Source organism: Pogona vitticeps, chromosome 6, assembly GCF_051106095.1.
Source record: "Pogona vitticeps strain Pit_001003342236 chromosome 6, PviZW2.1, whole genome shotgun sequence".
In the NCBI taxonomy this organism is placed as follows: domain Eukaryota; kingdom Metazoa; phylum Chordata; class Lepidosauria; order Squamata; family Agamidae; genus Pogona; species Pogona vitticeps.
In genome coordinates, this window is record NC_135788.1 from 29924837 (window position 1) to 29996925 (window position 72089).

The 72089-nt window shown below is 40.7% G+C and overlaps 1 long non-coding RNA gene across 1 annotated transcript; it reads right to left on the reverse strand.

Moving 5' to 3' along the window:
• Positions 1–33158: 33158 nt before the first annotated feature.
• On the reverse strand, positions 33159–45101 carry LOC140707989 (uncharacterized). Its single transcript, XR_012088116.2, has 3 exons — positions 41713–45101; positions 39488–39587; positions 33159–38646 (listed from the first exon to the last, which is right to left on the reverse strand). It is a non-coding gene; the product is annotated as an uncharacterized LOC140707989 (long non-coding RNA).
• Between the last annotated feature and the right edge of the window lie 26988 nt (positions 45102–72089).

The following is a 72089-nucleotide window of genomic DNA, read 5'->3' on the forward strand; positions in this document are numbered from 1 at the left end:
GTTGCTTCTGAGCTATGATGACGCTCATAGGGGATTTGAGATGTTCAAGGAATGATTTATCATTGTGTATCCCCCTCACTAACTTTCCACGACTGACCAGACCTTTGAAGCCAGGTCTTCTGAATCTGATGCTATATCCACCACAACAAACTCCTTATCCCCAAATAGTATCATAAAAACAAGTGAGATTTTGTCAGTGACATTGTATGAGGGGTGAAGCAATTAAACACATCCACACCCTAATTGGTTGAAACCAGCTCTGAGTTCACTTGAAGAAGTATGCCTGGCAGACTTCTGCCATGACAATTTGGAGACATTCATTTATAATTTTTCTGCACTCTCTCCGAGATATTTATGTATGCCTGAGGAGGTGAATTTATTCATGAAAGCTTGCGCTGAATGTTTGATTTTTAGTAGTTTAAGGTAGCACTTCTCGTACATTTGTATTGTGTTGTGTAAAGGACCAGACAGCTCTCTCTGTTGTTGCTTTTTATCTGATTCACTGAATTCAACATATATAATCGAAACTATACTATATATACTATAGTTGGGATTAACATTGAATTTAGCCCATAGTTGTGGTGGAGAAGTTCAGTGATGAAGGAGGAGCATCACATGCTTCAAGTGTTGACTCTTGGAGCTGTCAGCTGCCTTTCTGTGAGTGTTTAGTCAACAAAAAGGCAAATATGAAGAGAATTTACCATAAGACGGTGCCTTCCCTCTACAGTTTTCATTAAAGTAACTTCAGCATTCTTGTTATTTTTTAAAGACTGAGGGAAGGATTACTTATTTTTTAAAAGTGACTCTACTTTTCACTGCAACAACCTTCATTTTGAATTGTAGCTACTGCTTTTCTGGAATAACTTTCCAAGCTCCGTCAGGACATGAGCATAACAGCACCCTTTGGCCCAATCCATCAGGATTTAGGTAATCTCGTACAGTATCTACGTACTGATCATACTGAGGTTTAGCTTTAACAACAGGAAAGTAGCTTGTATTTTCTGACTACACTCTGAGCCCCGTGTGATGGATTGCGTACGTAAGCCCACACTATCTGTTGGATTTTTGTATCTGTATTTGATGTGCTTGTTCTAATATATTCTTGATGTATAAGCTGCTTATGGCATGGGATGAAAGGTACTTGTTAGAACTCCAGTCTCTTACAATACCATCATTTTAAAAAATGCTTGTGCTGATAGATGCTATCTGACCTTAAGATCTGCATCTTTGTGTTTGTTTTTGTACAAGATTGACTGTTAGCAGCAGAAGCCATGTCATTACAGCCTGGGAGAGTTTGAGATTCCTTTGTTTGTCTGCCTTGCCCTTCTATTGGGTAGTTTGCATAGAGGGAGCACGAACTGCTGATTTAGGGGTGGAAGTGGCAATTAGTGAAGCCAGCCTCTCGTTTTGTTGTTTTGTTTCTGTTGCTGTTTTTTTGACAAGGCTGCTGAGTTAAAAGGATGGCAGACACAGAGAAAGAGGGGAAGGCATCATAATCTGCCTTAACCAATATGAGTTTCTATTCAAGAATGCTCTGTTTTAGATTCGGTAGTCAAATATCAAGAAAAGCTATATGTAATTAATAACATTGTTTTTTAAAAAAACACATCTATAGAAGGCAAATTCCAGCTCTCAGAGCAAAAGATGGGACAGGAAAGAGGGTGTTCTAAAACTCAGGAAATATGGTGCTGTGCCACATACAATGACCCTTATGCCACTCACTGCATTTGTGTACATCAAAAGATGGAGACACAGGAAGGGTGTCTATGGGAGGTGGGCACAAGCAATGTGCTCTCACCAAATACAGAAAGAGGGGTTGGGTTTTATATTTGTGGTACAGACAAATATACCTCTGCCTATAGCCAGCTATGAAAGCCACTGTAGTGTGGTGGACAGAATGACAGATTGAGGAGACCTACATTCAAATCCCAATTTGCCCATGGAAATTCACTGGGGAGGGACATTGGTAAAACCACCTATTAAATATCTCATGTACCTCAGAAACACTACTAGGGTCATTACAAGTCAGAATCAATTGGATAGTGCATCAAACTCACATTGCTAGCTGTATCTCAGTATCTGTAACATCTATATTGATGTTTATAGAAAGCTGCATTTGCAACTCAATAGTTACCCATCTTTGAGTGTTACTATTTGATGGCTTATTATTAAAAACAAACAAACAATTCACCTTTTCTGTCTATGCGCAATTAAAATTTTCTTTGGGCCTGAGAACAGGAACATGGATCTGCATGGATCTGAATTTAATCTGTGCATTGCAAAATGGCTGGCAGACTTTAGAAGAGCTTGCTATGAACTACTTTGAACCACAGCTTACTGCATGCTCTTACATTCCATAACTCAGCCAATCTCAACGGAGGCCATATGGCTCCCTGGGGAGAGGGGATGGCACATTTGAAGGGGGCCACAGTCTGGAAAAAATTCTTCACACTCCATCTTATATAATTTGTTATGCGACTTATACAATTCTTTCATATTGTGCTTATGGCTATGGACAAAAAAAAAAGGTTGAGAATGGCTACCCTAACTTGATTTACAGCTCTATTTTTTAATGTTGAGTGGTGCCTCGAATTACGAACTTAATCCGTCCCAGAAGATGTTCGCAAGTCAAAATGTTCTTAAGTCGAATCAGCATTTCCCATTGAAATGCACTGAAAACCGATTAATCCGTTCCAGCTGTTTTTTGTTTTTCTGTAGAGGCACCGTTTGTAAGTCGAAGCATTAGTTCCCATAGGAACTAATGCAAAACCAGTTAATCCATTTTCTACCACTAGGGGGAGTTTTTCTAAAAACCTAAGATGACATAGGTTTAAAAAAGGGCAGGAAAGGAGAGAGGGAGGGAACAATGGGGAAAAGAGGAAAGAAAGAAGGTCATCACTTGTGTACGTAGACCCCTCAGACAAAGGTTTGTGCTTTTAAGCACAAAAAGAGAGAAAACAATGGGGGGGGGGAGAGTTTGGAGTCTAAAACACATTTTAAACCCACATATTTTACACCAACACATTTTAAACCAAACACCTTTTAAACCAAACCAAGCACCATTTAAACCAAACACATTTTAAACCAAACCAAATGCCTTTTAAACAAAACACATTTTAAACCTAACCAAGCACCTGGGGAGCAGAGAGAGAGAGAGAGAGAGAGAGAGAGAGCAGACAATGGGGGAGGGGAGACTTGATTCTAAACTCCATTTTAGAGCACAACAGCCAGCACAACCAAAAGACTAAAAGAACAGGCAGTCTCTCTGTTTTAAAAAAGAAAGTAAAAAATCCAAAAATAAAAAATAAAAAGCCCAAAAAATATAGTATGTACAGTACCGTACCAGGCAGTACAGTACCAGGCAGTACCAGCCAGTTTGAAGTCTCTCTCCGTATCCACACTCTCTAACCACTGGAGCAAGCGAGGCAGCAGACCAGCAGCCTCTTCGCTGGCCAATGGTTAACTGAAAGTTCAAATTTCCCGCTTTCCTTGCCTTCCCCGTGCTTTTTTTCCCTGTTTGTAAGTCAAAGCTCCGTTCGCAAATTGAAGCACAATTTTGCGACCGAAGCTGTTTGTAAGTCGAAGTGTTCGTAGGTAGGGGCATTCATAAGTTGAGGCACCACTGTATAGTTGTGCTTGCTTTGGGTATATGAGGAAAACCTGCAGTTCCAAACATGGTTGCCATAAGATAAGAACTGCGAGTCCAACTGCAAGTGATTTGTGGTCTGGTGGGAGGGCATCAACCTGAAATATTGAGCTAAGAAACGCCCTCCTTGCAGAGACCATAACCAATCTTTATTCGCAGCATTTCATGAACAGAACTGAAGCAAATGTTCAGAACTGTTAAATGTGGCATCTGCCTCTAGCCAGCAACCCTTTTCTTTTCCAACAAAAAGAAACTATTCAGAAGTAAGACAGTGATAAAAAGTACCATTCTGGAAAACAGTGTCTTTAGAATGGTATATGGCTCAACCATCTCTGACACCCACTCCCTGGATGTTGAGCTGGATAAACGCATTGGCAAAGCAGCTACCATGTTCTCTAGACTCACAAAGAGAGTATGGCTCAATAAGAAGCTGACAACACATACCAAGATCCAGGTCTATAGAGCCTGTGTCCTGAGCACACTCCTGTACTGCAGTGAGTCCTGGACCCTTTGTGCACGTCAGGAGAGGAAGCTGAACACCTTCCATATGCGTTGCCTCCGACGGATTTTTGGCATCACCTGGCAGGACAAAGTTCCAAACAGAGTATTCCTAGAACAAGCTGGAATATTCATTACTGAAACAGCGCCGTCTACGTTGGCTTGGGCAAGTCGTGAGAATGGCTGATAGTCGGATTCCAAAGGATCTCCTGTATGGAGAATTAGTGCAGGGAAATCGCCCCAGAGCGAGACCACAGCTGTGATGCAAGGATATCTGCAAGCGGGATCTGAAGGCCTTAGGAATAGACCTCAACAGATGGGAAACCCTGACATCTGACCGTTCAGCCTGGAGGCAGGCAGTGCTTCACGGCCTCTCCCAATTTGAAGAGACCCTTGTCCAGCAGGCTGAGGCAAAGAGGCAGTCACAAAAGCAGCAAAATCAGGGAGCTGGACAGGGGACAGATTGGATTTGTCTTCAGTGTGGAAGAGATTGCCACTCTCGAATTGGCCTCTTCAGCCACACTAGACGCTGTTCCAACTCCTCCATACAGAGCACAACACCATAGTCTTTCGAGACTGAAGGATGCCTTCCTTTATACAAAGTGCACTATGGCCATCTAAAATATGAGGAAAATATACTCCAGAATGTGGAGTAGAATATAACAAGTAGTTAGAAATTTTGTTTCCTTTTGTTCAATCATCAGTCCAAATGGAGACTGCAGCCATATCCTTACACTTGACAATCATTGACTGTAAAGATGTATCACTGGTGACCAAGACCATGATCATCCACACTCTTGCATTTCAAATCACTGTGTATGGGTGCGAAAGCTGACAGGAAAAGAATTGATTTTTTTTTAATGTGGTGCTGGGGAAAACCTTTGTGGATACCCTGGACTGCCAAAAAGACAAGTACATCCTGGAACAAATCAAGCCTGAACTATTTCTGGAGGCAAATACGTTGAAGCTGAGGCTGTCCTACTTTGGGCACGTCATGAGAAGGCAAGATAATCTGAACAAAACAATAATGCTGGGAAAAAGGGGAAGGCAGCAAGAAAAGAGGAAGAACAAATATGAGATGCACTGACTCACTAAAGGAAGAGCTGAAAAGAGCAGTTGAGGACAGAACCTTTTGAAGAACATTCATTCATAGGGTTGCTATGAGTTGGAGATGACTTGATGACATGAAACAACATACTCCAGAAACCTTAAGAATGACTTCAGATAAAACCATTACAATTATTTTACCAGCCATTGTCATATATGGTTGAAATTGTTGGCTACATTCTCAAACTGTAATAAAAAAGTTCTGATTTTCACCATTATAATGTGTAACAAATTAACAGAGTCCTGATTCTCTGATCAATTATACAACGACAATATCTATTTTAAAGCTGGAAGCCCAGCGGGAGATTTTATTTTTTTTATTTTATTAATTTAGTATAATTTTAAACATCACAAAAATAGCTCTCTTTACAGCTTCCCTGCTGAGTCCAAGATTGCTGCTGCAGCAGTCTGTAATACTTTATCAGCAGAATAGCATCATGCCATAAACACTAGGCATTTGATTCAAGGAGCAGCCCAGAATAGAAAGAGAGATGAATGATAAGAAACAAATGAGAATCACAAGAGGACTACAGAGTTCCCCGAATATAGAGACAGGGATTTTGTCCCCATCACTCCACTGCTTGAAGGAATAGGTGTGGCCCAAACCCATATATTTGCCATTCTGATTTTATAAAGTTTTTTTTTGGGGGGGGAGAGGGGGGTGGATCAGAGTTAGAGCCTGCAATTTAACATAGGGAGGCACAACAGAAAATAGCATGTATGTGCAAATTGGGAAGTGCTTGTACTGAAACAAAAATTTGGTGTACTTGTGTTCAGGATTCTGGAGACTCCATGACCCTCTTCCATCCTGTTTTCTGCTCTCTGCTCTGTCAAACAGTTGTCTTATTTTCAGATTGTTCTGTCCGTATGCCAGTTTCAACTGGAGTCTTTTCTGTGGGGTGGGGAAATATATAGCCGTCTAGATGTTGTTGTGCAAAACTCTCATAAGCCCCAGGCAGCACTGCCATGGGTGAGGAATCACTTCTAGCCATCCGTGTTGTATAGCTAGATCCCAAGGGAAGAACAGAATGGCTCTAAAGCCTAGTAGAAGCCAGAATAACTTATTATATATAGACTTGCTCTCATCAAAAAAGACCACAATCATTTTGAAAGAACAGGAGCATTTGCTCATGAAAACCTGATGCCTAAAAAGATAGTCCCACCTCCAGCAATGGGCTAACACATTATTCAGTGTATTCACAATTAATTTGCTTAGTGTACATAGTGGTGCTGCAGGTTAAACTGCAGAAGCCTCTGTGCTGCAAGGTCAGAAGACCTGCAGTCATAAGATCGAATCCACATGACAGAGTGAGCCTCCGTCACTTGTCCCAGCTCCCACCAACCTAACGGTTCAAAAGCATGCAAGATGCAAACGGCGAGTAGATAAATAGGTACCACCACAGTGGGAAGGTAATGGCGTTCCGTATCTAGTCGCACTGGCCATGTGACCACGGAAGATTGTCTTTGGACAAATGCTAGTTCTATGGGTTGGAAATGGAGATGAGCACTGACCCTAGAGTTGGACACAACTGGACAAATTGTCAAGGGGAACCTTTACCATTACTAAACCTATTTTAGGGATTAAGTGAGACGTATCTCCATTTTCTGCAATAACAACAACAGCAGTAATAACAATGTGTGACAATGTTATTCCTTACTCTTATCGTTGCAGAAGGAGTAACTTCCAGCTAAAATGAGTATAAACCAGACTTAAGAAATGTTACCTGCCAGAATCTCATGACTAGCCTGGCCATTGACATTTCCCACCTGTTAACTTTACAGTATAAACACGTGGAAATCAATCTCAGAGTGGGATGGGTTATATTAGATGAGTAGAGGTTCATGAGAAGAAGAGGCACTCCAGCACTCTCACTACTAACTCCTGATTGGGTGATAAGTTTTCATTTTGATTCACCATTGGCTGGAAACATTTCTTTGGTGCACCATTTCATATCATCCATAGCCTATACCGCCAGATAGCCTCTTATGTGAACCCACTGTATCAGAACAGAACTATAACCTCAACTCATTGTACTGTACTTTAATTTCCCTGGCCTTGTCTTCCAAGAAAGAAGTCTGACATCTTCATTCATAACATCCTAACCAATCCAGGTCAAGTGTTATATGGATATCGACAAACTGGTAAAAATCAGCATGACAAGCTCTCTGTTTATATGTGTTTAGGGATTATATAGGCCACCAGTGGGTCAGGAATATTCTTTTTTAGATGACCTGTCAAATATCTGTAAATAAATCAATAACTCCTTCCCCTTTAGAGAGTGTCAACACTGCTTCCACTTCCACTGCACTATCCATAGTGTAGAAACTTTAGCTATTTAATGCAGTTCCTAGCTGTTGAAATAAGTGTTACAAAACATGAGAAGACTGATATTACAATAATAGAGCTATCATGAACATCCACAGAGTAAAAATACTAATTTATTAAGAAAGTCTTTATTTCAGTGGCCAGCCAAATAAGCATGAGAGTGGTAAGTAAGTCTGAGGATATGGAACAAAATGAGGCATAAAATGAAAATTTTCTTATACTCCTAAATCCCAGCAACATTCTGCAATTTGATGTACAAAAGAGCACCAAAGCATTAAGAGTGAGGGAAACCGAAGGTCTTTTATATAACATTCTGTTGTGAGCAAGACCAATTTAAAAATACTGTGGAAATAGCATACAGTGCTTAAATAGCTTGAGCTTCTGTAGGATATTTGGCACCATACAGATTCAGTGCCAGGCCTAATCCCCAAAATGCATGTTTCTGGGGTTGTATATTTTGTAGGCAAAGAGTGATATCGGTTCTCCTTGGGTTTGGAATTGTATAGAAGAAGTATGGAGAATCTTTGGCCTTTCTGATTTTTGAACTGTTATTACCATACTCTCTAATAGAGGTGGGCATTGACCAGTTTGTCCCAGTTTGTAAAGGCAGTAGCACAGGTGCTGCTGTCCCCTTCCCCCACCTCCTTGGCCAATTCAGCCACTCATCAGACCAATCTTGCTGGGTTTTTCCACCTCCTCAGTGAATCTCCCAGTCCTGAGCAGGACATTTTGTCTGTGTGGGAGATCAGCCAAGAGGCCAGGGCGGAGAAGTCTGAGCTGTTGCCGGGATTGGAAGATCAGTTGAGGAGGTGCAGAAAGCTACCTTGCTGGTGAGTAGATGATTGAGCCAAAGGAGGCAGGGGAGCAGAGCAGCAGCCATTACAAACTAGGACAAAACAGTTTGTGCCCATCTCTGGTCCCTAAGCATTGGGATCTTCTGGAATTTCTCCAAAACACCTGGAAGGCCCAAGATTTCCAATCTTAAGGGATAATGAGGCTAATAAGTGGTTGACAATGGAATTTTTTGGAATCTGTACTTCCCCTCAGGTGTTTACTGACTACTTAAGTAAAGCTGCAATTCTGGTGGGGTTGTGGTCATGTACATAGTTCCCATCTGAGGTTTCTGCCACCCAGAACTTAGATGTTCATGCATGGAGTGCAAATGTCTGAAGGAGACTTTTTAAGTGCTTTCAGCTGAAGAAGGTCTCAGGATCAGGTGACTCCTTTATCATGGTTCCTGAGCACAGGAGTTCTGAAAATATTTTCCACTGATCAAAAAAGACCTATTCAAGTCTTCATGTTTGATGTATGAAAATCTAATTGATTTCTGTGGGGGGAACATTGGGGTAGGGGGTTATATGTGCCTCGATATTCCTATCAGAGTTAGGGCTCTATTTACAGTATATCTTTGGACAAACACATGGGCAGGGCTAAAATCTTGTACACAATTAGAGTTTTGGGCTACTAGCAAGGCATTCTGGGCTTTTCAGGTTGGAATATGGAAGATGACATGTTTCAGTCTGGTGGGAATGATACAGATTATTGGTATTGATAAACTAGAACATCCCTTATAATTTTTGGTACCAATAAACGTTATCTTCAGTCTTGCTATTCTGATCTCTTACTTGAAAAGGAAGAACATTTTGGAGCCCTGGGAGAAGGTGGCAGTGGATCTTAATTTCTGCTGAGTAGATTCATAATCCTTGCATATTGGAATTTTATGGAAGAAGCAGGCATTTCTTAATAGTCTGATGATTTCTGCCTTTGTTTCTCTTCATAGAAAAAACAAGATCATATTTCACAAAGGGTGGTGGAAAAGATTTCTGCAGTTAAGTTTGATGCAGTCCTCCCACCCATCAAGCCTGGGAATGTATCTGTATTGAACATGCAGTTGAGGCAAGTACTCTTGAGCTTTTCAGCGAAAAATTGTACGTATCTCAGCAAACTACAAATTCCAAAATTCCATAGGATGGAACCATGACACTAAAAGTGGCATCAAAATGTGGTAACAGTATAGTGTAGATATGCTTTGATTCAGACCTACATAGCCACATGCTACATTTAACCTTAGGAACCAGACTGTAAATCATATGTTCAGATGAAGAAGGTCTGAAATTATTTCCCTGCCACTCTAGCTTCCAAAATGCAGAAGGCATATTGGCATCTGTTTAAATATGGAACTTCATTCAAACATGAGCTCTCAATGTACAAAAGTGCTATCTTCCAGAAAGTTACACCAAATTATTCTCTTGGCTATTAGTATAAGGCAACTGGTAGGGGTTCTGAATAAGCTGGATAGAATTCAGTTTTTTACTGTGATGCTAAGCTGTACTGTTTTTATTAGTAAGCCGTTATTGAAATGTATTTGAATTGTGAATCTGTTAGAAAGGTAGCTAAAAGTGTAGACATATGTTTAAATCACGTATGCCCAATACCATTGTCTCAAACTACACTTGCATTGAGACAGTGCATAATAAGACAAGGAAGAAAATATTCTGCATATGAAGAAAAGTTCCAAAGCTGTTTCGATGATACTTAGCAAAGCACATACAGCAGTCTATTAAATTATTGTCTAAATGTTATTTTGTAAAGAAATTGAATAAAATTTGCTACCCTGTAATCCAGTGAGCCCTTCCTAATCAAATTTTCATATTCTGCATTTCCTGGGCTTTGCAACTGGAATTGTGGCAAACCAGACATTCACACTCTTATGTATGCAACAATATTTTAAAGACAAAATATTATCTCCATTTTAGAATATGATATTAATATCAAAATTTCAACCCAATAATATCTCCCTTTTTTGCTGTTGCTACTGTTCCATTTATTGCTATTAGGCTTGGTGCCTTTGCTTTCTAGCTGCTGGTTCTTTTACCAGTCCCAAGGCATTTAGTGAAGTTTACTGTTAATGATATTGCCTGATAGAGTATAATAGAAAATAATATTTCTGCAGTTTTATCCTTTCCTTGTTGATCAAATAAAATAAAATTCTAGGGAACAGACATTGCCATTAAATCCAATATATTTAACCATTATTTTTGTTCTATCAGCTGTGGAAGTTCATATGGTTTATGAAATTACCAGTAAATTCAGAAGAAACACAGCTTCCTATACAGAAGGCTCACATCACATCACAGTTGTCATCCTGTGACCTCTGTAGAACTTCAGTTCTCAAAATTAGTGTAGCTGACATTTGCGCTGACTTGATTGAGAATATGAAATTCTGCAAGTCATAATTCTTTCTTGCAGAATAAACTATAAACCATTTCACCGTAAAGAAAACAAGAAACAGAGTCCAAGAAGGGTGAGAGCTTCTTTAAAAAGAAATTCTAAAGGCACAACTACAAACAATTCCAACAAAAAGAAAAAAAAGGGGGGGGGGAGCAGCAAAAAAAGGCCAGTGTGGCTTCACAAAAAGCTCAGGGAGGACCTAACAACCAAAAAAGACATGTACAGGAAATGGAAAGAAAGCCAGGCCACCAAGGAACAGTACAGACAAGTAGCAAGGAAATGCAGGTATGACATTAGAGGGCAAAAGCTGAGAATGAGCTGAGGTTAGCTAGAGACATGAAAAGCAATAAAAAAGCATTCTTCAGGTATGTGAGTAGCAAAAGACAAACAAAAGACATAGTGTCACAGTTCCGCAATGGAGATGGAAAAATGATAACAAAGGACATAGAAAAGCCAGAGGTGCTCAATTCCTATTTTAGTTGCATATTTTCCTATAAGATAGACTATGAACTTCCAAACAAATTGGAAGTGCAAGGGGGGGGGGACAGGATTGCAGCTGGAGATTGATAAACAAATAGTCAAGGAATGCCTTACCACTTTGAACAAGTTCAAATCTCCAAGGCCAGATGAATTGCATCTGAGAGTACTGAAGGAACTGGCTGATGAACTCTCAGAACCATTATTCATTATTTTCTTGAAATCATGGGAAACTGGTGAGATGCCAGAGGATTGGAGGAGGGCCAATGTTGTCCCTATCTTCAAAAAGGGCAAAAAGAGGAACCTGGGAACTACAGGCCAGTCAGCTTGACATCAATCCCAGGCAAAATGCTATTTTAGGCTGCATTAAGAGAGTATAATTTCCAAATCCAGCGAGGTGCTGGTTCCCCTCTATTCAGCACTGGTTAGGCCTCACATTGAGTATTGTGTCACTTCAAGAAGGATGCTAACAAACTGGAACAAGTTCAGGGGAGGGCGACAAGGATGATCAGGTGGCTGGAAACCAAGCCTTATGAGGAAAGGCTCAAAGAATGGGGCATGTTTAGCCTTGAGAAAAGAAGACTGAAAGATGATATGATAGCACTTTTCAAATATTTGAAAGGCTATCATACAAAAGAGGGGCAAGATCTGTTCTCAATCATGCTGGAGTGCAGGAAACACAACAATGGGCTCAAGTTAAAGGAAGCCAGATTTTGTTTGAATATCAGGAAACCTAACTGTTAGAGCAGTACAACAGTGGAACCAGTTACCTCAGAGGTGGTGAGTGCTCCAACACTGGAGGCATTCAAGAAAAACCTAGATAATCACCTGGCAGATATGCTTTGATTATATTCCTGCATTGATGGCCTTGTAGGCCCCTTCCAACTTCACTTTTCTATGATTCTATGATTCTGTGATAAAGCTCTTTTTCATTATGAGATGTATATGTACATTTCAGTTAAGTTGTTGTTGTTGTTGTTGTTGTTGTTGTTGTTGTTGTTGTTGTTGTTGTTGTATTATTATTATTATTATTATTATTATTATTATTATTATTATTATTATTATTATTATTATTATTATTATTATTATTATTATTTCTCTGAACCGAGGTTATGATGTGAGAAACCACAACTTTGTTCTCATCACTCTTTGAGAGGGTAAGGTAGCAAGAACAATTTTTTGCCCATTTCAAGCAGAATTGTGCAAATAACACTTTAACACGCGTCATTTAAATTGCAAAAAATAACAATGGCATCTGCTTGCTGGACAGGCAGGGAGAAAGAAGGACACAGAGAGATTGTTTATATGTTTTAAAACAATCAGCCAGTTGTTCTCTGTTTGCTCTGTGTATTTGTGCCTGGTTTTGGAAAGGAAAGGACATTACTTCTTTTGCTCCTGTTCAGACATAAGGAATCTTGCATGGCTCAAACATTTGTCATCAAGGTTTTTCATCAAGACAGGATTTGGTAAGCTAGGATTTGGTACTGAAACAGCCTTCGTTGCCCTGATGGATGAACTGTTCTGGGCTACGAACAAGGGGCATGCAGCCCTATTAATTCTCCTGGATCTCTTGGTGGCTTTTGATATTACTGATCATGGTATCCTCTGTTGAATGGGAGTGAGAGGCACTGTACTACAATGGTTCCATTCCTACATTCAGATCTTATTCAAAAGAGTGGCATTAGGGGACTTCAGTTAACTTCAGTTATAGCATACTGCAGGGTTCCATTTTTTCTCTCATGCAGTTTAATATCTATATGAAGCCACTGGGTTGGTCATTAAGAGTTGTGGGGGTTGGATGCCATCAACAGGCTGATGACACTCAAATCTATTTCTTATCATCATGATCAGCTGAGACTGTGCAGGTGCTGGACCAATGTCTGGAGGTTGTAACCGGCTGGATGAAGGCCAATAAACTGGAGCTGAATCCAGGCAAAGACAGAGGCTCTGTGGTTCGGCAGTTCCCAGGTCCGGGAGTTGGGTAAGTGGCCTGTTCTGGATGGAGTTACACTCACCCTGAAGGAGCAGGTGCATAGTCTAGGGTACTCTTAGATTCGTCTTTGTCATTAGAGGCTCATGTGAACTCAGTGGCTTGGCGTGCCTGGGTGAGCTTCGACTGGTCTGCCAGCTAGAACTATCCATGGACAGGGATAACCTGGCTACAGCAGTCCATGCTCTGATAACATCTGGGTTAGACTACTGCAGTGCATTCTACATGGGGCTACTATGGAAGATTGCATGGTTGCTCCAGTAGGTGCAGTATGCAGCAGCTAGAATGGTAACAGAGACATCTTTCAGAATCTACATGACACCAATGCTGAAGGATCTGCATTGGCTGCCAATATGCTTCCAGTCTGAGTTCAAGGTGTTGATGAAGGCCTATAAAGCCCTAAACATCTTGGGACTTGGCTATTTGAAGGAGCACCTCTATATATACGCACCTGCCCAATCACTAAGATCTGCTGGGGAGATCCTCCTCAGTGTCCCCACTGTTGAAAACATTTCATTGTGTGGAAACATAGGGGAGAGCTTTTTCTACTATAGCACTCCAATTGTGAAATGCCCTCCCCTTGGAGGCTTGATTGGCACTGACAAGGGCATCATTTTGGCACCAACTCAAAAGGTACTTGTTTATTGGAGCCTTTGAGGGCTGTGGGTCATTGCCTGCATCGGTCTTAGTGTAATAGTTCTAATGTTTTTAATTTTCCGATGTTTTATTTTAATATTGTTTTCATTATATTATGTTTTACAATTGTTTTATACGACTTTGTAACCCATCCTGAGATCCTGTAATATGCAGTAGGCTATAACTGTTTAAATAAAAAGAAAAATAAATAAATAAATAAATAAATAAATAACCCCAAACATCTGAGTTAACAATATCCTTATCTTACCTCTGTTGTTAGTGACTCACTATGTTATGTTCAAACACAGGTAATAAAATTTTAAGCATGACGAAAGAAAATAGAATTGAGAAACATTACCATTTTTATTACTGTTCCCATCATCATTATAGCTCTACATAGGAACACTAAAGTATGTAGCAGGACTATGATTCTGGGCCCAATCCACTCTTGTCCTCCATTGTGCACCTGCTGACCTCTTTCCAGTGTTCTCACAACCAGTCACGTCCTTCCACCTGACCTTTGAAAATGTGACAAAGGTCTGAAGATGTCCATATGTGGACTTCTCATTACCGTTAAAGGGGTCCCATTTTAAATTTTCTGCAGATAAAAAATGCCATTTAAATTTCTCCTTCCCCTCCTTCCCACTTCATTTCTGGCAGCCCTATTCATTTTGTTTTCCATTTGTTATTGTCTTATTTGTTTCATTTTTCTTTTATTACTGTTTTATTTGTTTCTCATTTCTCATTTGCTTTTCAGTTCTGCACTGATTCCATTAGACACCTAGTCTCTTTCGTGATACCTCTAACACTGGTAGTTTTCATCCAGATGACAGTAAATTTTCAGGTATGAAAAGATATGAGACATTATACTACCATAGTTTCAGACTGATTGGGAAAAGAATATCCAGTTTAGAAGCAGCTGAAATTATTTTTCTCCCTCCAATGTGTTTTTAAATTGTTTTTAATTTGATTGCTTCAGTCTGATGGAATTGAATGATGTAACACCATGGGATCATGGACTTTAAAACATACACTATTTTTTTAAAAGAAGATAGAAGCATTCGGAAGGTGAATTTATTGCACATTGCTACAAATTTCTGGGATCAAGAAGGTAACAGAGAGAGAGAGAGAGAGAGAGAGAGAGAGAGAAGAACTAAGTAAATAAATACCAACAAATCAAAAAATGCATAAAATAAAGATGGCTAGAATTTTTTGATCACCTGAGAAACAAAGGCTACGAATTGTTCCTGCTGATCTAAATAAATGGGAAATGAGGTGGAAGATGGAGAAGAACATGTGTTTGCAAAAACGTGGAGCTTGGTTGGGATGCAACACAACATCACTGTTCATGACACTGAGAAGAGGAGGACGAGGAATGTGATCATCCATTTAATGGTGTATTAATACAACAATTTGTTATGATTTTAATTATGTCTGCATCTAAGGATTTTGTAATTTGTGTTGGACCTCAATATAAATAAGATTAAATATGAATAAGTGAAGTGAACAATCCTCAGATCTTCCCATTACTCCATGCCGTATTGGACATTTTGCATTTTCCCCACTGTTGGAGAATTTCAAGATTCCGTCTCTCTAAAGCATATGCATTCAAGGCTTCAGTTTTGTCTTAGATACCTCTTGCACATACTGGATAATCTCCCTGTAGTACAAATTGAACAATTTTAATGCCTTTGACTTCCAAAGCTCTCTAGTTTCTCCTTCTGCCATGCAAAGCTTGCTATCGACTGGTTATCAACTTGTTAAGAAACAGAATACAATGCCTCTTGTCAATTTTACAAATGCTTTGCCTGAGAATTGAACAAATATGACAAAAATGAATGGAGAAGCAAAACAAAAGGATGTTGTTCCTTTCATTTATTTCCAAATGTTCCTTTGTTTCCCATAGAAATGAATTAGAAGTAGAGTGAGACACATTCCTTTTCTATTCCATTCATTATGGAAATGAGTGGACACCTCAGCTTCAAAGGTCCCAATTCCATGGAAGAATCAAATTGCAGTGTTTGTTCAGCATCTACATATCAAAGGAATGGAGCCATAATAGGCTGAAGTTGGGGGTCCAAGGTTCCCACTAGCTTTTCATGCATTAGCATTCTATGTAATGACCTATGCTTTCACAGAACCCATTTCTTTTTGTTCCAAGACACGACTGTCCAGTTATTTGAGAAGAAAAGTTGCACAGTGAGCAACCGAAAGTAGAAACATCCCAGGTGTAAAAGGATGTTCTCCTTGTGGTTTTCTTCTCAAGGTACTTATGAAAGTGCTTTTTCTCTCTTCTCTATGTGTTTGAACACATTAGCTGAAATCCGGTAGGAAGTCACAACTAGAGTAAGCCCATTGACTCGGTGGGGATTTGATGAGTCAACTTCGCCATAAGTTCCACTGATTCAATGGGCCTTCTCTGACTGTCACTTACCATGAGATTTCAGTCATTGTGTTGGTACTCCTATAATTAGCTCTTCCATCTGAAGGGAGCATTCTTTCAAGACATTTTTTTTGTGAGAATGTGTCTGACCACTCCATGAATTATAGTTTCTCAAGGAATAAAATGTAAAACATGCTATTAAAATGAAATAGTAATTGTTACAAGAAAAGCCAGTGTCTGCAGAACATAAATCAGCTCTAATAGATTTCATAATGTCTTCCTTTTTATTGAAGGCAAGCATCCCCTTGGCCAAAAATGTGCATTTTCTGAACTCAACATTGACTTTTCTCTCTCTTGTTTTGAGCTGATTCGGCATCATGAATTTCACAGACAGCTTTGTTAATCAGCAAAGTCCCGAAAAGAGATGCTTTCTTACTTAAAAAGTACAGCCTAATGAATCTCTTCTAAGTTCAAGAGTGTCAAAAGTGTGCAGACCAGCTTCGAAGTTAGAGCTATTTATCAACTGGACAAAACTGTTGTTTTAGATCATCTTAGGTTGACCTAGATCATCTTAGGTGATTTAGATCATCTTAGGTTGCCCTACAACTGATGCCCAAAACTCCCTTTGGTTTTTGATATCACTTGGGCACAGGCAGTAGCAGCTCATGGTCAGAGCATCATTTCAAAATTGTGAATGAAGTGCAATCCTTCTTAAGTCCATGAGCCACCTGTGTTTATGGGGTTCTCAGTGTTTAGTGAGGATTTTTATGCCCTAGAACAGTGGTGGTGCTGCAGGCTAAACCGTAGAAGCTTGTGCTGCAGGGTCAGAAGACCAAGCAGTCGTAAGATCAAATCCATGCAATGGAGTGAGTGCCCGTCGCTTGTCCCAGCTCCCGCCAACCTAGCGGTTCGAAAGCATGCAAATACAAGTAGATAAATAGGGACCACCTCGGTGGGAAGGTAACAGCGTTGCGTGTCTAAGTCACACTGGCCATGTGACCACGGAAGATTGTCTTTGGACAAAACGCTGGCTCTATGGCTTGGAAACGGGGATGAGCACCACCCCCTAGAGTCGAACACGACTGGACAAAAAATGTCAAGGGGAACCTTTAGCTTTACCTTAGAACAGTGGTGGCAAACCTTCTTGGGCTTGCGTGCCCAAAATGGGGGGGAGACAGCAGGTGGCAGTTTAAGGGGGAATCATGCCGATGGACCCGGAGGACCCGGAAGTGGCAGCAGAAGGGGGAATCCCAGCTGCAGCCACCTCATGAGGTTTGGCTGCGTGGGGGGGGAGAGTAGCAACCTATGGCTCGCATGCCAGAAGAAAGGGCTCCGCATGCCAGCTGCATAGGTTCACCATCACTGCCCTAGAAACATACATGTTCTTTCACTTTGGACGTTGCTGCACATGCTCACAATACCCTAGGATAAGACAGCAAAATAATCAGTCATGTACTTCCAGGGTGTTTGATGCTGATACTACAGTAGATACTAATATGCCCTGAATTACAACCTAAGTTTCTGTCAAAACAGCAGTCTTTGCCCCCAGTGGTGAGATGGCTTGTGTAGTAAAAGGTACCTTGTGGGGAGGGGAAGTTGGCTGCACTGGGGGTAGAGGGCATTGACATGTGAACATTAGGAATCATGCCCAAGATTCAGTGGCACTTAAGCTCAATTGGTAAGGCGTTTGACTGGTGCTTGCCACTGTGAGTCCATGCTCACATTTCACATTTTAATACTATTGCAATAAGAATAACAGGAGGGCACAATTGTGTGTCCAGCCATGCAGGGCTAGGAGAGAAATCCTGCCTGGAAATGTAGAGACCTGGCACCTTCAAAGTTGGCAGTGGTGGACTAGGTGAACCAAGGGTCTGGATGCTAAACTGGACATCATATAGAGCTAGGCGCTACATCGGATATCTTATCTAAATGTCTACTTTTAGGTCAGCGCTCCATAGCAGACATGCTCCATAAGCATGTGCAGCAGACATAGTAGAATGTATGAGTACAACCTCTATTTGTTGAACAGCAGCCAGAGATTTCAGTGGGACAGAAGAACTTTGGGCCTGGCAGGATGTTCCAGTGCACACATGATACTATGGTGGACCAAGCCTTTTATCTGTCTGCACCATCTATCATTTAATTAATTTAATTTAATTTAATTAATTTAATTAACTTATATGCTGCCCACACTGCCCAAAGGTTGCTGGGCAGCTTACAACAATTAAAATACAATTAAAAATACGATGCTCTAAAAATTGCCATCAGGACCCATAGTTGATATTATTTCAATTAAAAACCTTCTGGAGCAGGAAGGTTTTGACCTGGCACCAAAATGTCATCAGCGTCGGCGCCAGATGAATCTCAGTTGGGAGGGTGTTCCATAGTCTGAGGGCAGCTGCCGAAAAGGCCCTTTATCTACAAGCCATCCCTCTTACCTCCTTGAGGGATGGCTCTTTCAAAAGGGCCCCCTGGCTAGATCTTAACTGCCAGGTAGGCTCATATGGAAGGAAGCAGTCCTTCAGGTATCCAGGGCCCAAGCCATTTAGGGCTTTATATGTCATAACGAATTGGGCTCGGGCAGCAACTGGTAGCCAATGCAATTTAAACAGAGTCAGCTTGATGTGTTCCCTAGTGGCCCCACCACTCACCAGCCACGCAGCTCGATTCTGGACCAGTTGCAGTCACTGGAACATCTTCAAAGGCAGCCCTATGTAGAGCGCATTGCAGTAATCTATGCAAGATGTTACCAGTGCATGTGTAACTGTCATGAGACTCCACTTGTCAAGATAGGGTCGTATAATTTCCGCAGCTGAAGGAAGGCGTCCCTGGCCACTGAGTCCACCTGGACTTCCAGAGTTAGACTGGGGTCCATAAGCATCCCCAGGCTGCGGACACTGTCCTTTAAGGGGAGTGTAACCTCATTCAGGGCAGGGAAATGGCTCTCCAGCCTGTCCAGGGGAAGCCCCCACTAACAGCACTTCCATCTTGTCTGGATTGAGTTTCAATTTATTAACCCTCATCCAGTTTATTTATTTATTTATTTATTTGATTTATATCCCACCTATCTGGACCACCGGCCCACCCTAGGCGGCTTTATTATCAGGTCCAGACACAAGTTCAGCACAGAAACCACCTCACCTGGATTGGTGGAAAACAAGAGGTAGAGCTGAGTATCATCAGCATATTGCTGACTCCTCAGCCCAAACCTCCTGATGACCTCTCCCAGTGGTTTCATGTAGATGTTAAACAGCATGGGGGACAGTATCGAGCCCTGAGGAACTCCATGACCTAAACACCATGGGACAGAGCAAATGTCCCCCAGCACCACCCTCTGGACACAGTCAGCCAGGAAGGAGCAGAACCACCATAAAGCAGTGCCCCCAACTCAAAACCCAGACAGCCTATCCAAAAGGACACCATGGTCGATGGTGTCGAAAGCCACTGAGAGGTCCAGGAGTATTAATAACGTCACACTCCCCATCTCTCTCTCCCGGCAAAGGTCATCATACAGGGCGACCAAGGCAGTCTCCATACCAAAATCCAGCCTGAAACCCGATTGAAATGGATCCAGAAAATCCATTTCATCCAGCAGAGCCTGGAGTTGCCCGGCCACAACCCGCTCCAACACTTTCTTATAGGATATCTTATAGGATGAGGGGAGAGAGGGATTGTAAGTCCTTGGCAGAAATATCCAGGTGAGTTTTATTAATAAGTTATTAATGTACAGGGGTCCTACATACCCCCTCACACAATTTTTGGCCCTTTATGGTAAATTGAGAAAGTTTGCACTATATCTTATAGGATGAGGGGAGAGAGGGATTGTAAGTCCTTGGCAGAAATATCCAGGTGAGTCTTATTAATAACATATGTGCTAGCTTGTTGTCAAGATTTTCTCTGTGTGAAATAGCAAGAAAATCACATGTCAAACAGAAATTCTAGGCTATAAACATTTCAAACAATTAGTCAAAACACTTGAGTTCAAACAAAAATGCTCATCCAGTTGTACTAACAACACTGCCAATGACAGCATTGCCTGGATCATCTTCCCCTAAAGCAGCAGTCCCCAACCTTTTTGGGACCACGGACCATTTGGGGGGTGCAAGCTCCATGCATTGGAGTGGGGGAACCCCCCTGCTCGCGGGTGGGCATGTCATGCTTCCAGAGGGGCGTGTCATGTTTGGGGAGGAGTGTGTCACACTTGCACGCATGCACACGAGTGTAACATCCCCACCCTCAACTGCAACATGCCCACCCACTCTCAAAATCTGCCTGGCTTCTAGTTTCAGCCCAACCGGGAGCAGGAGCAGCAGCAGTGGCACCTATTTGGCGAGCGTGGGGCTTCCTCATCAGGGGCTCCCAGAAGCGCCCTGCTTCAGAGTTGTCTCCCTGGTCCTGGGAGGCACAGGAGCAACTCCGCTGACAACTCTCCCTGCCTCGTAGGGTCTGGGTCCTGCCTCCTCCCAAAGCGCCCATGGGTCCAGAAGGGGAGCCCTCTCCTTGCCTGGAAGTCTTATCCCTTCGAAGCAGCGGAGCTTGTGGGTAAGGGGTTTGGCACCACTGGGGCTTCTGGTTGTAGGTTTCTCTCTGTCTCTCCCCACCCCACCCCACCACTCTTTGCGGTTCACTTGGCAACGCGCTCTGAAGCACTCCAGCGATGTGCCAGCGATGTGCCAGGGAAGGAGGGGGTGACACAGAGCCCTTACCTTGAGCATCTCATTGGGACACCCCTCTGGGCACCACTGCTGCTGTCGCTTCGTCCTCTCTGCGGCTAAGGTGAAGGAGGGCCCCGGCTCGCAACCTGGCCACACGCTTCTCCTTCCTCCCACCTGGCGCTCCTCTGTTCCCTGCCCAGACATGCCGTGAGAGATGGTGATGCCAAGAGAACAGACTTCTCAGGTGTGCTCCCCTCCCCTCGGTATCTATTCACAGCCTGCCGCAGAGAGCTCGTGCCTGTCCGTCCATCCGTTTTGACGGTCTGTCACTCATTCCCTCCCTCTCACTTCCTTTCCTTTTCCTTTTCTGCCGCTGCTACCAGGGACAAAGAGCCACGGCCAACAAGGGGGAATGAACATTCCCTCAGAGAGAACAAAGCAGCCAGTAACTACCTGCCAGCCAGTCAATGTAGAGCTGTGAAAGCACAACACGCCCACCCACGAGTGTGACACACCCCTCCGCAAGCGCGACACACCTCCCTGTGCATGCGGGCGGGGGGTGGACATCTGTGTCTGTGGCCCAGTTGAAGGAAGTCCACGGACCAGCACCAGGCTGTGGACTGGGTGTTGGGGACCCCTGATCTGAACAAACCACACAGGGAGTGCCCTGAGATCGCTTTATACCTAAACCTGTGGAGAAAGTTCTCCCCTTAATGGAGCTTCCAATGGGAAATAAATTACTTCCGGCCCATTCCCCATTCCCTACTGCTGATTTATTTAACTGGAAACAAGATCTTCCACCATATCGAGAGGCCCTTCAGAAGTACCTGGACTTGATCCAACGGATCATTACTACTCACCACTCTTCTGAGCAGCCTCCTAAGCAAAGATGAGAAATGCCAGGCTCTTGCTAAGACCTACGCCTGGTAGGGTTGAACTCATAGGGTTTAACAAATAGCCGATGGCAATGGAACAGTTGATTGGCCAAAAGTAGCAGCCCTCATAACCCGAGTTATTGATCCCAATCCTAAGAAGCTTGCTGGGGCCCACCTGCTGAAAGCAGCAAGAAATGCTGTAATTCATGGCCTCAAACTAGGAGTGCCAAAGGCTGTGAAACCTTCACAGAGTATATGAGATTGTTTAAAAAAACCATGGAATCCCCAAATGAATTCCTGATGAGGCTCAAGGATGGTTTTTGCCAGTACACTCATCTTGATCCAGATTTGGAATCAACAGCCAGCTGTGCTGCAGGTGCAGCTCCAAAAGCACCCAGCCATGTGTGACTGCAGTCACTGAACTGCCTGAGTCCTACAGCTGGTCGTGGTCAGACAGCTATGCATCAGCTGTAGCACAGCTACACAAAAACACTTTGCACATGTCTCTCTGCTGTCTGTCTATTAATTGCCTAAGATATAAGGGTGCTTCTGAGGAGAGGTACCTGCTCAGTAAAATGCAAGGTACAACTCTGAGTCAAGTTTCTTTATTAGACAAGGTAGCTCAGGGCCATGCTCCTAGGGAAGGATATTGCAGGAAAAAGGGAGGGACACAAACCCTATTTCCATTGATAATGATAGGAAGGGTGGGAAAGAATGCATGGTTTGCCAGTCATGAGCTGTGTGAATGGGATGACTCATGAAGTTGAGGGGGCGGGGAAGACACTGGCATGGATACAGCCTGGTGCCCTAATCATCAGTTAGGAGGTAGGGGGTGGGCAAGATATCACTGGGATGGATACAAGCTGGCCCCACCAATCATGAGCCAAGAGGTGAGGGTGGGAGGGATCCATATTGCCTCCCCAATCATGAACCAAGAGGTAAGGGGCAGGTGGATTGACAGTGGTAGGGATTCAAGCTGGCCCTCCAATCATAAGCCACAAAATTAGTATTGTAGAAGGGACCCAAGCTGCCCAATCATGAGTAAAAACAGAAGGGATAGTCCAAGTGCAAACTGAACATTACCCAACCAGGAAGGAGAACAGGAAGATGGACAATGAAAGGGCCAGGCCTTGAACTGTGCAGAGTTGTGTAGAATTGTGTAGAAGTGTGTCAGATGGACAACAGACTATAGGATCCCTGGAACGCACAGCCTAAGAATTCTTGCCTGAAGTATAACTTTACGCAGCTCTAGTCATTAACCTTGCCACTAATCATGAGCTAGGGCAGGGGGAAGAGGGAGTAATGTGAGGCCATCCTATGGATCAATAAACAGAAATGTTGGGTTTTTTTTTTTTTGCTGCCTCCTGTGGTTCTCTCAGATAGTGGGGTGGGTGAACATGTAAATGACATAAAGGCAGATGTCATGGGGGCACTCTGACAGCACCAGAGGCACTTGGAGGGGCTTAGCCTTCTACAGCACAAACTGGTGTTGCAATGGGTTTCAGAGCAGCTGCAGAAAGGACTTGCATTTAGGGAAAATAGCACACTGTACCTTTAACAGGCATCTCCCTCTTAATTGTGAGAGTCTGGTTCAGCCAGCCTAAGGCCAGCCTGGCTAGTTAGGATTGTGCCCTAAGTCAGGACGAGAAAAAGAAAGAAAGATTAAATTAGTTCTCCAACATCTTCTAATATTCCATTCTTGATTCTTGACCTAAAAAGGAGTAGGTAAATGGCTCCACATCATTAACTAAGATAGTTAATAGATGCTCATTTGGAGATACTACTTATCATTTATGAGCTTATAAGAAAAACAAAAACAAAACAGCTCGACAGCAGCCCATGCAGAACTATTTATGATCCACAGGACAACTTTTATTTCACTCTTGCAAGCAGCCTGGTTGGGCTTAAGAATGTGAGAGACATTTAAATTACTATTGACATATCACTGAGGACATAAAGAGTGATGGTGTCACATGACCTCTGAGGTCACATGATTTCCAGAGCAATAGTGCTCTATGTTCATGATGGTCTTTGCCCATTTGCTGCTTTCCTGCCTCAACAGCCATTGGGAGCAGAGTGAGTTAGAGAGACCTTGGCTTTTCAAAAACTTACATTTACCTTTCATCTGGGCTTAACCATGAACTTTCTCAGCCATTCAGGTTCATAGTTTGTAGAGATGTACTCTGTATCAGCAGGCAGGATTGCTTCCTGTTTTGGATAGCTCTGTCTATAGCTCTGGAAACTATATTAAGGCGTTACCTGGGTAGTGTAGGTTTAAGGTGGTGAGGTCTGGCAGGGCAGTTGATGTGGTACTTTTGAGACGTTGCTGTTGTTTTTAATGGAGATAAATGGGTTTGTTAGGGGGCAGCCAGATGTAAGCTGGATTTCAATAACAGACTTCCCACACAAATGGGAAAGAGTAGCATTTGTGGGGATCCTCTTCTGCGTGCCCTTTCTGATGGAGCCGTGGGTGTAGTTGTTGAAAATGAAACAGAAATGTTTCATTTCTGAAACATTTGCCCATTCTGCATGATTAATCTCTGTATGTCATCCCTAGCCTTCATTAGATTGTGTTCCACTAATCTCCTTCCTTAGTAACCATAATTAGAAAAAAAGTTTTTATTTATGTTGTGCAGAAATGAACAACAGACCTCTTTACATATTGTTTCCGAGTCTGAAGAGTTCCAAAGATTATTGTGTCTGAAATATTTACCCATTTAATGTGTTAATATGCCAGGATCTATTTTGGTCAGTTTAATAGTTATCTTTCTGGGTTGATTTCTCTTGTATTTATTTCCATATTCATAGTGTTAATTACTTGCTAAAAATTTGAAGAGATAGTGGCTTATAAATATTAATATGTATCATATAACTATCTTCTAGGTAAAACAACATATCTTATGATTAGGCACTGACCAGTTAAGGGATCAAAACTCAATTTAGATGTATTTATTTTTTTTACTACCTTCCCTTTTCATACAGCCCAAAACACCGACCAGGCAGGAGATCAAACCTAATTTTGGTTTATTTTTTCCATTTTTACCACCTTCCCTCCTTATGCAGGTGAAGACATCGACCAGGTAAGGAATAAAAACCATTTTGTGTTCATTTTTTTCCATTTTAACTGCCTTCCCTCCTTATTCAGGTAAAGACACTGAGAAGGTAAGAGAGGAAAACTAATTTTGGGTTTGTTTGTTTGTTTCATTTTTATCACCTTCCCTCCTTATACAGGTAAAGACACTGACCAGATAAGAGATCAAAACTAATTTTAGTTTATTTCTTCCTTTTTAACTGCCTTCCCACCTTATACAGCCCAAGACACCGACCAGGTAGGAGATCAAACCTAATTTTGGTTAATTTTCAGTTTGGTTTATTTCCTAGTTCCAGAGGTTCTTGTACAATGCAGATTATCTAGATCTATTTCACTCTAGCTTCAGGCCTGGTTATGGAGCAAAGACAGCTTTAGTCATTTTGGTGGATGACCAACACTGAGAAATAGACAGAGGGAGTCTTGGTTCTGCTGGAACTCCTAGCAATTTTCAGTAACCTTGACCATGGCATCCTCAAGGGGTGCCTTTCTGGTCTCGGAGCTACTGTCTTACCATGGTTCCAATCCTTTCTGGATAGCTGAGCTCAGAAGATGTTGATGGGAGAATCTTGATGGATGCTCTGCCCACTGGCCTGCAATGTCCCCCAGGGTTCAGTTCTGTATCCCATGTTATTCAACATTTAAATTAAACTGCTAGTAGAGGTTGTCCAGAGTTTTGAGTTTTAGTGCCATCAGTCTGCTGATGACATCCAACTCTATCTCCTTTCCATCTGATTCTAAGGAAGCTGTTCTGTGCCTAGACCAGGCTTGTTGTCAGTGGCTGGGTGGATTGGATGAGGCCTAATAAACTGAGACTTAATCCAGACAAGACAGAGGTGCTCCTGGTCAGTCACAATGCAAATCAGGGGACAGAGATCCAGCCTGAATTGGATGGGTTTGAGACCCCTGGTCTACACTCTCCGTGAAAAGTCAAGTTCACAGTATGGGTGTGCTCCTGGACTCAACCCTGAGCTTGAATGTACAGGTATCAGTGGTGGCCAAGAATGCCTTTGCAGTTAGGACTGGTGTGCCAGCTGTGCCCATTCCTGGAGATATCTCATTTGGCTACGATGATAGATGCCTTAGTTACAACTTGTCTAGATTACTGTAGTGCACTGTATGTGGGGCTGCCTTTGAAGAATGTTCCGAAACTTCAGCTGGTTCAAAATACTGCGGCCAGACTGCTGGCTGGTGCTAGTCACCGAGAACATTCAACTCCCTTGCTACAACAGTTTCACTGGCTGCCAGTCTGTTTCTAGTCTTAATTCAAAGTTCTGGTTATTTGTGGTTATTACTTATAAAGCTCTATATGGCCTGGGTTCAGGCTATTTGAAGGATTGTATCACCCCATATCACCTTCTCTGGGAGGCCCTTCTCTGTTCTACCATCTTCCCAAGCTTGTTCAGTGAGGACACAAGAGAGGGCCTTCTCAGTGGCTGCTCCCAGGCTTTGGAATGCACTGCTCTAAGAAGCCAGATTGGCCCCTTCCCTCTTCTGTTTCTGCCATCATGCAAAGACCCTTCCTATTCAGGCAGACTTTTAAGCAGTAAGCAGGGATTTGGGGAACACTTTACTTTTAGATTTTTTTTTAATTGTTAATTTTGACCAATGTTTAATTGATTATTAATATACAGTTTTGTATGGTATTTTTTACTTATTATTGTATGGTTTTAATTGTTGTGAACCACCTTAGATCCCCTATGGGGGGCAAGGTAGCATGTAAATAACATCCATCCATCCGTCCATACAATGCATTTCAGTTTTATACAAGCTGATAACACTTTGGGTCACATGCAAAGTTGTCCTTATTGAGTTATTTCCAAAGATTCCTCTTCAATTATGTTTAGGGGTGTTGGCCATAATGGAATTAAGAATTTAAACTTAAAAAAGAATCATCCTTTCCTCTTATTCCACTTCCCATTTCAGCTCCCATATTGCATGTAACCTGCCAGAATGTTAAGTATTCCCAAACAAAATAGCTGTTTAAAGAGAATCACAGAGGAAGAGGAAGTATTTGCTTTACAACAGAACTGTGTAAAATGAACAGACAGGCAAATAAACTATATGTAATGACAGAGCCTGCTGTTAGCTGTTCCCAGAAAATCTGTACTTGTGGGTATACAAATACACATGCTGTAAATAGCAAAACAAATAAAGAAACAAATGTTCAGCCTTTTTAAGGACCTCAGCTATAAAGGCACCAATCCCATTATGAAGCTGAATGGTTTCAAGCTTGGATCATGCTGTACAATAGGAACTCCATATAGAAGACGGGATCCAGTCACAAGTAAAATTGACTAATATAAGCACAGGTGATTTAAATTAGTCTACTCTAAATATGACTAACTTTTAAATTCAGTTTAGTAACACCCCAAGGCATTCACTGAGCTACAGCGTTATCATTTTAACTGACATGAAGATAACAAACTGATATCCAAGCAGAGAACAATTACATTTAGAAGGCTGGATAAAAGCACCACTCATAATAACTCAAAAACTGTACCTTACAATTATTACTTTACTTGTTGTCTCCTCTAATAATAATTGTGCGCCATCAAGTCAATTCTGACTTACAGTTACCCTTTCCAGGCTTTTTGAGGTAGAGAATACTCAAGAAGTGGTTTACCATTCCTTTCTTCTGGGGGCACCCTGAGACCATCCAGCTTGCCCAAGGCTGCACCGGCAGGCTCTGCTCACAGGAGGCACACTGGGGAATTCAACTCCCAAACTCTGGCTTTGCAACTAGATTCCTAATTCATTGAGCTATCACAAAATATAGTTGTTCAAGTTTATTTTATTGGCTAAAAGCTGTCACGGTTGTTTAAAATCATGATAAAATCGCAGACATATAAAATAGTAAGAGACCCTTCATATCTGGGAGTCCCCCGCACAATTGACCAAGATAGCTCTCAGGAAATTAGCGCAGACGAATTACAAAATATATGTCATCTTTGAATAGCAGGGTATTTCACTGGGCCTTTCCATCTTTGCAGCAGACTATATAAAGATATCAAGGGAGCAAATAAAGTAGCCAAAGTTTGTATGATTAGCTGATCAAGTGGTCTGCAGTCCTTGAAAGCTGGGAAACCTCTACTTTAATCATACAATTGTAGTTAGGATTTTTGTGGCATAAGAGTTATACATGGATTTTGAAGGACATCTCCATCTAGTTGAAGGGAGAAGTGTACTTTGGTCTTTCTATCTCTTTTCTCCTGCTTAAAGAATAGAGCAGTTTAACCCTTTACATATATCTTCAAAAAGTAAGCCCTATTTGGAAACACTTTATATCTCAATATGTGCTTTACCATCAAAAGCATTTCTTTAAATTTTGTTTGGCTTTAATAACTCCATCTGTAACCCTATTATACACTTGGAAATAACCTCCATAAAACTCAAGGGAGTTTACTGTTGAACATAGGCATATACAGGAGTGTACATTTGGTGTGTAGCTTCACTGAAAAAAAAATTAACAGAGAACATTAGAGGGGAGTTGTCTGAGGTAAACTTGTACTATAGCAAAATTATTTTTTTGAACATTTACAAACCCTGGAATCTATTAGAGAATTTGAAACATTGCCTTTTTGGATGACAGCTCTCAGAGCCTGTCGTTACCCAGTTGACTGGGGAATTATGGGAGTTGCAGTTTTAAAATAACTTTTCCAAGCTCCGCTTTATTGTCTTTTCTGTCTGTGTAAAATGTCACTTTTAAGCTTACCGTGTACATTCTTTCAGGTTTACTTTGAACCTTCTGAATTAGGCTACTTAAAAATCTATTTTTCTTGAATGCCTGCCCTAAAAGATTGCACCTCAAGCCAGTTCAGGTCTCCAGAGAATTAAAAAAAAAAGATTTATCAAGTAACAAGTAACACCTCAGGAAAAAAGAAACAGGGTTTTTAATTGCTTTGTGTGCTCTGTAATTGAAGGCAGGCACCTTCTTGAGGCACTCATTGCCAGAGGGAGTGTGACTCCACTTGGCCTTGCCTAATTAATCCTGTGATACAAACCTTCTGGCTTCAATTTTCACATTTCTGACTCTTTTTAGAGGTGATAATAAAACTTAAAAATTATGTTAGTTACTGTATGGCTATAACTGTGCCAACAGAACACAAATAAATCCATATGGACAGAGAGACTTAATCATCTCCATGCTTTGAGTTCCTCTGATTTTTATGAAGTACCAGAAGATACTCCTTTGACAAGCAAGAGAAGCATCGAAGTTTGGTATCCAGAAGAACCACTCCTTCTTGAAGTACTGGTTATGACTCTGCTAACTGCATTTGCCAAGTCACTTACATCTTGTTCCTTGAGGTGTCAGTGCCAAAACCTGAGACCTGAAAGTAATTCTTGTGATGTTATGGGGTCGGTCCACATGATGTTACACAAGCAGGACTGGCAAGGTCAGGAGGGATATAAGACACACACAAAAATGTCTTCATGCTAAACAATTCCAGATGCCAGTTGGTATTGGGCACAGACAGATGTCCAGAATTTAAAGGCACATCACACTAAATAATAATAATTATAAAAAATCAAAATTTGACCCCAGCTCTTCTCATTCTGATATATATCTCTCCAACTGAACACCTGGAAAGCATAGAAATTCCCTGAGATTTCAGTCTGTGCCCCAAGATCAGGAAACCCTACCACTAAGACATTCTTCCAGAACACCCATATTCTTTGTTTCTTGACAACACCTCATAGCAGAAAGCTCTGCAAGTCACAGACCATGGACAAGCTCTTAATAGATGACAAATTGGGCATCTTGGGACTTTAAAAAGAAGTCAAACCCACTTGGGCAGATGTTTTATATTACGTATTACAAGCAGAACATAGCCTCCTCTAGCCCCCTCCAGAATGATGTAAAAGCATACATATATCAGTTTAATGTAACTGTCCCTCCACTCTCCTTTGAATGGTTTATTGTCCAGCATTTTAACTTTTGGAAGATGGCTCTGCAGTTGTAAAATCTGCAAGGTCAAAGTATGCTCTAAGTCACATTCTCTTAAATGGAACGATTCCAAATGAATGGATTGAAATATCTGCTGAAGCCTGTCAACATTTGATAAGTGTAGAGAAAAAGGGAAGCCAGCACATAAACGAGTTAAGCCACAGGTTCTTTTAGGATGGTCTACACCCGGGATAGAGAACCTTTTTATTCATTTGAGGGACAATTCGGCTTTACACAAGTCTGTCAGGGGATGTATATTCATCCTAGGCTGGACAACAGTTAAGAGCAATGTGATGAATACTCACTAAATTCCTCATTTTGTACTAATTCAAACTGGCGTGACATGGCAGGACTCCTTAACAAGGAACACCCAGGCTCTAGAAGATTCCTTGGTCCCATCGCAAAAGCAAAGTGAGGGGTCCTCTTAAGGTCTCCATAATTTGTGCAAATTGTCTGTACAGAAAAGTAGTGCTTCTTTTAGGAAGCAAAGAGCAAACACGGAAACATGGGGTGATGAAAATAATACAGATATACCCATCCCGTGCTTCTAATTCTTAAAAGTTCACACAATACAGTAGCAGCAGCAACCATCATTCTCACAATGGCACCATTTTGCACAATTTGTACCAAAATCTTGCTGCCAGTCTCATCCATAGTATGAGGAAATATCTTGCTACCCTTGCCAACAAGGAGAGGAATGTTGCAGTTCTACTCCCATGCATGTAAGGATGAAAGAAGTGAAGATTTATATCCATAAGAGTTATCAGTTTGTGTGCCATACTGTCCTTCAACATGCCTATCCATATCCCCATGCAAACATGCACACACAGAGACGTGGGGAGAGAGGGTGCTTCTTTTTGTTTTAGAGAAGAATTGCCATTCATGTAGTGGCAATTCTCCTTTTTTGCAGAACGAGTTTACTCTGACTTTCAGGAGATCCTGCAGATTTCAAGCAGTGCTTTCTACCCTTTTTTGGAGATGCTGTTGATTGAACCATTTCATCCAGAGTATGCACTCTTCTATAGAAAGAGTATGCACTCTTCTATAGAGATATCACCTTTCTCACAAGTTTTCCCCTCTCTTCACATTGCCCATTGTACTTTGTAAGCCTTTAGATAACAGTCTTATTATTTCATTCTTAAGCACCACATTAATTTTTGTTAGAGGTTTTTTTAAAATTTTGATAAAATAATACCTTATATTTTCCATTTATTCGTTTTTCCATAGTTACACTCCTATAATATCACGTTAAGTTTTTAGAGTTAATAGACTATTCAACAGAGAATGCAACAGATAAAAAACCATATAATTCACATGTACTTGCTTGCATGCGCCTGTTCAATAAAAGTAGGGAAAGTGGAGATGTTCTTGGACATTCCGTTTGTCTGTCTTACACGGGGCAAAGATACTGATGGATATTCAGAAGAAAGGAGAATTATACAAGGTGGAAAATATTCCTCTCGGTCATAATGGAATTCATCCTTTAGAGATAGCTGCCAGCTGTGACTAACAGCTGATTTTTCCCTGGAAGTCGATAAAGTTCTGTAGAACTGTTACGGTGGAGGTTCGGGTGTCAGTGTCCCTAAGCTGACAAAATGAATTGGCTTCAGAAAAAAAGGGGCAGCAGGTCCCCCAATTCACCTTCTTTTTTTTTTTTTTCAAAATCTGAGGAAGTGTAATAGGTTTAATTGGTGCTAGTTCAATCAGACTCACTTTGGAAGGGGAAAAGGATCTCGAAACTCTTGTTCATTTTCAAAAATATTTTGAAAATATTTGTTTATTTGTATCTTACCTTTCTCCCCAAAAGGATCCAAGGCAGCTTACATAATTAAAACAGTATTTAAAATCTAAAAACAGTAAGTATACAAATATTTTTTTAAAAAACCAAGCAAGTATTATATTAAAATGGTAACAAAGATCAATATTAATACAAAATACATTGACTCTAGACATAACGTTGGGCCAATTTAAGTTAATCACACCAAGAGCCTTTGGAAATAATAATAATAATAATAATAATAATAATAATAATAATAATAATAATAATAATAATAATAATAATAATAATAATGATGATGATGATGATGATGATGATGATGATGATGATGATGATGATAATAACAACAACAACAACAACAACCATAACCATAACCATCATCATCATCATCATCATCATCATCATCATCATCATCATCATCATCATCATCATCATCATCATAAACAACCTTAGAACTGAGGAGCTGGAAGGGACCTTATGGATCATCAAGTCCAGAACCTCTGAAAGAGGCACAGTAGGGAATTGAACTCTGCAACCAGAAGCCACTGAACTATCCAGAAATCAGTGAGAAAACTTAGAATCATCACAATTTTCAACAGGGCTTAAAACAATGCTTTCAATAGGACTTTTTTTAATTAAAATTGTCTCTAAGCCATTGTGAATTACCATCTGAATCATTTTTATCTGCATTAGTTTCTTGCTAGATGTTAAGGAAAATATGCATTCCCTCCAGTTAATATGTTTTCCTTCCAGCTACAGTATTCCTTCAAAGACAAGTGTTTTAGAAATCAGATTTACAAATTTAAGTTCACATTTATTTTCCAGCAACCAATCACAAAATACAGTGGTGCCCTGCAAGACGATGTTAATTCGTTCCATTGAAATCGTTGTTTTGTGAAAAGTGTTTCCCCATTGAAATGCATTGAAATCCTTTTAATGCATTCCAATGGGGAAAAATCGTTGTTGTCCAGTGAAAATCGCCCATAGGGAAGCCATTTTGCGAAGCGCCGATCAGCTGTAAAATCGCTGTCTTGTGAAAAACGGAAGCGCCAATCAGCTGTAAAAATCGTCATCATGTGAAAAATGGTTTGCAAAGCATGGACCAAATAATCATTCAGTGAAATCCCCCATAAGAAAAACCATTTTGTGAATTGCTATAGCGATCGCAAAACGTCATCGTCCTGCGGATTACCTGTTTTGCAGGGTAATCGTCTAGCGGGCCTCCACTGTATATGGCTAAATACAAGAGATGGTAGTGATGGAAAGAAAGCATTATAACAAATAGATTTTTTTTAAATCACTTGATAGAGCACTAATTCTAAGTAAGCACTTTAGTTAGTTCTGTGCTGTCAAGTATGAACCGACATATGGGAGTCCTAATAGTTTTTAAAGGTAAAAAATACATAAGGAATGGTTTTACCAGTTCCACTCCTCCAGTGAGCTTCTGTGGTCAAGTGAGCATTTGAATTCTGGTCTCTAGAGTCCTAGTCCATTCCTGTATCCACACAAGGTACATCTCATCTAATCTAATCCTTTGTCAACAGACTTCCCATAGTTAACTGAAGAATTTGTTCAGTGACTTCTGGCACACATCAGCTGAAATCCGGTAACAAGTTGCAACTGAATCAATGGAATTTACAGAGGAGCGGACTTACTAGATCCCCACTGAGTTAATGGACTTACTCCACTTATAACTTATTACTGGATTTCAGCCATGATGTATGCCTTGTTAATGCACACATCTAATATCCCAACAGGCCTGTATCTTGTGGAACCAATACTGAGTCTGTGGATTTTATGAACCTGTAGGTGAGTCAGACTCATGTACCACTAATTTTACATCATTTTTTGTGTTTGTGTGTGTGTTCTGTGCCATCAAGTTGGAATCAACATACAGTGACCCTAATAGAGCTTTCAAGGTAAGTGAGATATTTAAGGAGCGATTTTACCAGTTCTGCTCCCCCAGGAAGTTTCCATGAGTGAGTGAACATTCGAACCCTGTTCTCCAGAGTCCTAGTCCATCACTCTATCCACTACATCACACTGGCAATCTACACCAATTTAGTATCAGCCAATGCGGAAATAAACGTGAGGCCCACACAAAATTATTTCAGTGTTGTATATTTTCAAATGACCCATTTCAGGGCATATAACATCTATTTCTTAAAAGATCATTTCATACCAAGACCAAAAGGCCATTTTGACAGAAAGATCAAAGAGTTCTGCCAACAGAATTGACATATAAGCTTTAATTATTTTACAGATCTATCTCTGTCCTACATCTTCACATCCTTCTGTTTAGTTCCATAGAGGGTAATTTCTTTTGAAATCTATAGCACTTCTCTCAGAATCACCTCATGTCACCCTGAAAGAGCTCAAAACCAATCCAATAGATAAGTACACAGGGATGGAAATCCTTGCTTATATCATTCTCACAGGTTGGAATGAGCAATTTAAGTAGTTTTCTTCCCAATGAATTAAATTATGCCAATACACACTTTTTCATTGAGGGCAAGAAAAGGAGAAGAAGGAGGAGGTAGAGGAGAGGAAGCATGAAAGATCAGCTGCTTATTGATAAAATGATATCAAAGAACGCAAAAAGACAAAGAGCAAATCTTAACATGCCTTGGATAGACTGTAAAAAGGCATTTGACTCACTGCCACACAGCTGGATTAACACTTGCGTAAAAATTTTGGGGATTAGTAAATATCCAGAAGTTTATAAAAGATTATAAAATGAAACATGAGAGAGTGGCAAAATTAGTGCACTGGTCATTATACAAAAAATATAACTTGCCAGCATTCAAAAACCCATAGGAACATCAGGTAGAGAAGGAATCAGAAAATGACAAATTCAAGATCAAGATCTTGTGGTAGTTCCGGATACAAACTGATAGACACCTTGAACTTAACACACCAGATATAGTAGTGATAGAATGAAGAAATGTCTGGATCATTGGGGATACCAGAGTTGAAAATAAAGAATTGGAAAAACTAACAAAATACAGAGACCTGGCAATTGAAATATCTTGCTTGTGTATAAAATACACCTCAGTAGTCCCCATTGTCATTGGGGCTTTGGGAACAATATCAATAAATTTCACATAGTATTATAAGCAGTTGCTAATTCCAGAAATAACATCATCAGAACTAAAAAATATGGCAATATTAGGAACAGCATATATACTAAGTCTATATTTAACAAATACTTAGGTTTTTTGTTAAAACTTGTATCTATGTTTTCAGAATTTTGATTGACTATGCCTGGTATTTTTGAATCAGGATGAGGATGAGGATGTGCCATTAAGTCACTTCTGACTTATGGTGACTCTTTTCAGGGTTTTCTAGGTAAAGAATACTCAGAAGTGCTTTAACATTTCCTTCTTCTGGGGGTGCTGTGGGAGTGTGCAGCTTGCTCAAGGCCACACAGGCTGGCTCTGCTCACAGGAGGCGCAATGGGGAATTGATTTCCCAACCTCTGGATTGACAGCCAGAAACCTAACTCGCTAAACTAGCCAGCCAGCTTGTTACACCCTTACTAGTATAAAATGCTAGCATTCTTTGTCTGTTGTGATAGCCAACATTTATTGTTCATTCCAATTTTGCTGTGTTGTATTGATAAAACTCTAAACAGATAGGTTCTCTAGTTTGATGATTTTATTGATTGATTAATTTTATTGTTGATTTTGTTTGTTGATTTGTATTTGTATATTCCTTTGAATTTATTCTTTGTTTGTATGCTTTGCTGTAGGCCACCCAGAGAGTGTGTTGCACTATGGGGTAGTATATCAATCAATCAATCAATCAATCAATCAATCAATCAATCAATCAATCAATCAATCAATCAATCAATCAATCAATCAATCAATCAATCAATCAATCAATCAATCAATGTGCTTGCAAGTGACCATTACTAAAGTGTTTCCAGCCCTCCTCTTTGTAGCTTTCCACATCACTGAAAAACCTGCTCTGGAAAGCTTCCCATCCCTCTGAAGGAGATTTTAATGGCACAGTGGACCTACAAGGTGTGGGGGGAGGGATTGCTGCTTCCCAGCTTTCTTAATACAAGCACTTTCATCAGAACAAAGACCCTGTAGGATCTTAGCTGTTGGATAGACAATGCACAATGTTTCCCATCATGGCACAAAGAAATAATGGTTGTCAATTCCACTGCATAAAATGTTTGGAGACATGCCATACTCACATTGCATTGCCCTTTTCATTTGCATCCAATAACGACAAACTTATTAAGTTATGATAAAGGGGGAAACCCAACAAGCTACTTCTGTAGCTGCAGCTTTGGGACTCAACCCATGGGAACCGAAATTGGAGTTTGATTCTAATGGAAAATGCACCCTATAAGACTATTTACATAGTACCTTCCAAACCTGGGATCTAATTCTGACTGAGGCCGGTAGGCTGTACTGCAGTACAGATAATAAATAACATGAGTGCTTTGGCACCATGCCCTTCATAATAAAATTAAGTTCCATCAAGGAAAAGCTGAGCTACACTCAAACTTCAGTTGTGTTTCTCAGCTTCTGGTTAGAAGACATAATATATTAATGCCCTGCAACTTTCACTGGGCTTACTTTAAAATTTATATTAAGTAGATTGTTGCATTATGGTAATGTACTAAATTACCTAAAGCAAAGTAACACAATGATTAACTGACCATAAACATTGGTTTATGGTCAGTTTATAAAGTATTACAGGGATTAACATTATGCATTTTCATAACAAAGAAAATTTGTGGGAATGAAATATCTATGGGCCAACTCACTGCTATTACGAATAATAAAACAGTGGTATCGCTCCCAGTAGTCTCAGGTTGCAGCTTGCAAGTAAACTTTGTTTTAAATCATCTTTGAAAATGTCAGAGATATTCATCATTTAAAAAAATGCCCAGCACTTCCAAGCATAGAATAATGATTTCCAGTATATGTTTCTAATGTATAATGTATAACAAAATGGTTTTTGTCTCTTCACTAAAGTTAACCATCCAGTGAGTTGAGAGTGGACTCAGCTAAACCAAAAGTAAAGGAGACATGTCACAACACAGAAAGTCCTGATGGTTGGATCCATACTAAGCTAGTTTTGCTTGAATATCACTTTGTGTTATCCACTAAGTCTGAATCCAACCTATTGTTTTTTCCTTAATACAGTGGTGCCCCACATGACAATGATAATCTGTCCCATGAAAATCGCTGTTTAGAGAAATCGTCATCATGTGAAAACCCTTTCCCCATTGGAATGCATTGAAACCTGGTTTAATGTGTTCCAGTGGGGAAAATACCTCGTCGTCCAGTGAAGATCGCCCATAGGGAAGCCATTTTGCGAGCACCGATCAGCTGTAAAAATGGCTGCCCTGCGAAGCATGGGTCTGGAAAACACAGGGCAGCCATTTTGTGGAACCAAAAAAATCATTCACAGTTTGTGAAGCACGGACCTAATCAACGTCCAGCGAAAATCCCCCATAGGAATGACTGTTTTGCGAATAGCGATAGCGATTGCAAAAAGCCATCATTATGCAGATTTGTCATTTAGCGGGGTCATCATTTAGCGAGGTACCACTGTAATAATAACCATATGCCATCAAGTCCATTCTGAGTTATGGTGACCCTTTTCAGGATTTTCCAGGTACAGAATATACAGAAGTAGTTTATGATTCCCTTCTTCTGGGGGCACTGTGGGACTGACCAGCTCACCTCAGGCTACACAGGTTGGCTCTTCTCCATGGGGACACAGTGGGGAATAGAAGTGGAGAACAGAATTCCATGGGGGCATGGTGGGGAATATCTATAGCCAGATACCTGAACCACTGAGCTATCCAACCAGCATATTGTTTTTCCTTAAACAGTTAGAAAATATATTGCCACCCAACATTTTCTCAGAGCTGTATGTTTAGTCATTTTATAAACTTATGAATATGATACATTTAATTCAAGCTTTCAAAAGACTTGAGTAAACAATGTACCTGTGTTTCAGGATCTTTGCAAGCAAATATTATTGGAATCGCTGTACAAAGAAAACATGAAGAAAGAGGAAATAGCCAAGGATATGTTGCAGGGAACTGAAAACAAATTAGGCCATCACTTTTACAAAACTAAGATTTAATACAGGTCCACCAAACACATTCTTAAAATGGTGTGGGGAAGACACTATAGCCTCTGCAAGGAAACGTGGAAAATATTTCAAGCAGAAGTTCTGAAGCAACAAGTGAGAAATCACAGCACACCCATACGTTTAAGAACAAAGATACCAATCAAGATAGCTCCGCAGGTAATTTCCTTTACAGAATGAAGGCACACTTCTTGGGCCGCCTGTTCTTTAACACTAGTTTTTAGAAGTGTTAGTGAATGGCATCTGCCGCTATGAAACAAAGCATCACATCTGCCTCTTCTCAGTTTCGATTTGAGCGGCAGTTACACAAAGTGAAAACTCTATCTGAGCATCATTACAGTCAGGATGCACAATAGGAGTGCAGTGGATGATGCACTGAAAAAGGAAGGCAATTGGCTTGTTTGAATTCAACAAGTTTAGGAAAAGTTTGGATGGTGGGAGAGAGAAAGAACAGGTCTGATCATTTCAAAAGCTTATACATTTGCAATGACTTTTTGTGTTGGCTGTGAGAAACTTTGTACTAAAGGGGCATTTTGAACATCCTGATGGAATATTTGAAATCAAGTTGATTTACTGCACCTCACCCTATTCCTACACGTGTTTGCTTTGTAGCAAGTTCCTTTGTGTCCATTGAGGTTTATGATCCAGCACATGAGCTTAAGAATGTAGACAAGAAAATAGTTTTGATATGGTTGATTTATTTGCCAGAGCCTTCCAGGTGCTAGTCCTGCAAATGTATCTGAACATCAGTTGTTCGCTTCATCTCCTCCTCTTTCTCCATCATCAGCAATCTTCTTCACTGGGAAGGTCAAGCTGTTCTCATGGCCATCAAGGCCATCTGGGACTCCATGCTCTCCATATTGTTGTAACAGAGATATAAAAAAACCTGGGGGAATCACCGTGAGTCAGTGGATTGGGTCGGCATAAGAAATACAGCAGTATGCAGTGGAACAAATTTAATTACGAACTACAAAATTAAACAAAAGGATGAATAAAGGAAACAAAGCAAGAAAAAGAATTCACTGATTAAAGAAATGTGCTTGTGTTCCCCTGTCCAAAATGGTTATTGTAGAATTGGCCTTTAGTTGGTATAGGAAGAGGGTTGCCTACAGTACTCCCACCAACTTCCCTGCCAAAGTGTCTGCCATTGATGTCCCACTTTCTATGTCTCTGATGGTCTCACACCGAGGGAGGAGGTCTAAAGGAACATTCTACTTGTGTTCACTTAAACAAGAGCAAAAGGAAAAGAATATGAGCTCCCCCAGACCTCCCTGCTCAGTGAGGAATTAGGGATTGAAGGGGCAGTAGAGGTGCGGGGCCATGCCAAGATACTCAGTTGGACCACTCAAGCATTCAACCAACATTTGAACAGGGCTTTTGTGTTGCTCATATATACCCCAGTTGAAGCAATAGCATCTGATAAACAGATCTGAGCCAGTTTACACAATGAAGGGAAAAATGTGACTTGGAGGAAAAATCCTTATTGACTCCATTTATTGGCTCTGTATATTACAAAACATGAGGACGAGCAAATGCAGATGCATGGAACACATTCATGAAATCATCCCAGAGATCAACAGAAACAAAACATGAGCAGAACTCACCGAGTTTATCTTTTAGGAGGGAGAGTGTCTCAGTTTAAATTTTATTTGAACTCAAATGGTGCATTTTTTTTTTTTAGAAATATGTTGGAACTTAAATGGGTTCCTAATTAAGTTAGAACTTACCTTGCCCCACTGAAGAAAGACCTGAGAAGCAGCACTGGGGTCTACAAAGTTCCTTCTGTTGCAGTCTCCACTGCTTCCCCATTCTACCTCATCCATCCCTCTGCAAAAAAAAAAACAGCAAATCTGAGAAACAGTTCTGAACTCATAAATGCTTCAGATGCTCTAGGAGGAAATGGATAGCCTAGATCAGGTCACACCATGGAACATTTCAGTTAAGTGTCCTGCAAGAGGGTCTTCAGAGGGAGGCAGACAGGGTATTGTAACTCTGCTGCTTCTCCTGGATCTTTCTTTGGCCTTTGATACCATCAACCACGATATCCTTCTGAGATGGCTATGGAGTTTAGGAATTGGAAGGCTCCATTTTAGTGGTTCTTGTCCTTCCTCAAAGGCCAATCTCAGGTGTCAGAGCTTGGGGAAGTGAGGTCCTCCATTCAAGGTTCCCGCAGGAATTGGCTATTGGGGGTGGGGTTTGAGAAGAATAGCCAAGGTGGTTTCACTACTTCTTTCAGCATTTGCTGCTTGAGATGACTGAATGATGCTAGAGTCTACCTGATAGTTGTAGTAGCTGTGGTGGCAACCTAACACAGAGAGGATGAGCAAAAATGCCAGAATGCATCAAATTCTCAGAATTTTTTGGATTCTTATGGAAAAAAGTGCTTTCAAGAAGTTCTAGCTGCTGGATAGCTCAATGGTTTAGGCACCTGCTTGTGGAGCCATTGGTTTGGAGTTCAATTCCCCACTATGCCTCCCTAATAGGTTCTAGACTGGATGATCCATAGGGTCCCTTCCAGCTCTGCAGTTATAAGATGATAGTGATGATTTTGAATTCCTGTAATTTTTTTGTCTGTAAATATCATATGTGGAATGAACATTGGAGTGGATGCTGTGGCCCTCCAGAAGGGAAATGTAGGTAAAGGTTCCCCTTGACATTTAGTCCAGTCATCTCCGACTCTAGGGCACAGTGCTCATCCCTGTCTCTAAGCCGTAGAGCCAGCGTTTGTCCATAGACAGTTTCCACGGTCATGTGGCCAGTGCAACTAGACATGGAACACCGTTACCTTCCCACCGTGGTGGTACCTATTTATCTACTCGCATTTACATACTTTCAAACTGCTAGGTTGGCAGGAGCTGGGACAAGCAATGGGAGCTCACTCTGTCGTGTGGATTTGATCTTAGGATGGCTGGTCTTCTGACCTTGCAGCCCAGAGGCTTCTGCGGTTTAACCCACAGCGCCACCATGTCCCTTAGGAAATGTAGAGAAATGTAGTAAGGCCTATAAACTAGACATCACAAAGACCTAAGCCAACCACATGAAGCACAAGGGTCTGCTGTCTTGTGGGCAAAGTGGCATGTGAAGGAATAGTCTGGCAGGGCTTGGGTTTTTGTTTTTAAAATGCTACTGTGCGTCATTCTGCAGGAGGTGCACTTCAGTAAGTCAGGACTGTGTCGCATCAACAGCAAAAGGAGTTAGTTAGTTTGGGACTTATTCCTTGTGGACTGTGGCTGACATTCTTGTTGTGAATGTAATTCTGCTTTAGAAGTGTAAATAGCTCTCATGTGGTGACTCTAAGCTTCCAGCTAATCCATAATTGAACTGACAGAAGCAAGAGAGAATAAAAGAATATTCCTAGATATAGACATTCATTCTCATGGAAAGAGGTTTATTTAATGTAAATGTAAACAATTACTTTTCCCTTAGACTATTTGGGTAGCGCAGAGAGTACTTTGCGAAAACAAATAGACACGGCAATTGAGCAGTGAGAAGAGTACAAATCTATATGTAGATAACAGAGATGAATTTGATAAAAAAAGAACACCTATAAATAAGCATGCAAGACACCTGCCCTAGTTTCTAGCTCTTTGCCTCCTTGATATGTGTTTATTCTTTTTTCCTCCTCACATTATGATTCTGTCATTTGATTATTCCCCTTGCATTGAAGCAAACAGACCATGAAAGCAAAAGACCCAGGCCCTGTTTTAAGAGGATTTTATCAGACTTTCTGGATCATAACAAACCTATGACTAGGAAGCTAAGGATAGACACCTCTAGCTCATGAGCTCAATGCAGCTATGAAGGTTCCCTAAACTCAGGAAAGCTTCTTCTGTTGTTGTTTCTGATCAATTATTAGTGACAACAGGATACCTAAGCACCCACCATAGAACTGATCTATGCTTTTTTCAGCCTTAAAAGATTCAAAGGCAAAACTCATACTATGCAAACTTACTTTTGATTGTCTTTTCCCATGTGGTCTTCAGCTCCAACTCAGTTGTCTCCCTGAGGCAGTAGTGCAGCAACTAATTCCGGATCAAAGTCTCTCTGTCTCTCTCTTTCACACACAGACACACAGACACAGACACAGACACAGACACAGACACAGACACAGACACACACACACACACACACACACACAGAGAGAGAGAGAGAGAGAGAGAGAGGTGTTGTGAAACTGCATCAATTTAACTGTGCCACTAGGAATTTTAGTAATGAAGAAACAGAAGGCTACAACAGGATTGCATACAAAACTGTGGTAAGGTATCAAGTGATAATAGTCTATATTATTAGCAAAGGATTATAAACCATACAAATCTATAATAGTACCTCTGGCTTTCCAATGGCCATAAGAGACAAATTAATGCAAAGCTGTATGACAAGGCAGCACAGACATTTGAGAAAGGTTGGTTTGCCCATTTTATATGATGTTTCTGGCCTGAAAAGGATGATATTTAAATGGAAACTGGAATTCTCCCCCATCAATATATCAGCCCTGTATTTTGACTGCTCAGGAGAGAAGAGTGCTAACCAATTTCTTCTCCCAACTTTTGAATACAACTAGTTTACAATTAGTGTCCGTCTTTTCTGGTCACATTGCTTGGCACTACTGAAGACCAATAATTGTGAATTTTTCTGCATTACACATGTTTTGCTGGGCCTTTTACTAACTCTATTTAAGCTGGCTTGTCAGTTTTGGCTGGAAGGAACTCCTGTTATGTAAACGGAACAGTAACACTTGAAAAGTTTTCGCTTTGAATTAGAGAAGCTTAGTCAGACCATTAAGCCATTCTAATTAATCTTTAAAATGAAAATAAACACATTCCTCAGAGAGTCACAACAGAAATCTTTTTTCCCCCCTTAAAAACAAAAGGGGGTGTAGGAGAAGAACCAACTTGGATCATTTTCTTCTTTTCTTCTTTTTTCCTTTTTGCATCGTGAAAGGGCTAATAAAACATAGCAAACTCTAAATAGTTTTTGGGTAGAGGGGAAAAGATGTGTCAAACTATGCTCTGCCTTGCTTCCTTCTGCTCACAATGTATCTAACTAAAACAAATGGTGTTCTTGTTCTTTCTGTCTGTTGTTCAATCTGTTTGGAAAGTATCCATCACTCTACAGCCAACCATAATATTTGACACTTCCTGACATCATGAAAGCCACCATCTGTCTATCACTGAAGCCCAGCATTTCTTAAAGACGGCTTGGCCTGATCTTTAATCAAGGTTGAATGCAGAGAGCACTTTAGAAGGAACATTTGAGAAGATCTGACAGCGGGAATCTGTGTAAAAAAAATAATAGTCATGTTTTATTTAGGCTTAGGCTGAACACCGAAGGAAACATGCAGCTCCTTTTGGGAAAGCTTGGGTTTCTCTTTCAATTAGACCAAATCTTGCACTTATCCTTGCAAGTATAGCTAATGAAGTTAGACTCCTAGGAAACTAATCAGAACTCCAGTCAAACTCAAAGCAGTCCATTAACTAGCTGCACTTTTCCAGATTAATCAAATATTAAAAACCAGAAGTGCTTGCAAAATAAACAATATAAGGAGAATAACACATGTGGGGAGGGAGAAGAAGAAACCCAAAGTTGGCAAAGCCAACGGGCAAAGCCAATTTGCAGACATCTTGCTCGGGCTTCCCAAAACAAACAGCAGTCAAAAACCTACCTACAGCATTTGTCTTTTCCAGCCCATGAAAAGTTTGGTAAGGGCTTCATAGCCAAACATGACATAACACTGTCAGCTCTTTTCCAGTCTGCACTCAGCCTTTCCTGTGCTCCTGGAAGCAACAAGCCTTCCCTTTCCAGCCCTGGCCTCTCCTGCCATCCTGGCCAGCCATCTTACGAGCTTCCCGTTGCTCGGGTGCCACCTTCATCTCTAGAACTGCCAAGGTCTCAGAGTGTCAGCTGAAGTCTCCAAGATTGCTTTGTTTTCCAGGTCTCCAGATAGGGAGAGACATTTTGAGGTGAATGGTGCTGGAGGAGGAGAAAGTTTGACTCTATTGTGTATGTTGGCTCCAATGCCTCTTCCCCAGTTCTAACTTTTTCAGTATAAAAGTATTTGTACATGAGCTGAGCAATGAATATTTGTTTAGGAGTTAGAATAGAAATCTACATGTCTATCAGTCAGTCAGTCAGTCAGTCAGTCAGTCAGTCAGTCAGCCTGCCTCTCTCTCTCTCTCTCTCTCTCTCTCTCTCTCTCTCTCTCTCTCTCTCTCTCTCTCTCTCTCACACACACACACACACACACACACACACACACACACACACACACACACACACACACACAATTTTGAAAATATTACACAGGGGTCCACCCCTTGTGATATCCTAAGGGCCCAAACAAGACTCTATGGTTCTGGCAATGAAATCCCAAGAAATGGGAAGCAGATTACTTGGAAAGCCTATTCAAGGCACAGCCTCAGCAAAAGGATAGCATTAGCACAAGGAAGTTCATTTCCCATCTGTCCAGGAACCAATTGAAAGATAGATCAGTGCTTGTGCATCCCAAGCAAATATTTAGACCAGCTGCATAGATTTAGCAGGGCTGGGTGGAAATGGCATTTGCATCACGTGAGGAAGGAGACCCACCATCCTCTTACCTCCACATGTTGACAGATGTATATTTTGTGATCATCATTAAGAAGATGAGAAAGAAGACAGCTGTGGTTTCATGCAACAAATTTCTTTCTTTGTGTCAGAAGCACCACAGTACAATAACATATCAGACCATTTTTGCCCAGTAACAGGCAATATCAAGACTATATGGAACATCTAGCATCAGATCTTCCATACTACATGTTGAGAGGCCTAAAGTAGGTTTGGAGTTACCTTCTCTGCTCTGCTCTCACAAAGACTTGTGTCAGTGCAAAACCCCAATTTTCTTATATTCATCTTGATTCTGCCAACTCCAGTCTGCAGCCTAATGACTTCAAGTTAACTCAGTTCTCTGTGCAACTGGAAGCTAGACCTCCCTGGGGTTCCATCCATTTCAAGAGGTGGTAGTTCTCTCTTTCCCCATGATAGTCCTGGCATTCTCTGCTCTTCCTTCAAGATGCACAGACATTTTAACCAGGATGGGTAGAATGGTAGTCAAAGAGTAGATGCTCATTTGATGTAGATGCAGCAAATGTGAAAAGTGTGGTGCATACACCTTTGAACACCTGCATATGTCTGTCTGGGATTATACCAGATGTATGTGCACTGATGTCTATGGATATATGTACAGTCTTGTATTTACATTAAAGGTGTGGGGCCTATGCCTCACCAATTGCTGCTGGACTCCAATTGTCATCAGCTGCTGGATCCCCCACCTGCAAATCTTGCTGGACTCCAGTTCCTATCCACTCCCATTGCTTTATATGATTGCCATGAAGAACACGACATTTTGCTTAACCATCATTTGTAGAATTCTAAGATTTCATTTTATGAATGTCAGCTAGCATCAAATGAGGGGTGTTAAGTTAACCTTCATGGATTGCTGCCTTGTCGTGGCGAAGGGGCTTGAGTAACTCAGAGAAGCTATGGGCTATGCCGTGCAGGGACACCCAAGACGGACAGGACATAGTGGAGAGTTCCGACTAAACGCAATCCACCTGGAGTAGGAAATGGCAAGCCACTCCAGTATCTTTGCCAAGAACGCCCCATGATCAGAAACAAAAGGCTAAAAGATATGACGCTGGAAGATGGGCCCCTCAGGTCGGAAGGCGTCCAACATGCTACTGAGGAAGAGTGGAGGACAAGTACAAGTAGCTCCAGAGCTAATGAAGTGGTTGGGCCAAAGCCGAAAGGACGCTCAGCTGTGGACGTGCCTGGAAGTGAAAGGAAAATCCAATGCTGCAAAGAAGAATACTGCATAGGAACCTGGAATGTAAGATCTATGAACGTTGGGAAGCTGGAGGTGGTCAAACAGGAGATGGCAAGAATAAACATCGACATCCTGGGCATCAGTGAACTAAAATGGACAGGAATGGGCGAATTCAGCTCAGATGATTATCATATCTACTATTGTGGGCAAGAATCCCGTAGAAGGAATGGAGTAGCCCTCATAGTCAACAAAAGAGTGGGAAAAGCTGTAATGGGATACAATCTCAAAAATGATAGAATGATGTCAATACGAATCCAAGGCAGACCATTCAACATCACAATAATCCAAGTTTATGCACCAACCAGCATTGCTGAGGAGACTGAAATTGAACAATTCTATGAAGATTTACAACACCTTCTAGAACTGACACCAAAGAAAGATGTTCTTCTCATTCTAGGGGACTGGAATGCTAAAGTAGGGAGCCAAGTGATAAAAGGAACAACAGGGAAGTTTGGCCTTGGAGTTCAGAATGAAGCAGGACAAAGGCTAATTGAGTTTTGTCAAGAGAATAAGCTGGTCATCACAAACACTCTTTTCCAACAACACAAGAGGCGACTCTATACATGGAAATCACCAGATGGGCAATATCGAAATCAGATTGATTATATTCTCTGCAGCCAAAGATGGAGAAGCTCTATACAGTCAGCAAAAACAAGACCTGGAGCTGACTGCGGTTCTGATCATCAGCTTCTCATAGCAAAATTCAAGCTTAGACTGAAGAGATTAGGAAAAACCACTGGGCCACTCAGGTATAATCTAAACCAAATCCCTTATGAATACACAGTGGAAGTAAAGAACAGATTTAAGGAACTAGATTTGGTGGACAGAGTGCCTGAAGAACTTTGGATAGAGGCTCGTAACATTGTCCAGGAGGCAGCAACGAAAACCATCCCAAAGAAAAGGAAATGCAAGAAAGCAAAGTGGCTGTCCAACGAGGCCTTAGAAATAGCAGAGAGGAGAAGGGAAGCAAAATGCAAGGGAGATAGGGAAAGTTACAGAAACTTGAATGCAGACTTCCAAAGAATAGCAAGGAGAGACAAGAGGGCCTTCTTAAATGAACAATGCAAAGAAATAGAGGAAGATAACAGAAAAGGAAAGACCAGAGATCTGTTCAGGAAAATTGGACATATTAGAGGAACATTTTGCGCAAAGATGAACATGATAAAAGACAAAAATGGGAAGGACCTAACAGAAGCAGAAGACGTCAAGACGAGGTGGCAAGAATACACAGAGGAATTATATCAGAAAGATTTGGATATCCCGGACAACCCAGACAATGTAGTTGCTGACCTTGAGCCAGACATCCTGGAGAGCGAAGTCAAGTGGGCCTTAGAAAGCCTGGCTAACAACAAGGCCAGTGGAGGTGATGGCATTCCAGTTGAACTATTTAAAATCTTGAAAGATGATGCTGTTAAGGTGCTACATTCAATATGCCAGCAAGTTTGGAAAACTCAACAGTGGCCAGAGGATTGGAAAAGATCAGTCTACATCCCAATCCCAAAGAAAGGCAGTGCCAAAGAATGCTCCAACTACCGTACAATTGCACTCATTTCGCATGCTAGCAAGGTTATGCTCAAAATCCTACAAGGTAGGCTTCAGCAGTATGTGGACCGAGAAGTCCCAGAAGTACAAGCTGGATTCCGAAGAGGCAGAGGAACTCAAGACCAAATTGCTAACTTGTGCTGGATTATGGAGAAAGCCAGAGAGTTCCAGAAAAATATCTACTTCTGCTTCATTGACTATGCGAAAGCCTTTGACTGTGTGGACCACAGCAAACTATGGCAAGTTCTTAAAGAAATGGGAGTGCCTGACCACTTTATCTGTCTCCTGAGAAACCTATATGTGGGACAGGAAGCAACAGTTAGAACTGGTCATGGAACAACTGAGTGGTTCAAAATTGGGAAAGGAGTACGGCAAGGCTGTATATTGTCCCCCAGCTTATTTAACTTATATGCAGAATACATCATGCGGAAGGCTGGACTGGAAGAAACCCAAGCTGGAATTAAGATTGCCGGAAGAAATATCAACAACCTCCGATATGCAGATGATACCACTCTGATGGCAGAAAGTGAGGAGGAATTAAAGAACCTTGTAATGAGAGTGAAAGAGGAGAGTGCAAAAAACGGTCTGAAACTCAACATCAAAAAAACTAAGATCATGGCCACTGGTCCCATCACCTCCTGGGAAATAGAAGGGGAAGATATGGAGGCAGTGTCAAATTTTATCTTCCTGGGCTCCATGATCACTGCAGATGGAGACAGCAGCCCTGAAATTAAAAGGCGCCTTCTTCTTGGGAGGAAAGCGATGACAAATCTTGACAGCATCTTGAAAAGCAGAGACATCACCTTGCCAACAAAAGTCCGAATAGTCAAAGCTATGGTTTTTCCTGTCGTGATGTATGGAAGTGAGAGCTGGACCATAAAGAAAGCAGACCGCCGAAGAATTGATGCCTTTGAATTGTGGTGCTGGAGGAGGCTCTTGAGAATCCCCTGAACTGCAAGGAGAACAAACCTATCAGTTCTAAAGGAAATCAACCCTGAGTGCTCACTGGAAGGACAGATCCTGAAGCTGAGGCTCCAGTACTTTGGCCATCTCATGAGAAGAAAAGAGTCCTTGGAAAAAACCTTGATGTTAGGAAGGTGTGATGGCAAGAGGAGAAGGGGACGACCGAGGATGAGATGGCTGGACAGTGTCTGCGAAGCAACCAACATGAACCTGACACAACTCCGGGAGGCAGTACAAGACAGGAGGGCCTGGCGTGCTCTGGTCCATGGGGTCACGAAGAGTCGGACACGACTAAACGACTAAACACACACACAAGTTTTAAAATCAACTTTGTCTGCCAATTTTCCTTCCCTCTTTCTATTCCATAGCTACATCTCATGTGGGGAGCTAAACTAAGAAACCTATTGCTTTACCAATATTTGTCTCTTATGAAGTCACCATGGCACTCATCCCCTTCTAAATTTCCATTTTACCATACAAAAACAACCCTTAAGAGTATAGAAGAAAGATGAAGCCACAAGTATCTGTTGGAAACATTGGTTAAGGGCATAATATTGACATTCTCATAAGGAAGAGTTCCTTGTGGAAGAACTCTAACCTTGTTTCCTGTTGGGTGTTCTCATGACAGGAAACCACTATGCCGAATTGCTTCAGTTTATGGGAAAGTGAAATGTGAAAGCCTTCTTACCTTCACCTTTTGTTTTGATGGTTAACCTTCTCATCTACCTCTTGTGCTCAATACAACAGCACAAAATCATAAACTTCAAGAGAAGACAGAATTAGAAATACAGACATATATAAAGCAGCCATCTTATTCCCATACCAAAAGCATGACACTGACTGTACTGGCCAGGGGAACTGGGCTGCTGAAGCGGGATGCCATGGGAGATAATAGATACATTGTCTATGGTGGTGATTTGTGAATGAGGAAGCAGGGAAAGCACTAATTCATGGTGTCCTCAGCAGTACTGGCCATAAAACCATAGCAAGACCTTCCTCTGCCTCACTTGGACCCCCATGCCAAGCATCTTGGAGCTACTATCAAGTCAGGGTGCAGAGTACCCAAAGCTAATTATTTTGATACTTGAGATAGAATGTACCATAACTACCTCTCCTTATTCTTGCCAGTAAAATGGCAAATTAAATATCTAACCGTTTGTTGTCCTTTCACACCACCTAAAACCATTCTATATGTGGCAGTTGTTTTGCTCTGTCAAATGGTAATGCCAGCTCCTGCAGGAAGCCCCCATTTCTGTTTTAAATTCAGGAAATGGTTTTTCATCAACTTTTTTTTCTCTCAGCCTAATTTTACTCCTGCTTCCTTGGGAGCAAATTCCACTTGCTTAGTAGAACACAGGACAACAGTGCCAAGTTTCCTTTGCAAGTGTCCGATCCAGGATGGGGCAAGGAGGGTGGGTAAGAGAAAAGGAGATGGAACAGCAACTTTGTGTGAAGCATAAAATAAGTCAGCTAACCACCACATTTCTAATAAGTTTCTTTATCTTCTGAAAGCCTCATAAAACAGAGGTGGGGAATATACCCTCCACTGTGTATTTTCCGCAAACAGAACAGAAATGTGATTTTATAAAGTTGTTGCATTTACTCTAGCATTATGACTAATTCATTTACACATGGGCAGTGGAGGTTTTAGAACACTAAACCTCTTGGAAAATGAAAGCAGATTGGTTAAATAAGGATAAATTATTCTGAACATCTGTCTTGTTTTCGGAGAGAGCTATTTCAATATTGATCAAGCTTCTTTTTTTATGAAGGTGTATGTGTATGAGAGAGAGAAAGAGAGATCCATCCTGAATCTGTATTGGCCATTTACTGCAGTTTCTGGTACACCATTTTTACCTGAGAGAAAAAGAATTAGGTGAGACATTGGTATCAAGTTTCACCACACACAATCCTTGTCAACAAAGAAAAGAGCAGGCTTTCAGGGACTTTCCCATGTTACCTGACAAAAAGTTTTGCACAAGTTATAAACCTCCATTTAAAAAAAAAAAAACAGTTATTTTCAATCACCTTGCTTATTTAGCCCATTTTAGCAGGTGCACTCATTTATTTCATACTTTTTTAAAAAAATGAGTGGTGCACACATTTGATAGCTTCAGTTCAGTAATTTTCTCTTCCAAAGAAACTTAAGTTGTCATAAAACATTTTCCTAGATCCAGACGGTTTAAGGAGTGAATTATTTGATAAATATGCAAATTATGCAGGAGTTGGTAAGGGTTACAAAAAGGCACCTCTGCTGATTTCCTACTCCAGAGTAATCCTAGGATGATGAGCTATCAAAGAGGATAAAGCTCTTTAACTCTTAGCAGATGCATGACGGGTAATTTTTCCACGGGTAAAATTGTTGTAAATTATTTTACATTGCTTCAAAATATATCAGTAATTTGGACAGTTTCAAAGTTATTTTTATTAATTGTACCTCACCCTGCTACTGTAATCAAGACGGAGTTTGTAATGCAGGTCATACCTATCTTCCATTTGTGGCGACCCAGAGCCTGAAAAGGACCACTAAGGAAGCCGATTTTCGCCTCCATACCAACTATACCTCTAGTGGTGGAAGGAACAAACAGAAGCATCTCTCGTGAGGATCTCAAGGCTTGATCAAGCTACTACAAGAGAATACAGGTATTAAAATAGGGTTTAAAGAGCAAAGATTTCTATGTCCCACGCACATTTGCCCATTTAGCATCACAAGAAACTTACCAGAAAAAAAAATCTACTAGTATTAAAGAAGAAATATCTGTCTGTATACCTATCTATATACCTAAAGCTCCAGTGCAAAGAGAGAACTTGATCAGTGGAACGTGTTGCCTGTAGTTTGCCCTTTTTTCTCCTTAAAAAAACCTTGTTGACTCTTCCAGAACTGTGTGTATGCAGATGAATGCCTGCATTCTTGTGATTAGTTCCAAACATCACTTTCAGACACTTGCACTGGTCTCTTCCCCTCCCTTGGCTTCTCTTTTTCCTTGTTTTTGTGATGCTATCGCTGCCAAAATTTCAAGAGCTTCTTCTGCTTCTCTGTTTCTTGTGTTTGCCGATCTGTAGGTGGGTACATAATTTTGATGCCACTGTATAATCCTCACCCCACCCCCAAGTCACAGTATTTCCCCATTTGGGGGAAGAAGTTTTTTCCCATGGAAATCCAGAAACACACGAATACTGGCATGGATAACAAGGATCAAGTTGGAACATTTATTTATTTATTTATTTATTTATTTATTTATTCATTCATTCATTCATTCATTCATTCATTCATTCATTCATTCATTTATAACCTGCCTTTCTTCTTAAAAAGGACCCAAGGCAGCTTATATCAAAAATTACAGTAGTAACAATGAATATACAATACTCCAAAAATATACAATATCTCCAAAAGGACACAGAGTGGGGCGGGCCCTGATCTGCATAGAAAGACTGGGCCAGTGGGCTAGTGATCATGTCTAATTAGTACTAAAATGTCTGTGGTAATTCATGTGGGGAGTTTCTGAATACAGTACTCAAAAAACACGTTATAAGGAGGAATATCATGCAGGCTGAGTTTTGTTTGGGTTGTCCTCCAAGAGGTTTGTCTTCTTTCCAGAAAGGAAGAGTAAAACAGAGATAAGTATTGAAGACACCTATATTGTATATACTTTTCAGAGTGATAGCTGTGTTGGTCTGTTGCAGCAAACACCAGCAAGCTTTATGTGGTCCAAGCTTTTGTGGAGTTTAATCCACACACACCTCAATAAGGCCACACACTATGGAGTGACATACTGCAACGCAGGAGCTTGGTTTCAAATCCCCACTCAGCCATGGAAGCTCATTGGAGGTGCAGAACTGATAAAGGCACTCCTTAAATATCTCCCTTACCTTGAAAGCCCTTTTAGGGTCACTAGAAGTCGATTCCAAGTTGGAGTTACAGTACATACATACCGTGTTCCCCCGAAAAGAAGACAAGGTTTTATGTTAATTTTTGCTCCAAAAATGCATCAGGACTTATTTTCAGGGGATGTTTTATTTTACAGTCATGTCATCTTCTGGCTGCTGCACAATGGTGGAAGGTGGGGTTTCACTTAACTAAGCCTTATTTTTGGGGTAGGGCTTATATTACAAGCATCCTGAAAAATCATACAAGGGCTTATTTTCAGGTTAGGTCTTATTTTGGGGGAAACAGTGTACATACATACATACATACATACATACATACATACATACATACATACATACATACATACATACATACATACATACATACATACATACATACATACATACATACATACATACATAAGCAGAGGTGAGAAACATTGCTTTTTTTTTTTTACTTTTTGGACTACATCTCCCCAAAAGCTACATGACTATGGCATTCTGGGAATTGTACTCCAAGAAGAAAATCAGTACCCAGTTCTGTGCAAAAACGAGTGTCCTGAATTTTCATCTGGTTCATTTTTTTACTGGCAGCATTAGGATTCTAGGGGGTCAGAAAATATTCATTTTATCGTTTGCCCTTCCACTGTTTCACAGACCGTTTTCATAGATGTTCACAGCCACTGCTTCCCTTATCTTCTATTCCTTTGGAGGAAGGGGACATGTGCTTTTTCCATCACCGAGGCAGGTGAAGCTCAGCATCAGCAGCCAGTATCCTCACATGGCTCTTGCCACCCCAGTACCTCAGCATGACCCACCAGTGCTGGCACCTGTTCTATACCCTCCTCTGCATCCTTGTCTGTAGGGCCTGAGCATTCAAATAGCAGCAGTGGTCAGCTAGATGCCAGTATTTTAAATTGCGTGCCACAGTAATTATTGACAATGGCCCAAAATGGCACTAGACTTCCTCATATTGGGAACCATATCCAAAGGTACAGCTGAATAAAAGCTACGGAATTGCAGAGATCAAGCTCACATCCAGTGACACTTCTGTTCTTCTCAAATGGAGCCAGAAACAGGTGAGAGGTGAGGTTCAGAATAAGAACATGATAAATGTAACTCCTCCAAAAAGATATTTTCGCCCAAACTTCCATGTCTCCACAGTCAACTTGCAAATGTGTCCCATACATATCTCTCAGGGACAGTCACTGAACAAAGCAAACTAATATGTAACTTGCAGACCTATGAAACTTCATACCAGGAAAAAGCAGATGCCTTTTAGTTCCTAAGGAAGCTCCATTCCTAATTGCGAAGCTGGTGTCTTCTCAACATCTGCCCTATAGCACTTTCAAGAATATGAGAGACAGCATTATCCTGAAAACTTCAGCAACAGTCCATATTTCTTCTTCCATTGGCATTGAGAACAATTTAACACCTTTTCTCCAAAGAATACAAAAACAGATGAAAAGAGAGGCATTGTTCTTCAGGAGTCAAAAGAATCTTGAAAAGGCCTTCTCTGTTAGGAAAAGCTAGGTCTAACATATGTTCTGCTAGATCAAAGAAAGCGACAGCATGCAGTTTGCCACCTGATCCGATGACAATTTTGAGGAGTTTCCTATCTGGGAAACCAGAGATGCCCCACATGGAGTCCATGGACCACATGTGAGCTCCCTAGCCCCATTTGCAGCCTCACTGCCCTTGTTTGCTACCAAATGGTAGCACTGAAGATGGGAAGCAGAGCCACAGAAACATTAACACATGCATGCTCTGTGGTGCACAGAGGACACTCAGGCACCTTCCTCCCCTAAAGGGAACCATGAACAATTTCCTCTGAATTTAAGCAGTAACAATGTCAACAGCATACGATAATTAATGGCTGCCACTAAATTTTGGTGGTGGTGCAATAGCTGGTGGGGTCTTGAGGAACTCATGCAGCTTTTAACCCTTGGAAATTCCCAGCCCGCTATAGGATACAGCAGCACTAGAAGGAATAACTTTAAGAAAAAATTCTTCATAAATACTGCACACTAGAACTGGATTTTCTGCAGACCTATACACGCTTCACTAATCAGTTGAGAATATCGGGGTGAGGGATCCTGTCCTGTTGATAATGCTGCATAATTATGTAATTAAATATGAAATTATACAGGCATAATTTATGCAAAAGTCACTGGCATGGGGAATTTTCAGTAATTAAAGAGGCCCTGCTTCTGTCCTATGGCTTGTCCAACTCACACATAATCAGGGTCATTGTACGTGAGCCATATGGGCCAAAGGACAAACAGGATTTCTTAATTACTGATTATTGAACCACTGTCCCTGCTTGTGCCACCGTTCCCCTTCCATGGGTACAATTTATGGAACAAGATTTTGACCTGTGTATCATAGTAGCAGTAGAAGTCTCTCATTTCTCAGAAGCAGTTGTTAAAATTAAGACTTGCATATGCCCTTAACATTGTGTAATCCAAAATCAGAAGATTCAAGATCAGTCAGTAATGGCCAAAGCTGGCAGAAAGCATTGGCATCAAAGCTGGAATGAAGTTTAGACCTAGAAGTACAGCCAGGAGACCTACTCACATGTGCCCTGACATGATGAGTACAGTTCTGGCAACAGCCCATGTTCCCCAGCCAATTTGAGTTAGATCTCATATAGCAAACCTCTTGCTTGACCCCATCAGCATTTCCCTTTTTGTCAGGCTTTCTTTCATGGCATCTGGACTTGTCTGACCTGCTCTTGACTTCCTGTTCTTTGTAGTAAGTCTCCTAATCTCAGGCTTTAACCTGTCTTGTCAACAGTATTCTATCTGTGTACACTTCCAACCTGCCTTAAACAACACATAGCAGACTAGGGGTTAGATACTCATGGTCCCCAGATGTTGTTAGACTTCAGCATTCATCTGACCCCCCTCCCCAGCACTGTCAATAGGCATGCATGATAGAAATCAGTGTTCAAGAATATTCAGAGGGACACACACTCCTTACCTTTGAGGTATATGATCTGTTTAACTTGTTATCTGATCTGCTGATTAATCCATTGCCCTTTTCTATTCTGCCCCCCAGCACAACTGGAGGCTTGCCTCTGTAAATATAGTTTACTTGTTTTTTTGGCACTGTCCTGACCACTAGGAAGATTATACCTTTCAACGCACCTAGATCTTTATTTAAACTCTTATTCTTGCATCACTGGCTGCATCAACAGTAGAACCATTGTTCTATTGTTCCTTGTTTATCTGTAAAACATACAGCAGTTCAGACCTCTTGGGCCTTGTGCCAATTAAGACAGTAGACTTTTGAGAAAAAGTGTTTTGTTAAATTAAAACAGGATTCCTTCCCCACCTCCATAGTTTGGAAATAATCAGTTTAATAATAGACTTTTGTCTTTGTCTCACTCTATAGAGCTATAATATAAGCCAATATTTCATTTCACAGATATATCTATTTAGGCAGCTTTAGGGGAAAGTTTCAGAGGAAATTGGGGACCCCTGCTGATGATTGGCCTTGAAGGTTGCAGGGTAAAAGGAATCAACATACAATATTTGCATCTTATTATACATTATTCCATGCACTTTATTCTGAAATATATTTCTTCATCCCAAGAAAGTTGCTATACACTATTCCCCCTTCCATGTTCCACTCTTTCATTCATTTCGCTCTGCAAAATGGGCAATATCTTATAGATCAGTGCTTCACAACCGTGGGCCCCCAGATGTTCTTGGACTAAAACTCCCAGATGCCATCACCACTAGCTATACTGGACAGGATTTTTAGGAGTTATAGTCCAAGAACATCTGGGGACCCAAGGTTAGGAACCACTATAGAGATAGAGTAGGAAAGGGCAATTGCAATCCTGCAGATGTTGCTAGACTGCAGCATCCATCATTCCTAGCCAATAGTACAGGATTATGGGAGCTGCACTGCAACAACATCTGTATGGCTACAGTTTACCATCCCTGACTTAGAGCATATGCCTTTAAAAAGAAATGTATTGTATTTGTGTCATATACAATGGTTCAGTCTTAGAATGATTTAGAACTCCACTAAGCCAACAGTGCAATCAACATTTAATTAGTAGAAATACAAAACAAACGTAATGACAAATGTGAACCAAACAGAAAAAGACAAAATAAAGGATATTAGTAGTTTATGAAGCATACAGTCTCTGGGTTTATAACCATAACTGGTAGCAGTGCCTAAGAGAACAGAATAAGCCTCGAGTAAGAATGTTCATACATTTCCTTTTATTTAGCTTTACTGGTTTGTGGCTCCATGTTGCTGAGACCAAGCTGATAGCATTTTCATCAGCACCTACTGCATTCATTCACTTTGTGTTATGTTTCATCAAAGGTCATCATCTTTCTTTTCCCTCCCTCAAGAACAGTAGCTTCTAATATCAAATACCTGTTCAAAGAAAAGGCAGATAATTAGTGGATGGGGCGAGCACAGGATTTTTATCTCTGGAGAATCCACTCCTCACAGATCTCTAATTAAACCAGGAGAGGTTGCATGACGTGAGTATGCTGCTAGGCATTAAAAACTCAAGCAGAGCTTGAAGTGGGCTGGTACAAAGTTGAGAAGCATATTGGCTGGGTTGTGCTTCCTCCTTTTTTTAAAATCAGACTTGACTGAAGTAGGCGTATATAGCTCTCTCATCTGCACGCTTCTTATTAATGTTTGTCTCCGATAGGCAATGCTGTGGTGACTTATCTCGCAGTATCGTATTGCCCCCTTTTTATACTGGGGGAGCTTGTAGCTCAAACAGCATGCAGTTTTTTGTCTGTCCAAAATGTTGGTTGAGATCTGCAATTCATCACCCTGGATTGTGTGAGGAGACCATGGGTGTGAAAAGGTATTGCATCTGATCACATGGGAAAGGGTCACTTTGCTAGGAGTAGCTTCCTTTAAAATGACCCTTCCATCCACATGGGAATTGCTCCAGACACACACATACTGCAAAAAGTGTAGACTTGCTGCTGAACAAAAAAAAGTCCACCTTGGCCACAGATTGATGTTGGGCTTCATCATTAATGCCTATACATTTTGTGATTGCCGGGAAATAGCTCACTATTTCTCAAGCTATTCCGCTACTAGATCATGCTGTGAATCTCCCTACTACAGAGAGCAATCAGGCAATTCAACCAGTTTCTCATTTTCATAGTTTTTCGCCAAATCTTTTATTTTTTTTAATGTGTGCAAATTTGTATTTTGAGCATATTGCCTTAAATACATGCATCTTTCTGAAATACACAGTTTTTTTTTAAAAAAAGCAATATTTGTAATATAAAGGATGTTAATGTTATTTTTATCAATAATGTTCATCTACATATGCAATTGTGTGGACATTTTTTAAAACTGGGGAACACCACTGCACAATTTAGGGAAGTATGAATGTTTTATTTATTTATTTATTTTTTAACTTATATGCCACCCACATTACCCAAAGTTCTCTGGGTGGCTTACAACATAGTTGTAAAAAAATAGTGAAACTTTGACACACCTCCCAATTTCAAAGCATAAAAACAGGTAAGTTTACATAAAACTACAAACTGAATGAATTTCTCTGAATTTTCCCCCTGAAGCTCATCACTTTCCAAATTATCACAGGCTACCAAAATACAAGTATCATGGAAGGACTGAAAGGAGAAGAAATGTCATGACTAACTTCAAGGTATTGTGCAACTGGAAACAGAAGTAAAGACCAACATCTACAAAGCCAGTTGCAAAACTTTGAAAAGCACTTTCATGTTGGGGTGAGAAAGGACAAGATAGTGTTTCTAGACATCCATAGCATGATACACAACACCTCTTTGCTCCACAAGCTGTTGGTAATGTGCTGAGTTATACAATATCAGTTTGAGATGTGTTGAGTTTGTTTTGTGAATTGTTAACATTTTCACTGCTAGTACACTGGAAGGTGTCAAGAGAAAGCTGTCAGTTTTGACAAAGTTCGTATATTCCACAGAGTGAAAAAGACAGAGAGTCCAAAAGGAAGTTGGTGTAAGCAAATCTGGAATATTTGTTTATCAGTCTGGGGTCATATATTCACATACGCAACACAAGTTCCCCTATTGGTCAGAGGCTGCTCTTTTTCACACAAGTCAACATGTGATGGGAGAGATGGTTTGTACCTCTTTGCTCAGGAAGAGAGAGAAGGAGGGAGGGAAATAATAATCTGAGAATCTAAAATATCACAAGTATAGTGCTGCTGGGTAGCAAACTCCTTATCTATGCCAGCAATTACTTAATCTTCTTCTTCTTCTTCCCCTTCCTCCTGTTCCTCCTCCTCTTCCTCCTCCTCTCATATCATCCAGAAGCCAGACATCATTATGGCTGCACTGATCTGGACTGCAGCAGCTCTCAACAAGGATGTTGTTCTGTGACTAAGTCGCCAAGATTCTTCGGTCAAAAAGTTATTTCTGTTTTTGCTGCATATTGATGCTTCCTTCACCTTGAGGAAGGTGATCCAGTCCATGGAGGCACATCCTAGTGCACCAGGACAGCAACCACTTTGACCAAATATCCCAGACATGCAAGGCCTACACATACACAATGCATCATTTTTCATACATGAACATAAGAAGTCCGGTCAGACTATTGCCCCATCTGGATCTATGCTGTGTTCTCTGACTAGCAGTGACTCTCTGGAGTCTTAGCAAGAGGGCTTTAAAAACAACAACAACAACAACAACAACAACAACAACAACTACTACTACTACTACTACTACTACTACTACTACTACTACTACTACTACTACTACTACTACAGCAATTAGCAACTGCTGGGGATACGAGTGGTTAAATTTGGACCTTTCTGCATAAGAAGAATGCACTCTGAAATTTTCTGCCTGAGAAGAAAATGTTCTGCTGTTAATCCTTCTCCAGACTGATGGAGCTTCAATTGCCTGTTAAACTACTGCTGAGAAAAGCTTTTCATCAGTGTTTGACTCTGCTTGTGTCATGCACAAATCAGTCCACCTGGAGGGATGTATCTTCTCCAGCATGGAGAAGCATGCCTGAAATGTATTGTTTAATAGCAAAAAGCAGAAGGATGCAACAGGTGTTAAACTGCTGAGGGGATATACTGTGGGAATATGAGAGTTTCTTACTAGCAGGCTATATACTTATGATCAGAAACCCAAGACCATAAAAAGTAAAAGACACCATACATTTTTCTATGGTATAATGATACTATTATAATCTATTGGTCCCCAAGGCTACACTCCATTGTGCTGGCCCTCAGGACTCCTTTATAATGTAACTCAGTTGTACACAATGACTCAACTAAACTTTACTGGAGGAATTCTATATTGTCCAGTTTTGAAATTCTGGTAAAATTCCTTTTTGCTATGTAGTAGAAGTACAAAGTTACTACTCTAGCGAAACTTAAAAATTCTCTAGCAAGAATTAATATGATGCTTAATGAAATAATAAGACTGTATCTAAAGTGCTACAAAATACTTTATTAAAAAGTATTACAAAGGCATATTTTCTAAGTTATAAAAATTAACTCTCAGTTAAGTCTCATCTATGAAATTATCTTAAGAGACTGTGTAGCTAATAGAGTAAACTAGAGTATAAGCAGTTATAACATCACATCAGCATGTAGAAAATAAATTCTCCTTTCCACACAGCAAAGTGTGTTTAACACCTCTAATGGTGTTTTTCTGGCACACTTTGTTCCTTCCCCTGGCTATCTTCTTTGGTCATGATTTATATCAGTGATGGTGAACCCTTTTGAGCCCGAGTGCCCAAACTGCAAAACAAAATCAACATATTTATTTCAAAGTGCCAACACTGCAATTAAAACCCAAATACTGAGGTGTTAGTTTAGAAAAAAACAACTGCTCCTGCACTGCAAGGGTTAAATGCTTGTGTTATTTTTATGGGTTGTATTAACAAAGAAATGCTTACCGGTCCTCTAATCCCCCATTGGGCTAGACCGGTAATGGCCACTATTGCACCCCTCTGCTGAACCAATGTACCAGCAGAGGGGAGTGCCAAAATCCGGGATCAGAGGATGGGTAAGTATTTCTCAATGGTGACTTATGGCTCGCGTACCCACAGAGAGGACTCTGGGTGCTAGCTGTGGCTTGAGTGCCATAGGTTCGCCGTCACTGATTTATACCCTTATCTTTCCATCATCAACTATCAACAACCCTTTCTGCATGGATTGGAGGCCTATTTTGTCAAGGAAACTTTTTCAGTAGGAAATTCTGTTGCCCATGCAATCTGTAACTTAGAATATGGCAGGCTGCCTCTATGACAATAAAGTAATTGTGTTGACTAAAATTTCACAACACCCAGATAAGGCTTTATGGCATAAAGCACTTTATACACCAGGATACTGTAACAACATGGTCTTGTAACAACAAGGTCTTGGAATGCCGGAATATTGTAGCTATAGGATCTGCACACTGTTGCAGAGTTTTGAATTTCTGGTAAAATTTCTTTCTTGCTACACAGTAGAAGTACAGAGATCCACAGAAGGGAATGGCTACAAGATCCTCAGTGTCCACTCCTTTCTCATTAACTGGCACTTAAAATCTCAATAACTGAAACATTTGTAAGAGAAATAATAATTAAAAATTCCTCACTAGCAAGTGCTTGAAATTACAGACGTTTGTATGCTGCTTTCTTTACTGCACACACATACTAGCAACTAACTGAACAGATCAACAGCAACAAAGAACTGCCACCAACCAACAAAAGAGAGGGGAAAAGAACACTCAGCAAAGAGGCAGTGCTCTTTTTGCAATCAATGGCTCAAAGGAGCAATAGGTTACTTCTGAACAGACAATCTACCCCCAGCCCAGAAAAGTCCCTTCCAGTCATATAAACCACAGACAGCATGACAGGCTGTAAACAAAAAAATTCCAACAACATTATGGATATTCTTCCAGGGCATTCAATCCACTCTTCAGGGGTGTGATGATTTCTGAAAAACAAATAAAAAGACATTTCTTGCTTCATATGGCTGAAACATCAACAGATCCTAATGGAAATGGGTGTGGGAAGTAGGTGTGCTGAGATGCTATGTACCCAGATAAAGAAATATGGGAACATGCAACAGTGTGAAGGCACTGGGCCATTTTATACTCCAGCTGTGGAGTTCCTTGTTTGAAAGCATGGCACAATAACAGCCTTTTCTTTGATGCAGCCCTAAAGATTTGTGGGGTAAGTCCCAATGGGTTCAAATAGTGAACCCCAAGAGCTGTGTGACACAGACAGGTCTGTCCTCTAATATTTTGCCACCACTTCCTGTTTCTCTGCATCTGAGACAACTTTCTCGTATGGCAGTACATCAGGTAAGCAATGGGAACCAATGAAACAAACTGGATAATACCAAGTTCAGTTAACAGACAGGACTGAGAAATGATCATTGATGCTTACCTGTCATATTACAGCAGGTTTTGAAACTACTCAAAAGCTGAATGCAAGAGAGTATTATTGACTCTAACTCTCTCATTCTTTTTCTCAGTGTCTTGTTTCCTTGTTTGCCTTCCTTAGTTTACTCTTCCTCTTCGGTCATGATTTCCAGCCATTTCTACTTCCTTTGAATTAGAAAAATTGAAAACAAATGTTGGAAAGCTGAAATGCAGAGAGGAGATCAATGAAGCCTTTCAGGTAGTTGATAAATCTTTCCTCCAGTTTGTTCTACAACTGCCACAATATTTAGCAGAGTAGTTAAAGGAATTTTGGGTTGCTGTAAATCTAGCTTAAGCTACTCTGATATTAGCTAGGGGCAGAATATTAAACCATTAAGGGTACCTGTCCTAGAAACTTGATCTGTCACTGAATATATATTCCACAGTGCTTTTTTGGTGGAACAAAACAGTATATCCAATAATTCCAATCCAACTCTGTATCCTGAGTGTATTTATAGATAACCAGATGTGCCACAAGATGTGCAAGGATGCTCAGCTGAAGGCATGGCCTATTGAAAGCAGTGCAATATAAACAGATGTTGCCAGTACTTGCACATCAGATTTATATCTATCATTCTTTCCTGGTCTAGTAAACAAAATCTGCACAGGGTTCTGTTTACATGTTTAAATGTCAGTTAACATACATAGATTTTAATCAGCTACACTGGATATCCAAAAGCAATTAATACCTACATGGTACTGCTGGATAGCTCAGGGGCTTAGATCTCTGGTTCGATTCCCCACTGTGTCTCCTTGACATGGGCTGGACTTGATGATCTATAAGGTGTCTTCCACCTCCACAGTTCTAAGAATATTTTAGGAGTATGTTTTACCTACATGGAGATCTATTGCTAGTATATAACACTGGGATTCTTTATGTACACAGGAAGCACATCCTGCAATACTATAATGCACATTTTTTCAAAAAAGCTATCACAGCCCAGATATCAATTAACATTTTAGCACAGTTCACCACAGTATTGCCACAGATTAGACAAAATGCTAGAGATCTGAATGGGGTCTTTATCTTTTTCCATTTTGTGTAATCTCAAAAAAGGGGAAGGACCAGATCAAAGAAGAGAAAGACTGGATCTAGACCATGGCGCAAGAATAGGAAAGGCCTGCCCTTTCAAATTATGCTATCTTCCCACATTAAGTTCCTCCCCATGTTGCTATTTGCCTCCTTACAACTAGGCTGGGGTATGAGTTAGATCAGGAAAATGTATCAAGCAGAACAGTTCTTACATACTTTCCTACCCCAGTCAGTCAGTGCCAGCTCACTCACTCCTGTAAGTATTTTTAAAAGAGACAATATCACATCTGCCCTGGCCCTGTGTAGCTATTGTCATGATATAGTCCAGCCCCTAATGTGATGTTGAACTTATCATCACCATCACCTTAGAACTGCAGAGCTTGGAAGGGACCTTATGGATCATCATGTCCATACCCTGTCAGGGAGGCACAGTGGGGAATTGAACTCTCAGCCTCTGGCTCTGCAGCCAGATGCCTAAACCATGCAGCTATCCAGCAGTTTAAACAGCTATCCAGCAGACTTAGAAATCTCTGGTTGGGGTCAAAAGTTTCCTGTTACTGTTGTGTTTTTCTCGGCCAAATAATACAATTTGTTCTCTACGCCTGGTGTGTCTAGGGTTGCTAGGTCAGCAGTTCCCATTCTTTAAGAGTTCTTAGCCATGATGATTTTTAATGTGAAGCTTAAAGCAGCCAAACCCAGATTTACGAATCTCTCATTTTGTCACATCTTCTGTCCTGCTCGTGCTCTGTTGGTCGTCCTCATCATCTCTTTCTGGTTTGGCAGCTGTCATTAAGTGCCATTGATTAGCAACATTCTTTGCAATGTAACATGGTCTATGTAACATCCTGTAGCCCAAATCATACCAAAATCTATAGCACTTACACACACACACACACACACACACAGAGAGAGAGAGAGAGAGAGAGAGAGAGAGAGAATTCATATTCATTGATATTAGATGGATTTTAATGGCTTTTCAAACGTGCACATCAGGACTGCCTCAGAAGAAAATGGCAAAAAGAAAACGAAGCTTCTAGGCTTGGAGACAGCGTCCTCCTCATCTGTCTCCTCGCTACTGTGTGGCTATGAATATTCTGATGAAAATCGGGGGAAGCTGTTGCTTTCTGTTGATCTCTGTTTCTCAGTGTTTTCCAAGCCTGGGAACAGATGGCACACCACCTGACTTTGAACAGTCTAATGTAAGATTCATTGTGCTTCACAGGAAATCAAAGATCAAGCAACATTGCAGAAGGTGAAGCCGCACCTCAGTAAGCAGCAACACAGTATGATGCAGTCATCATGATGAAGAGAGAAAGTAAGAGAGGCAAAGAAACTGAAAAAGAGAGAGGGAAAGGCTTGGGAAAGGAGAGAGGGAGGACAAGTTTACTATGACTTTTTTTCCCCTCACAGATATTAAGAACTTAACCCCAACAAGCCAAAACCTGAAAATAAGTGCTTGTGTTATTTATTTATTTATTTATTTATTGCTTGTTTGTTTGTTTGTATGCAGATAAACCTGCATTAAAAAGAAGTTTAATCATTATCATCACCATTATCTTAGAACTGCAGAGCTGGAAGGGATCCTATAAATCACCAAGCCCCGCCCTTGTCAAGGAAACATAGTGGGGAATCAAACTCCCAACCTCTGGCTCCGCATACCTAAACCACTGAGCTATTAAGGTACCCTGAGCCACAGTTTAGCAAAGTTACTATTTTGGACTACAACTTCCAGAATTTCCTAGTATCAGTGGGGGAGGGGTATTCTGGTAGTTTAAAAAAAACAACACAACACATTCCCCAGGGACGTCACTTCCGTTCGGGAGGAATGGGCAGCTAAGAACTAAACCTCTGCGTCGCCGATATAGTAAACAACTTTTAAAATGCATTTCTTCCTTTTGAAGACTGTTTTTTTTTCCTACATAAACCTTCGGAGAGAAAGATAAGGAATGTGTAGATCTAGCTAAATTCTTTAAATACTGTGTTGATTTAGAGTGGAATACTGCTTTCGTTTTTGAGTCTGATAAGCTGTTAGAGTTTTTAGAATCCTGCTTCTAATGAGAGCTTCCAACAACAATATTCATTCCTAATTATTCTTCTCTATGCCAAAGAGGAAGGACAAGGCTGTTAAAATTCCTGCTTGGACAAAAACGTCTGACAAGCCGTCGGATTGCAGCCTGGAATGCTTGAGGAGGGTGGAGGCTGCATTAGAAAAAAAAATAAGAGAGCAAACTATCACCATCCCAAGCTGTAGATAAGCAAGAAGAAATGGACAAACTGACATGGGTTGTGAAGGACATATTCTGTAAAATGAGTCAGGAGTTGGAGCACGCAACAAGACGAGCGAAGTCTATTGAAATGAGCATTACTAAACTTCAAGATCAAGTCGTAGAAATGACACAGGAGTTGAAAATTGTCAAACAGAAAGTTAAGGAAGTGGGAGACAAGGCAGAAGCAAATGAGATTAAGATACGCGCAGATTGGATGAGAAAATCAGCAAAACAAACAAAAAGCTGATTTACCTGGAAGACAATTCCAGAAGGAACAACATTAAAATAATGAATTTTCAATTGCAACATGGGCAAGACCTCAAAAAAGAGATTATAATGTGGGTTAATTCCATAATGGGCACACAACACTTGGATGAGCAGGATACAGAAAGAGCTCATATATAATATCTCCAATAAATCTTAGTTGATTCGCTACATAATAATTTTTTATATTAGGAATACCTAAATCTTCTGTTGGTAATCCCAAAAGCCCAAGGACAAGACCAGTGATGGTGAAGTTTTTTAATTATACAAAGAAAGAACAATTTATGAGAGAAATTAAAAAAATTAAACAAAAACAAGACCAGCTGGTCTACAGAGGCACTAAGCTGCAGATTTTCCAGATTTTCTAAGATTTAAGCAGTGACTCTTTAAATTAGAGAAAATTTATGAAGCTGTCACAGCAGTATTGATCAAAAATAATCTCAAATACCAATGAGGTCATCCTGGTTTTTTGAAAATTTAAAACTGTTTAAAATCTACTCATACCTGTTGAAGGTGTGGAAACTCTGGCAGGAGGAAGATTTTAACAAAAAACCACAAATAATGGCGTTTAATTACAATAAATATGAACAAGAAACATTTGTAAATAAATATTGTTTTTTAAATGTATAATTATATTAAATATTTAGGTATAAATGTAGTTAAAGTGACTCAAAAATTAAAGGAGCAAAATTTTAACAAATTAAAAATTTAACAAATTTAACAAATTTAACAGTGATGTTAAAGATAAATTGCAGGAGTATTCTAAATTGAAACTATCATGGTTTGGGAGAATCGCTATGATCAAAAAGAAAATATTACCAAAAATTACTTTTTTAATTCAGTATTCTCCCAATACAATTAGAAGAATAAGATTTTAATTATTGGCAGGGATTAATTAATGGATTTTGTAATCAAGGTAAAAAATCAAGAATAAATAAAAGATATTGATATAAGGCTCAAAAAAACCCCTCTGAGATTTAGGTATTCCTAATATAAAAAATTATTATATAGCGAATCAACTAAGATTTATTGGAGATATTATATATAACAAAGGAAGGTTAATTTGGTCGGATATGGAATCCTCAGAAATAAATGGGAATATTGAAAAATATTTGTTTAATGTAGTAAAAAGAAATATAATAAATCAGGTGAACAACCCTTTTTAAAGAAATATGTTAAATGTCTGGGACAGATATAAAAAGAAATGATGTCCCTTTATTTCACCACTAAAATTAGTAACCGAAATAGAAAATGTTCCCAGCAAACCTGAAGGGTTTAGCTGATTTGTTTAAGGATAAAAAAGTTGCCAGATTGAAGGAGTGGATGATTAAAATGAGATTGAAGGATCAGATTATAGTTAAACTTCAAACTAATAAACTATCATGGTATAATTATATCCACTTAGATAGTTGGACAAATGAATGGTTGAAGACTAATGGCAAATGTAGAGAATGTATGAACAATTTCTGTCATCGCATGAAAGCATGCAGAAAGATGCTTTGAGGAAGGGAGTAGTAAGTAGAATTTATAACCTATTTTTGGAACAAGAGGAAAAAGAGACAGAAATAGAAGGTTTGAAATTAATTTGAGAACATGATTTAAAGACAGAAATTAAAACAGAGGACTGGAAAAAATTTGGAAGATGAGAGTTTTAAGATTAATGTCAGTAAGAATAAAGGAAAAAAATTAAAATTAGTTTATGGTGGTACATGACTCTGGTGAAATTGAACATAATACATTCAGACTACTCTAAGGTCTGTTGGAAATGTGATGAAGAAATCGGCTCGTATTATCATATGTGGTGGGAGTGTAAATTGATTCAGAAATTTTGGAAATTGATTTTTAAGGAAATATGCGATATATTTGGAAAAGATATCGAACTTAATTCTAAAATTGCTTTGCTTTCAATTTTTGATAAGATAGAACTTCTAGATACAGTGGTGCCTCGCATAGCGAGGTTAATCCGTTCCGGATTAACCTTCGCTATGCTGAAGCATTGCTGAACGGGGCAGCGATTTCCATTGGAACGCATTAAACATCGTTTAATGCGTTCCAAATAGGCCAAATACTCACCGTTCAGCGAAGCTTCAGGATGGCCGGCAGCCATTTTCGCGCCCTCGCCTCGCTTAACGAGGGTGCGAAAACGCTGCGCGCGGCCATTTTAGGCCATTTCCCGGCTTCCGGCGGCCATTTTGGCCGCCGAACAGCTGATCGGCGGGGGTCGTTTTGCGAAGATCGGTAAGCGAAACGCTTACCGGTCTTCGCAAAGCGAATTTTTCCCTATTGGAACAACGTTGTGCGATCGCATTAGCGATCCGAAAAAACGGATCGCTATGCGATTTAATCGTTATACGGTGCGCTCGTTAAGCGAGGCACCACTGTATAGAACTTTGCACTTATCCCTGTTAAATTTCATTCTGTTATTTTCAACCCAGTGCTCAAGCCTATCAAGTTCTTTTTGAATAATAACAGCTGTCCTCCTTCCTTTCCCTCCCCCTACACTAGCAAGGCACTAGTGCTGGCTTCTGATCTTCCTCATACCTTAATTTGCAGTAACCAAGAGAGAGACCAGAGCAGGCTAGGTTGACACACCAGCCTGGATCTGAACATAAATCATAGACAGCTTATCTGATTTTTCACCATAGACGCCAGGATTTGACCTGGAACCTTCTCAATGAAAGGCATAGAGTCTACCAGTCATCCATGACACTTTTCAGTTGACTTCATTTCAGTAATAAGGAGCGCTTAATCTGATGCTCAATGCAGTATTCAAATGGGCATGGCATAGCTTAAGAGAGGGGATGGTGGCAGCAATTTCCACAGTGACAGAGAATAGGGAACTCTAGGCTAGAAACAGCATAGCTTGTTCACCTCCCAGCACTTTTACAATAGAACAGACATTGCTTATGCAATCCTGGCATTCATTTAGCCGCACCCAAGGCTTCCCAAACAGGATAAGGAGCCAGGACAAATCTGGAGGCAAATAGATTATTTGATATTTACTAAAGATGAGCAAGTGATTGTGAGATGTTGTCCTTAAAAGGCTGAGAATGCTCTTCAGGGCAATGTCTGAGAATAGTGCTCTGGAGGGAATATGTGTGGGAAATATTTATTTCTGTTTATTGATTTGATTTATATACCACCACATTAGTACAAGAACTACTTTGTGCAGTTTACAGATTAAAATTTTAAATCCAACAAGACCCCACATGCATTCACAGTTATCGTGATTCACAAATATAGATCTAAAATTCATCCAAAAAGAGAAAAGAAAGACCAAAAAAAGAAAAGAAAAATAATAATATTATCAGTATCTGGAATCATCAGTAGTTGAAGGCAGCTTTAGATAATTCTGTTTTCACCAATTTCCTTAACATAAGGAGAGAAGGAGCCTGGAGTATCTCAGTTGGTAACTTATTCCAGAGACTGGAGGGCCACCACTGAAAAGGCCCAATTCCTTCTTGTCGTCGTTTTGGTCTCCATTGGTGTGGCCACTTTTAGTAATATGATTTGAGAAGAACAAGTGAAACTGGTACCTCATTTCTGAGAGAGATGTCCCAATAAGTATCAAGGTCCGAAACTGAAAAGGGTTTTATAGATCATAACCAGCACCTTGGATTGAGCATAGAAACTGATAGGAAACCAATGAATTGAATTTATTAATCCTAGAAATCAGTCTGGCCATTGCATTTTGGAACTGCTGAAATTTCTGTACTGTTTTCAAGGGCAGCCCTATGTAGAGAGCACTATAGTAGTCAGTTTTAGACACCAGCAATGCATGAACTACTGTTGGTAGGCATTTCTTATCCAGGTAGGGATGTAACCAGGCAATCAAGTGGAGTTGATAAAAAGCAGTCTTGGCCACAACAAATATTTTAGCTGCCATGCCAGATCCAGGAGTACTGCCAAGCTGCAGACCCAATACTTTGGGGAGGTGTAACCCCACAAAGATCCGATAAGTTTCCCTGTAACCAGTCTGAGTATCCTCCTGACAGTAGGATCTCCATTTTATCTGGATTCAGTTCCAGTTTATTGGCCCTTGTCTAGTCCATTATTAATGCTAGGCATCTCTCAAGAAAAAAAACTGCATATGATTTCTCTCCATGGCATCATTTAGACATTAAAAAGCACTGGGGTCACCCCCTGTGGGACACCATAGCAGAGGTTTTAAGTGATGGAGACAGCAACCCCAAGCTGTACCATCTTGAATAAGCAAACAAGGAAGGACTGGGACCAGTGGATAATGGAGCCCCTTATCCCTAAACTCAACAGCCTTCCCAGAATGACACCATGGGTGGCTGTATCAAAAACTGCAGAAAGATCCAGCAGGACCAACCGGGTTACACTCTCCCTGTTTGCCTACCTTAGGAGATATTTTTACAGGACGAGTTAACGCTATTTCAGTAAAGCAAAGCCAAACATGAAAGCATTAAGCTGTGTGTTTCACTGGATAAGAAGTAGCCATGTGCTTTCTGGGGTATCTAAACGTCTAATGCAAGATCTTAAGATGTACTTGCTTCACAACCCATAAAGCCTTATATGGCTTGTGTCCAGGCTGTCTCCCTATATGAGCCTTCTCAGTTCCTATGATCTTTAGGGGAGGCCCTCTTCTCAGTGTCACTGCCCTCATAGGCACATTTGGTGGAACGTGAGAGACCACCTTCTCTGTGGCTGCTCCCAGGTTGTGGAATGCATTCAGTCAAGAGGCTAGGTTGACCCCCTTCCCCCTATCCCTCTGGTGACAAGTAAAGAATTTGTCTTCCAGCAGGATTTTTAATAATGACACATTACAGCCAGAATCTCACAAAGATTTTGTTTATTGTATTTTAAGTGTGTTTTTAAGGCTCTTTCCATCTTTATAAATCACTAATTGTTTATACCATTGTATGTTTACTTGTTTTAAACTGAATTGTATCTTTAGCTTGATTTGTGTATTAATTTTTGTGAGCCACCTTGAGTCCATGAGTAAGAAAATGGCACTATAAGAATGATATACAGTGGTGCCTCGCTTGACGACGTTAATTTGTTCCAGCAAAATTGCTGTAGAGCGAAAATGTCGTAAAGTGAAATAAAAAAGCCCACTGAAATGCATTGAAAACTGTTCAATGCGTTTCAATGGGCTGAATAACTCACCGTCCAGTGAAGATCCTCCATGGGGCAGCCATTTTCTGTGCCTGTAAAGCGAGGAATCTGTCCAAAAACACAGCGGGGAGCCATTTTGAGTATCCGGCGGCCATTTTGAAAACCCGACAATCAGCTGTTTTGATCGTCGTAATGCAAAAAATCGGTTCCTGAAGCAGGGAACCGATCATCGCTAAGCAAAAAAAAAAAAACCCATCTAAACATCGTTTTGCTATCGCAAAAACATCGTCATGAAGTGGATTCATCGTTATATGGGGTAATCGTTAAGTGGAGCACGACTGTATCTAAAAAAGAAAAATGTGCTCCACCTCTGTATCAACAACTAAAGCAACTAGTACAAAAACAGTGTGCTGTCTAGTTTTCTCTTTCACCCAGTCATAATTGAAACCGGTAGTACTACCCTCGACTTTTTTTTTGTTCAGGAAATCTGGAAGCACTTCATGTAAAATAGCCACATTTACAAACTCAAGAATTACATGTTTGAAATAGCAAATAATCAAACACATTTTAAGCATACCTTATTAAGGCCTGGTGGTGTGTGATTTCCGAGCTGTGAAAATGGCTAATGAATCACGACACACGCTCTTAACTCCTTTTCTGCAGAAAACCTGAGGATATTAAAGGGATAGACATGGATCAAAGATGGATTCACAGTTCATAAATCATCTTCCTGGAAATAGCAGTGTTCACAAAACTGTTCCATCAGGCCGGCTTGTTGAGTCAGTAACCTCAATGCTCAGGTGTAAATTCATTTATTTTTCCCTCCCTCCTTTCCTGATCAAAAACATATTTATTACAACAGCAAAGCAATTTGCACATATGATCTTGGTGGTTAAGCATTGCACAGACTAGACTTGCCAAAAAGCAGTCAGGCAATTGTCACCGATAAGACATAATCTGTTGGCTCTCTGGGCTATTTTCCATGCTGTTACATGGCATAGGAAGAAGAAGCCTTAAAGAGAAACATGGAGCTGGCATAGCCGCTTTTTAATCTCTTGTTACTTATTATGCCACACAGGTACCATCATGAGTTAAGATGGCTTTTGTTATTGTGGGAACTTATTTTGGAATATGCAACACTAGTGAGCTAAACTGTTAAAATTGTGGTTTGTTTGCCTAGTGGAGACATATGACCACATTCTCCTGAGTGCTCCTGGTCTTGTCTGATATGGGACCCAGATCATGCTTGGATGGGAGATCACCAGGTGATACTAAGGATTTCTGGGAAGGTCTGGGGAATAATGTTTACTGCAACTGAGGAGAGCAAGTGCCAGATGGAGTTGATGATAAATGGGCTAGACAGACTCTCACTGTGAGGCATAAGAAGAACCCTGCTGGATCAAGCCAAGGGCCCATCTAGTCCAGCTTCTTGTATCTCACAGTGGCCCCACCAGATGCCTCTGGAAGCACACAAGGCAACTAGATACCTGTCTCCTGATACCACTCACCCACATATACATCCCCATCATAACCTATGATGGACTTTTCCTCCAGAAATCTGTCCAATCCCCTTTGAAAGGCATCTAGATCAGATGCCATCACCACATCCTGTGGCAAGGAGTTCCACAGACTAACAACACGCCAGGTAAAGAAATATTTTCTTTTGTCTGTTCTCACTCTCCCAACATTCAATTTGAGTGGATGTCCCCTGGTTCTGGTACTGTGGGAGAGGAAGAAGAGCTTCCCTGGATCCACTTATCCATAAAGTGTCTTATGTTCCCACCTTAGCCTGAAGGAGATACTCTGGCCGCTTTTTCATTATTGAAGCCAACTTAAGGAACTGGTGCTTGCTTTTCAAGTTGGAAGTGGTGGGTTTATGTTGGCCCATGTCCTCCCACTGCTTGAGGAGGGAGAGGTAACAAACACCACAGCACCGTCTCACCTACTGCTAGCACTGCTTCCAGCGCCTTCTTCCTTCCATGGCTGCTGCCTCCCCTACCAGCACCCACTGTGCTTCCTCCACACCCC